A 72,089-nucleotide genomic window follows, 5' to 3' on the forward strand; every position below is an offset into this window, starting at 1 on the left:
GCTTATTTCAGCACTTACCATGGAAGCCTAAATGACTGAAATGACAGGGAAAACCAAGCTTGCTGCGCGTCTACGATCTCTGCTTGAGAAGTTGCTGCATCTTTCAGAAGTCTCCCAGAAGCCACTTGTGTTCTCTGGAGGAAACTGCACAGCGACTGATCCTGCTGTATTTCCTACCATACTGCTTTGTGTTAAAGGGTTGGCATTGGCATTGTACTCTTCTAGACCACAGGGATACACACTTTTTCATTTGACACAAGTGCCAAGAGTGGAAAATAACTTCAATGAGATATGACTCAAGTGAAAAATAATTAAGGGGGCTGAGGAGATGCCTCAGTGGGTAAAGTGCTTTCCTTGCCAGCCTAAGAACCTGTGTTTCAATTCCAAGAACCCATAACAGTCATTTGTGATGGCACATGCCTGTAATTCCAATGTTGTGGTGGCAGAGCCAGGATCCCAAGGGCTCCTGACCAGTCAAAAATAGTGAGCTACAGGCTTAGTGAGAGACCCTGCCTCAAAGGAAACACTATGAACAAACAATTAAAAAAAAGACATACCAACTTTAACATCTGACACCACCATGCACATACGTGTGCATGTGTATAAGATGCACAAGCACAGAGACATTTAAAAAACATAATTAATTTTAACTAAAAACTCTAAAAGTGGGATTGATACCATCATGGAAGATTAACTAAAACTACATTAACTCTAAAAGAAGAATTAATATTGTCCGGGAAGATAGGTTTTCATTAAACTACAGGCAGGATTCTGGTGTATTTTTTCTCCCCTTTTCTCTACAGTTACAGGTTTCTGTAGTGCACACAGGAAAGAGAACTTAGAACCCAGGGTCTTGATAATGAGGTAAGAGACACATTAGGATCAGAGAAAAGGCAATATATCTATCCACTTGCTTCTTGAGTTGCCTTCCAATTTGTTGAGAGCAGGAAGCATGATGTTAGGTATGTCCTGAAAATGCCTGGAAAGAGTGTTCTAAGTGACCTGATGCATGTGACTTCTCCAGCTCAAGTTTTAGTGTATTTTTTTTTTTTTTTATAATTATATGAGAAAGGTCTAAATGGGAAGATGCCACCCAGAATGACCTTTGATCTTCATTTCAAGTCACTTTCTAAAGGCTATGACTGCTGCTTTCATCTACCGTCCAGCAAACGGAAAGCTGGCTGAGTTCTCACTAGTAGTAGAGAGGACAGTGCTGGCTACCAGCCACTGGCTCACTGACTGGGATCCAAGTGGGCACCAGCATTAAAATAAGAATTTTATTATAATTTGTTGACAAGGACAGAGTGATAATGCCATTGTGTTTTTTTACATTTGCTGAGGCATCTTCCTAATCATTCTTAGGACTGGAATTAAGGCCTTCAGTTTGATAAAGGGAAGGACTGATAGGTTATCAAGAGAACCCAGAAGCAGAAGCCAGGCCTTTATGTGCACATTGAACATCCTAGGAACTCTACAGACCCACATGGCAAGATATGATATGTCCACATTTGCCATCTCAGATCTCCTGGTACCAGAACTGTTCAAGTTCCTAGTTAAAAGTTTTTCACTCTAGTGATAAAAACATTTATTTCCCATAGCAACGGGGAGAAGAAGTTCCTAAGTCTCTGAACTAAAGAAGAGTAAGAAATGAGACTGGCTAGAACTTCACTTTGAGCAAAGCCAACAGAGGGAATTTCCTGAACGCCCTTTGCCAACAGCAAGTGCTTGAAAAGGAGAACAAGATTTGAGCAAAACTGGGTTTGTCTTTTACCCAGTTTAGGACACCAAAGCAGAAAATGGAAAACTCTAAAGAATCATTAAAAAAAAAAATGTAAACTCTCAGAACAGGAAAGAATTTCTTAAAAGCTTCATATTTTTTGACACCACGTTCTTAGTTCCCTTCTAATCCATTTAGTTTATGGTGGCTAAATTCTCCCTGGTATATCATTTTTTTGTATGACACCTTTCCTGCTTAAAAATCTTTAAATGTCTTATTGACCCTAGGAGAAGGATGGGGTCCATTGTCTGGCTCTTAATGGCTGTGGTAGGGAGGACTCTGCTTTTCTCTTAGATTCTCTATAGCCACAGACTAAGGTTTCTGTTTTCCTCAACATCCCATGGACATCCTCATCAGAATTTGTTTGAAAATGCAGTTCTATTATGTATGTTTGAGACTAACTGAAGAAACCTGTTGAAAACACCAACAGAATGATTTTCCTCTTCTAGACTTGGTCTTTAGCTCTGCCTGCTGAAGTCCTGGTCTTCTTTGTAGCTAATTCAAGATTCATAAGCTAACCAAGCTTAAATGAATGGATGTAAAAGGAAAAAGACTAGACAGACTCAATCTTTGGAAACTACCTGTTAGAATTTGTGTGTACAGACAGTGTCTAAGTCACTTATTGCTTTGTGTGCCTGCACACAACTCTAAGGTTAGTCATTGGAAAGGTATCAGCTTTGAGGTTAAAAAGATTTGAATAGATTCTCCTTTACTGAGTGACACTAGCCCCACATGTGGTAAATAAAGTCCTTTATTCCTTCCACATCCAGCTCATTTGTTTGCAAAGTGGGTCATGCTTTTATATTAGAGTAGATGCAATGATACTTGTGAGGCATTTGACACACACTGAATAGTTAATACATGCTAATCCCCTTCTCCTCATTGTACTTGGGCAGCTTTGACAGGATAGTGAGGGACTACACAGTGATAGGTACTGCCAGCATCTAGTCATCCATGTTTCCAATGGCACAGAACTCTCCATTTCAGTGCTTGAGGATTTTCTGCTCAAGACAGGTATTCCCTGTGCTCATAGTGCATTAAAAATGCTAGGCAATTAAGACTCTTCTGGGGCAGCTTTCAGCCCGTGACTCTGGAACTGTATAAACAGAGCTTCCTCATCCCTTGGGTGTGATAACTCAGAGTCCAGGTTTGCACCGACTCTCAGTGTCATTCTGCTGGATTAATTCTAGATGCCCAAGGTGGGAGCTGGCATGACAACTGCATCCTTAATTACCAGATGTCTCCCCAGTGCTTCATTTACCCCCTTACCCATCCCCATCTCCCAAGCAACTTGCTTTTGGATCTCTGTCTCAGGACTGATTCTTTTGGGAACTTCAAACCAAAAAAAGGCACTTAGTCTATATTTTTCTTTACAGCTCATTCCAGTGGGGATGGTCTGGCTGTTCCCAATTGCTTTATGAATCTGGATGGCAGAGTAGGTATATCATCTCAGTCCTCATAAGCCACACTGTCATTGTGCAACTTAAGAAATGTGACAGCAGCAGTAACATGCTATATCTTAGTCACTCAAATGTGTAAACTAATACAACCATCAGGTGCCTTCCACATCTCTGATATTAAATGATGACTGAATTATTGATAACCAGTCCCACACTCCCTTGAATCAAATATTAAATATGGCAATATCTTGCTTGTGGTGGCTGGATCCTTTTTGAATGATTTCTTTGCTCAGCAACCCGACCACGTCTTTCACCTCGCACCAGATGAATCAGGTACATTTCTGAAAGACAAATTGAGGAGATGGACTGTTTAACCAGTGGCTGTGGTGTTCTATCAGGGCTGATACATGACAGGCTTCCTTGGGACAAGTATCAAGTCATAAGGGAGGACTTCAATCCTTCTGAGACTTTCATTAGAGTCTATTACAGAATTTCTTTTTGCTGATGTATTTTGTGATGACATTTATGTGGGAATACCAAGCACAGGCATGGCAGAATTGGAACAGGCATTCTGTCTGCATGCTATTTGCTCAGTTCAGTTTCTACATTTGCCTTTTCTCTGGATCCTGTCGCAATTAGTCTTTATTGTTTCCATGGTTCTTGTGTATGATCTGTGTCATGAATTTGTTAGCTCCCCTGTCTTCTTTTATCCTTTTTAAAGTTATAGAACTCAATGGAGTTGAGCTGTTCTTTCCCCAAGGATCCAATACCTTGCTTAGTTTTTGTACCCTTGGCACTCAAGGAAGAACCCGGAGCACTGACGTGCTTCAGAAATACTTGCTGAATAACAACATATGGCACCGAACGCATGCAACATTGAGAGTTGTGATAAAAACATCCATCTCTGAAAAGTTTGCTTGCTGAGGGGTACTTAGTTCACATTATCATTCTCTCTCTTCTGCATCAGAGATATTCTCTTTAAAGATTTAAGAAGGAAAGAAAATATGCTAAGTGAAGCCCGTTGGAAGACATTGAAGGAATGTGTGATCTTTTATTAATGTTATTAATAGATCCACACCTTGTCATTCATTTAGAATCTATGAAACCTTTACTGCAGTTCAAGAACTGTGTCTGGTTCTTGAGGTATCAGAAACCCCTCGCTACTCACTGCTTCATGCATTTATTTACTTAGAAGTCATTGCTGAACATAAACTGGAGTCATAGCCATTATCAAAGCTTCTCAATGCGTTACAGAAGCAAGTGGACTTGTTGGTTCTGGTCTAATGTTATGTTTGAAGTTTATGCAAGCTAATGCAAATAATAAAATTTAAAAATTTACAACGAACAACCTCTCAATATTAGCTATTGTGATGTCTAGGAATCAAAAGTACCACAAGGGACTTGACTGATGCGAATATTTGTAGCTGCCCTGGGGAGGAGGTGCTACTGTTTGAGTTTTTAGGTGAGTAAAGTTGAAAGACTAGTTTCCCAGTCAGTAGGAAGTCAAGAACTCTGGGATGTGAATTCATGGAGCCTAACCTTGGCTTCTCTCTCTCTCTCTCTCTCTCTCTCTCTCTCTCTCTCTCTCTCTCTCTCTCTCTCTCCTTTCCTTCCTTCCTTCCTTCCTTCCTTCCTTCCTTCCTTCCTTCCTTCCTTCTTTCTCTCTCTCTCTTTCTTTCTTTTTCTTTTTTCCTTCTTCCTTCCTTTTAGATTTTATTGCTTTTTTGTTCTATTACTTTTTATTAGCATTTAGTAATTTTGAAGCCAAACTTCAAGTTAGGGAACGTGAAATTAAAATGTTTCATATATGTGGAATAGGAAAATATGGAAGTTCCTCAAGAAAATAAAAATAAAACTACCATATGATCCTGACATACCACTCCTGGGTAAATAGCCAACCTTATGCATGCTTATTGCTGCTCTTCTCACAATGCCAAAGACATGGAATAGGCCTACATATCCATAAGCAGATAAATGAAGTATGAGAACATGTGATATAGATATACAATGGAATTTTATTCAGCTTTAAAGAAAAATGAGATCACTCTTCTTTGAATTTCAGACTCTTCTTGCTTTTTTATTGTTCTTCATACCAGTTATTAGTCTTAACTATTTAGGTGGAAAAGTAAAAAAAAAAAATCAGTAAAATATCACAAGTTGAAGACAAGACATACCCCTCTCCCCTAAACAAACAAATGAACTTGAGTGCTAATAAAATGCCTATTTGAGTTTATTTGGAAAACAAAATCAAGAAAATCTAATTTCTACTCCTTTCTGTTACCTTTCATTGGCTTTGTTATGTCTAACTGTTATTAAATGATGACTGAATTATTGATAACCAGTTTAGATTCCTTCTACAGAAGTGGTGGCAGAGCCGGGCAGTGGTGGCGCACGCCTTTAATCCTAGCACTTGGGAGGCAGAAGCAGGCAGATTTCTGAGTTGGAGGCCAGCCTGGTCTACAGAGTGAGTTCCAGGACAGCCAAGGCTACACAGAGAAACCCTGTCTCAAAAAAAAAAAAAAAAAGAAATAAAGAAAGAAAAAGAAAAGAAAAGAAAGATAGAAAGAAAAATAAAAAGAAAAAGAAAAAGAAAAAGAAAAAGAAAAAGAAAAAGAAGAGGAAAAAAGCAGTGTTGGTGGTTGACTGGTTAGCCTCCCAAGGTGAGGAAAGTTGTGTTTTCCATTTACTATTTCACCCTTAGCTTTGACTTCGGTGCTGAACTTATCCATCTATCCTTTATGAGTGCATAAAGCCATCATTGAGAGATTTTGATTATTTGTGTCTGAGAGATAGAGTGAGTGATCAAGTGTTCTCTTCTCTTGGATGAGACTGGATTCTCTTTTAAGAATGTGTCTTAGAAGGGTAGCTTAGCCTTCTGAGAGGGCACAGAATACAAATAGACTGTTGACTTTTTTTCAGTGCTTCTGTAGAGGGTAAGAGGTGTACACGAACTTCTCTTAGAGGGCAGTCACAATGTCTCTTCTTGAAGTATTATATGACAAGATCATTTTCTGTATTTTTCTGAACATCCTGTTTTCCAAGAATGGTCATGATTTAAAAGGTGTTTTCTCACAGGCATTTTACAGTAGTCGGCTACATTAACAGCTTCTGCTGGTTCATTCATTTTTGCACTCTTGTCTTTGGCCATCTCCTCCTCTTTTATGTAAGTTAACTTCGTGACTCTTTACACAACACAACACAACACAGTGAAGCAATGTCATATAGTTTCAAGACACAGATTTTATGCCCTTGCTTTTTCAGGAGCCATAATCTATCATGAGAGAAATCTGTTTACCTTTCTCAAGCTACTATTTGAACAGGTAACTGTGCCTCATTTCTTATCTCATACCAACAGGTGGTACCCTCTTCTAGACCCTGAATTAAGACAAATGTATGCCTTAGTGTTTCTGCATATGTGTCTTTGATAATCTATAAGCCTTTAAGCTTCCCAGGGATAGATGCCGTATGCTTCTCAGTTTTACATGCCACACAGCACCCAATATTGTACTTGTAATCCACATTAGGTAAAACTTCAAGGAAGATCCTCTGAGTGACTAGTAAACAGAAATTTACCATGTCTAGCTTGGGTAACACCATTGATGATTAATCTTTCTATTTTCCTTATATTTTATCTTGATGAAAGAGATAAGAAGAAAGAGGAAAACTTTGAAATATCTGCTTAGCAAGATATTACACACATGATGTATTGGATTTTTTAAAAATTCAGCCCTGTGAGATGTGCATATAGGGCCATACAGGTGGGTAATTGGCAGAGATGGTGTGTATGCTTCTAGAAGTCTTGTTGTCTTCATTACATGGTGTCTGTTGCTGAGCCAGGCCTCAGGACAATTTTCCCCAAATTTTCTTTAGCCCTCAGGCCAACTCATTTTCTGTTCAGTTTCTACTCTAATGAAACTGACATTTTTAGAACATGTAGTTTTTATGTACACTATGTTTTTTTTCCCTTTCAGATGCTAACAGAACTCTAGAGATGGAAACAGTCAAAGTGAACGCTCATGATAGATCAATTCAGAAGGAAGATACAGCAGTTCTGGAATGACCTTCAGTATCACCTGGAAGATGGGCTTGATTTTACTCCAACTCCTCCCCATCACCCTGTAAAACAGTTCTACATGGTGACCATAATCTGAGGAAGATTATTTCTTCTGGGTCCATGGCCACAGGGGGAAAAAAAAAGCCAAGCCTGGTGATACATAGGTCAGTGTCACTGCATTCCTGAGAAAAGGGGGAAAGGCTTTGTTATAGGAATCACCTCTGAAATCAAAATACCTCTTGACAGCTAATGGCCAGAGTTAGAATTTGCAGACAAAACAGGGATGAGAAAGGTGTATGGAGTTGAGAGTGTAGCGGGGATGAGAAGAGCAGCTGTCCCTCCTTGACCTCCATTGGCCAGTGCTGCTCTCTGCTTTCAGGACTTGCCCACCTGCTGGGTGTGTCTAACTGAGATGCTAGCGGGAAAGGAAGGCAATATTTTTCTTAAGTCAAGTCCAACCAGAATGTCCTAGACAAGGATTTGTGACCCCCAAAGATGAGGGTCTAATAATGCCTTCTCCAAATTTAACCCCCCAAATTTATAGAGTCTCTGTGTCCTTGCTTTGTTTCTAACCTGTAGTTCATATGATGGATAGGTTTAGAGAGTTGAAATTTGACCTCAATTCTTAAATCACTTGGCAAACTTTCCTGGAATTGAAATTTCTGAGTTGTACATGAAAAAAAAAAATCCCCATAATCCCATATTCTTTGTTCCTTATTAATTTATGGATACTTTTCTGTAAGGTTTAACTAAAATTTTAACTTGGTAGGCTAATTACTTATATAATTAATCCCTTCATCTGATTATTTGATATACACAGATATATCTGTATCTGTGCATGATAGATGCATATGTATATATCACACATATAATGTGTATGTATCTCTGTGATATATAGATGTCAGTATTGTTACATTGAATTTATAGAAATTACTTAATTATCTAACTTGATTATCGTAACAAGGTCTAATGTAGCACTTTTTATGTCAGAAAGTCTTCTAAGTCCGTGCCACACATCTAATCATTTTAGCTTCACCACAGTCTTATAAGGTTAGCATCATTGTTTTTACCCTCCCGTTCTCTAGATGAAGAAACAAAAACAGAAATTAAATAAATCATCCAAGTTCTCTCTCATCCAACTTCTGGGACATCTGTCTCCTGAGTCCTTGCTTTTGGCTTCTATGCCCTCCACATTACCAAAGTTGAAGCTGCCATATCTGAATACGTTCTTACACAAATTCATATATTGAAATCCCAACTCCAGTGGTGATTGTGTTGAGGCAGAACCTTGAGGAGATGATAAGGTCATAAGGAAGGTGGGAACATGAATGGTGGGATCACTGCCTTTTTCTAAGCGTTCCTAAACTGCATGGTCCCATTTTCTAATGTGTCGAAGACTCACCCAGGAGGTGTTCTTTGCACACCAGAGAACAAGCCTTTTCTGGACATCAAATCCACTGATGCCTTGATCTTGGACTGCCAGTTTGTAGAATTATGAGAAACACATTTCCGTTGTTTTATATGTGGTCTGTTTTATGGCATCTTGTTGTATCATCTTAAGTGGTGGAGGATGCCTGGAGTCCTAGCAGTCGGGAGGTGAAGAAAAGAAAATCAGGAACTTAAGGACTGCGGTGGCTCAACAGAAAGTTCAGTGTTTCCCTGGGCCTAATAAGAACTTGTCACAAATAAACACAATCACATAAGCAAGTAATGTTCTAATACAGAAAGTTAATTATGGAAAGGAAGAATACTTCTTTTAAAATTTAGTAATATGGTTATCTCTAGGAGCTCATGTCCATACACATGGGCTTTGAGAAAGGATCTCATGTGGTCCAGGCTGGCCTGCAACTTTCTCTGTAGCTGAGGATGACCTTGATCTCCTGATCCTCTTGCCTCCCTTTCCTAATTGCTGAGATTACAGTTATGTGCCACCCCTCCCGGCTTGAACATACGTTTCATTCCTTCAGGCACTTGGTTATTTAAAAATTGGTGCTTACTAATCTTAGGGTGTGTGTGTGTGTGTGTGTGTGTGTGTGTGTGTGTGTGTGTGTGTTGGGGCAAACAGTTATTTCCTGTGTATTCTCAAATAGAAATTTTTTGTTCGTTAAGGTGAACTTTTTTTATTCTTTTGGGGACTGTCTCAAATTCTTTCAGTTTCTTGTATTTTAGAAAAAGGTGAAGTAGAGTTGAGAAGAGAGGAAGAAACAGTAAATTAGCTTCATGAAATCCACTTTCGCAGCTGAATGCCTAAGTGAAGGTAATAACTGGTTTGCTACATGAACTCCCTCTTCATGCTCCATCCCTGAGGCTGTTACCTCTTTCTAGCCATTGCTGACTGAACTACCAAAGCATGTGTGACTCCATGTGAGTGAGTAGGTGAACTAAGAGATGTAGGTAGGTTAAGTTTGCCTCTCTGGAAATCATATTGAGAGGATTAAATTAGACAGAGCCAACTGACACCATGACAGGCTGCAAACAGACAGTTTAGGAGACTAAGCCTAAGTTTCTGTTTCCCAGAACTGGAAAAGTTCACAACAAGTCAATTCCAGGAAATACCACCCCTTTAGCTGCCCCAGCACCTAGACTGAGCCAAGTATAGTTAATCGGCAAAAGTCCCCTAAAGTCCCCAAAGCTTTAACCAATCACAAAGGCTCTCATAACCCTGGAGATAGAGCCAACCAATCAAGGGAAAGAAAGGGAAAAGCCACCCACTCCTACCATAACAGGCTTTAAATTGACCCTGCAAAGTCCACACATCTGTCTTCTATCACAATGCATGGTAGACCCCTGCATGCAGGTTCTCTACAGACTAAATACTCTTTGCTGTTGCATACTATTTGAATCTGGGGTATCATTCTTCATGAATCACGGGCCCTTACAATATTGAGTTGAGCCTTGAGTAACTGAATGGGGTCTTGATTAAAAGAGATAGCCAAAAGTGCCATAGCAAAAGAGGACTTAGAGACCAAATGATACAGGAGCTAGAAGGGATAGTAGAAATGCCTGTGAGGTTGGTGTTTTCTTCCTTCCTTTCTTTCTTTCTTTCTTTCTTTCTTTCTTTCTTTCTTTCTTTCTTTCTTGGATTGGTGGTTTGTTAGATCTTCCTAATCAAACCTCGCCTTGCATAACTGCTATGATTTCTTTTTGTGATGCAAAAGACCCTTGACTTTAACAGACATGGGTTATTCATCTTTCTTCCAGTGAGAAAACATTAGGAAAATTTCCTTCCCAATCCCATAAAGGTGAGGGTGCTTTTATGGTGTCATTGGCTCTACACATCCCCAGACTTTCACTTCGTCACCATGAAAATGTAGACCACCCCACAATCTTTGCTTCCCTTTTAGCAAAGAATGCCTATAGCAGAGATAGCCACCAGTGGTCTGAACAGTAGAAATATTGGTGACGATAAGCAAAAGTGACTCTGATGTCAGTGAGGGTCAGACCAGCAATTTTGCTCATTCCTTCATAGGTGCCATTGTGATGGAGAGGTTTATCAGCCTCCAATCGGTTAATGTATTGAGTGGTCTCTGAAGTCAATGAAAACAACTGAGTAATAACACAGGTTTCAATGGAAACATAGAAGTCCTAGAAAAATCAGAGTGACTCCTCCTTGGTGGGTAGACCTGGAGATTTCTCCATTCATTTAAGTACCTACTGGTGAACACAAAAGCAGAATGTTCATAGGAATTGTCTATCTGTTGGGTTTTCTGTGCCTAAAGTAGGGGGAACTGGATGCTAGGTTATATGGTCTTTAAAGCCCCCTCTCCAACTTTGTGGTTGACCCTGAGATTCCCAAAGCCAAATCAGCAGCTAAAGCAGTTACAAGACGCATATTCACATGAAGCCTGAGCCAAGTGGCCTCTAAGTAATGGTACATGCTGTTGAATATTCACCCTGCCATTCCTTACATGGAATTTCCAACAAAAGTAAAATTAACAGTATATTTTAAGTTCAAGGTGAGTCTTTTTAGGAGAAGAATAAGATGGATACTGTAAGGGTGATGTAGGAAATCAGTGGTTCTCAACCTGTGGGTTGCAACCTTTGGCAAACAGGGGTCTCCAAAATTGCTTACATAGAATCATAAGAATCATAAAGGTAGCAAAATTACAGTTATGAAATAGCTACAAAAATTTTTATGATGGGGCATATCCCCAACATGAGATGCTATATTAAAGGGTCTCACTCAGCATTAAGAAGGTTGAGAACCACTAACTAAATAAAGTTTTGAGCAAATGATGCAAGATGTCCAACTGGAGGCATTTCCTGGTGTTTGCTATTGAAAAGTGTACAGGCATGGTATTTTTTTCTCAAGATCTTCACAACCATGTGGGCATACTGATTCAACCTATATCCTTAGGAAACTAATTCAACCCATTCCTAGATGAACTAGTTCAACTTATTGTTTCTGTCAAGAAAAGAACAGTGGAAAAGATTGAAGAAAGTTTGTTGGGAGAATAATTTCATCACTCCTGAAAGCAGGACTGATTTGTGGATAAAACCTCCTGACCATCCACAGACAAGGACTGCACATACAAATGCTTTGAGAAATAATCAAAACACTGGGTCAGTGAAACAGAATTAAGGGGCAGCCAACCTGAGACAAAGCAGTCATATTTCTCATTTAACAAGGGGTAAAGTCGCAATAGTAGAATGTACTTCATAGGTCTAAAAGCCTAGCAGAGACTATAATAATATAAGATTTCAGGACAAGAGAATTAAAAAAAAATCATCTTGTGAGCACCATGTATTTGTCACTCAGAATATAAATAAGGGCGACTTTTGCATTGCAGAACATAATCTCTTCCTATAGGGGAGGAGGCTGTGGGAGGACGGGGTCCAGCTCTGGTGACAAGATGATAAAATGCAATGGGGATTCCCAGGAATGATAGCAGGAGCTCATTTTCTTGGTAGCACTTAACACTGTGCAGCCGTCTATATATTCCAACATCAGAAAGGGAACCATCTCCCAGGGCACTGGCTCCTCACTTTTTATGACCTCACAGATATAAGTTTGACTTCAGTGCTAGCTCTTTTCTGTAGTCCCATTGAGCAGTGGATGGGAACTCACAAGAACATAAGTCGGACAAGAGGCACATAGCTTTTTCACGATGGGGTATTTTCTTCTGCAGTTTCACTCTCTAAATTTTACTGAAGGTATACAACAATGTTAGAAGCCTGAAAGTTGTTTAATCATGTTATTCTTATTTATTTTCAAATTCCTTTACTTTTATTTTATGTGTATGGGGGTTTTGCCTGCATATATGTCTGTGCAGCATCTGTGTGTCAGGTGTTGACAGAAGCCAGAAGAAAGCTTCAGATTCCTTGGAACTGGAGTTACAGATGGTCATGAGACACCATGAGGGTGCTGGAAATAGAACCTGGGTCCATTGAAAGAATAGATGTTGTTCTTAGCTGCTGAGTCATCTCTCCAACCCTGCTTTATTATTTTAGATGAGGAAACCAAGGCCCTGTATTTAAATGGCTTTCTCAAGTGACCTCTCTACATGTTCTTCTTGGGGTTAGAACTCTGCCACCAAATAACAAAACTTTCATAACTCCATGTGATCAAAACTGTCATAGGCTCATTTGCTCTCAGGAGTCTCACCTAGTTTTCTCAGGCTGCAGTGACTTAGAAGTGGGCAATGTCTTTAGCAATTATGTGTCTTCTAATTTAAATGGGCTTGGGGTCTGGTGTATTAGGAAATGTCCAGAACGCACTTATAAGGTTTGGCTTCTAACTACTGTACTATGCAGTATTCATAGCTAATCTCGATAAGCTATTGGGTTCCTCTGCGTTTTCCTGAGGGTAATAATATTTTCCCGAGGGTAATGATATTTTCCTGAGGGTAAAGAGTTTACCTCATAAGACTGATGTGAAAATTTAAAAAAAGATGTTGATTTTGTAGACTGCAAACATTAAAGAAATGCCTGTTGACTTAACGGATGCAGACTTTTGACCAGATGTTTAGCAATGACTATTTTTTCTTTCCTCTGAAGGGTAGCACAGCTGAAGCAAACCGGAACGATTGAAGCTGGTCTCCCTGAATGCGTGGGTCATAATTCCCAAGCCCCACTCTGAATTCCCATCTATACAAGCCTAGCCTATGAGTGGATGGTTTTAGGAAAGATGGAGAGAGAAAGATGCTAGACATCCCAACAAAGCATCCACACTATAAGCCTGCCATGTGGATTATGCGTGATCCATGGTCAGAGCAATGAAAGCCTAGTTCTGATGAAGAGAATATGCCCTCGTAGGGATGCAAAGGGGGGGGGGGCATCTTGGTTTGTGATGTTAGACTGATTCTGTGATACTCAGGGCACTAAAACAAAAGCTGGTTGATAGACCTCCATAACTGACATGCCGGATTTCAAAACACAAACACAATTAGAAGGTGTACAAACAATGCAACTTACATTAAATACTGTAGAAGAAACAAAAGTATTTTTTAACTTGACAATTAAAAGAGCCTTAACACATGTGCTAACACCTGTTTGAAATCCTGCCCCAACTTTGTCTCTTTTTAACACAACATCATAAAGAACTGCAGCTAATTTCTATATATGTCTCTGAAAATGTCCAGAGCCAGACTTCTAAATGAAGGCTATTATTTCCAATATTGGATTGATTTCTAGACCAGTCCATGATTGAGTCTGAATAACTGGTCACATTTAAGAACAATACAAGAGGCATTATAACTTCTCTTTTTGATTCTGTGTTCCACAATGTCTAAGAACTTGAGGCAAGGCAGCTTGTCCCATCAGGGGTATAGGTAAGCAATGGCGGTTTGGGAACTTATGTCCAATACAGCTTTCCAGTCACCATTGTCAGGGCACTCACCAAGCTCCCAGATCAGCATCATAGACGGATGTAGGTAAAGACTACAGCAAGACTGAGAACGGCTGCACCTTAGGCGTCGGAAGCTTTGTGTCCATAGAAGTTCCTAGAGAGAAAAGTCCTATTGTGTTCTAAGGAGGGAATAAGCGAGGGAAGAAGCGGCAAGAGCAGAGACAGAGAAGATTTCCAGTACAGCCAGAGAGGTGAAGGGCTGAAGGGGAAGGACTGATAGCACTCCGGGGTCTCCATTGGGGATTAAGTGGGGGACCTGGGGAGGGAAGCAGAGGGCTGAACTGTTTGGCTTCTTCAGGCTCTGTTCTAGAACAGACAGGAGTTTCTTCTTATGCTCAGTTTTCTTTCAGACAGATCTTCTTTGTGCAGAGGACACCCTTTAGTGGATACCACTGTGAGCTTTTGAAGGTCACAGGCTTTTGACTGGTCAGCAACTCTGCTTCGTGTCGTTTGGGTCTAACTCAACAAATCCTCAAACACAACATTATCCAAACAACTTGATCCTAGTCTTTCATTTCTTGGGTCATTTTATGATTCATATATATTCACTTGCACAAGTCACTTCTGTCTCTTTATTTTGATAATTGTATTTAGTCCATTTTCAGCTCTGACAAATTCTAAATTGCTGTGATTTAGACCGGATTTCTTCATCCATGCTGCAAGGATGGCTACTTTATCATTCAGCTGAAACCCTGATTGGCATGCTAGTTGGCTTCTTTCCATCTTCTGTCTCAGTTCCTTATTTTATCTTCAGGGAGATGATCAGAGGATCATTTGAAAAGGCAACTTTAAATTCAGCCCTTGGTGATCTTGCATGGCCAGTTAGGGGAGGGCTGAACTCTTCAGTGTGTCTGCTGTGGGGGGGTATGTGGGTACCAAGTATCCTTCTAGTTTTCAGTGGTAGGGCCTCCAGGTCTCCAGGTCTCTGCTCACTGAAAAAGGTTCATTGCCTTCTCACCCCTGGATTTTTCCTCTGTGTCAGTGGCATAGATTCCTTTTACCTCTTCATCTAGTTAACCCTTTCATTTACAGGCCACCCCAGAGAACGGGTGGGGTGGGGTGGTGGGGTGGTATGAAGGATCAAACAGCGTCCTTCTATGTTCTGTTCTCCTAACTCACTGGGCATTCATTCCCCAGCATATTTATCCAGTTTTTTTTTCAGCACATATGAGATAAAACCTAGTAGATACTAAGTAAATAATCATTTAGCAACTAAATAACTATGAAACTGAGACCACTGCTTTACAAGGATGGCATGGAACTCATTTCTGTAGCATTCGTTCCATTGATTTGTCAAGCCTCCGGGTTAATGGGCCAGATGGATTCACAAGCCAGGCATCTAAGATTGTAACAAAACAACACGTTTCTTTTTTTCTTTCTTTCTCCTAAAACTAATTACTGGCTGCTAAATATTCAAACATACACAGAAAAAAAAAAAAAAACCCAGCTCATTACATTATGTTAAGAAATAAATTACTATTCCTAATTGCTCCTAGTAGTTAATTACTTCTAATTATTAGTCCGAGTAATAAATGACTACTCCTTGCAATGTTGTGGGCACGTTCGGAGCATTCAAAAATGCCGTTCTCACTGTTGTTTACATCAGAATGTGTTTACAGAATTATAGAGCCGTAATTACCCAGAATAGCTGGTACCACAAAATAATCAACATTTGATAAATTCAATTGAAATATGTTCCTTATTATTTTTTTTTGTCAGCTTATTTAGAAGATCAGACATTAAAATGAAAAACCATGCTTGACTTTTCCAGTCTCCCCAGGGAGAGCCAACATGTTAAAATTGAGGGTTTTGTTTTGTTTTGGTTGAACGAGAGCTAAATTAGAATTTCTTTTGTTATTTTAAACAAGAAGAATTTACAGGCCCCTAATAGTGCAGAGATGAGATTACACAACTAGAATACAATTCGAAGGATGGAATGGATTATGGCTACTTCCAAAGAGTTGTAAGAAAAAAATGAAGAGTTCAGAACTATTTTTTTTTTTTTTTAACAGATCTAAGGTGCAAAACCTGAGTCCATAATTTAGGAATTTCCAACTGACCCAAATCTGTTGTCTTACTTGGTGGTTTGAGAAGAGAGTGACAGAAGACAGTAGCCATGGCATTACCTTCCTTATCAAGTCGGGAATAATAAAACCAGATGTTTTGACGTTTGACCCACTTTTCCTCACTCTGTGCTCATCTCCTTTGGTAAATGCTAATTGCTACATGTTTGGGGGGGGGCGGGGGAACTGAGACTCAGAGGAGCACACAAGCAGTACAGAGTCACATAGCAGTGTCCACAGGATTCAAATGTGGGTAGGCTGATGCTCGTGCACACGCTTTTGATTTTAGTATCCTGTATTTCTTCTCTTATGGCAATGTGATTCGTGGGATTGAACATCCAGGTCACATAGTCAGGCACATCTGAATGTACTCTAGTGCCATTGCTCTGTGTCTTTGGGAGACTTTCTTTACCTCTTTTGCCATACACTTGATAGTCTAATACATGTATATGTGTGTGAGTGTATGTTATATTATCTATCTATCTATATATAATCAAACTACTTTATTAGTTATTTTGATAATCAATGTAGACTGTGATGCATGCTAAGGCCATACAGAAAGTATTATCTATTTTTACTAGTACCATGAGGCCAAAATGAGTTGAAATGAATCAAAAACATTTTTTAAAGCAAGTAGCTTGGCATATCTGTTAAGATTTATTGCAAATGTAATCTTTAAGTATTCAGAAAGTAGAGTGCTCCTTATAAAACTAATATGAATCACCATGATGACCAACTAATTAAGCAGTGTGTCCAAGGGAATTAGCCAAAGAAAGAAAAGGAGAAAAACAGTTGTTTGCCATCAGAGCATGCGAACAATCTGTAAGCAAAAAATAAAAATGGTTTTGATCTAAAGACGTTCCAGACCAGCACAAACACGCTGGGACATTCCTAACGAATACCGGAGCCCACTGTTCCTTTTCTACTTTTGCTTTGTAATTTAGTTGTTCAGGCAATGATCATCAGACAAATAATCTGGAAAAGCAAACACTCGGAGCAGAGGGGCGACATCATTCAACCTGAGTTTTAAAGTAACGCTGCCCACTGTGTTGAGAATAGAGTGCAGAATAACTGACAACATGGGAAACAGGAGGCAGAGGGGGTCACCATAGCCAGCTAAGGAAACAATGGGCTACTGTGGTTACTATGGAGAGGATAAGAATTGCTTGAGGTGGAATTGACTCAAGTTTTTAAAAATTCAGTTTATTCATTTTATTTTATCTGTGAATATTTTACCTGAACTATGTGTGTATTTGGTGCCCGAGGAGGTCAAAAGAGGGCCTGAAACTGGAGTTAGGATGCTATGAGCCACCTTTTGGGTGTTGGGAACCAAACCTGGGTCCTCTATAAAAGTAACAAGTGGTTTTAACCACTGAGCCATCAGTCCAGCCCTAGAATTCATTTTCAAGTTAGAGGTATAAGATGCACTAGTGATTTTTATATGGGAGAGAGAAGGAAGAAAAGGGGAAAGGGGGAAAGAAAGGGGGGAGGGGGAGGAAGAGCTAGAAACAGACAGAGAGATAAAGAGACACACACAAAGAGACACAGTGGCTCTGTAAGCCCAGCTCCAGACAATTTATTATGTTCAAGATGATTCTGGTTTTTTTTTTTTTTTTTTTTTTATGAGCCCCAGAAGAATGGCATTGCTGTGATTGGGATACTGAGATGGGGTAACCACAGGACAGCTCGATCAGAGAGAAGACTAAGAATCCAAATGTGTGCATATCAGGCTTTAGGTGGCAGTGTTTTCAGAAAGTTGACAACAAATCCAGGAAAAGGTGAGCCTGGACCTCAGGTATGTCTAGGTGGTCAGAGTGTGTTTGGAAGTTGTCATGTTTAGATATACCTTAGACCCAGGAGCCCTGAGATATTCAAGAGACTGGAGATACAAGAAGAGATGATGGTACCTTGGAATTAGGCGGTGAGGTGGAGGTGGAGGTGGAGAGGAAGACTAGAGTAGATGATGGGGAGACTGGAGGTAGAGCAGGAATGGAGTGTTAACCAGAGCTCTTTTATCTGGACTGTTGTGAGAGGGAAAAGCTGCATGGGGAGAAAGAGAGAAGTTGGTATAACAGGGGACTTTACAGCAGGACATAAAGACCTTGATTAGAAGGGTTAGAGGGAAGGCTGAGTGGCTAAGGATGCCTCCTGCTTGTCCAGATGAGTTCAGTTCCCAGGACTCAGGAGGAGTGGCTCTGTAATCTCCAGCTCCAGGGGATTCAGTACATTCTTCTGGCCTCTGCAGGCACATGTCCATACGATACACAGACACACACAGACATACACACACATAGACATAGACATAGACACACACACACACACACACACACACACAGTCTTTAAAAAAAATAGACCCTAGTTAGAAAGGTGCAATGCCTTTGATGCTTCAAGCATCAGCATTCCCTGGTGTCCAGGCTGCTGTTTCCCCTTGGCAGACAAACAGCCCGACTGGATTAATCAGGCAGAGGGGCATGTGATGATAATAACTGGAAAATGAACTCAGAGTGTCATGTTCTCCTTTTATTGTGGGTCCAAGCGAATTAACCAAAGAGAGAAAAGAAGTTCAAGGCCCCCTTTCTCAGAGTCTACAAGTGCCTCCATTTGGCAAATGGTGCGGCTGCCATTGCCCTCATACCTGTGGGGAACTACTAGCAACGTGTAGTCTCCAAGTCCATATTCAAGCAAGTAAAGCCAAGGAAGATAGAAAGGTGTCTTCTTGCTGCGTTCTGACCCACTTTCTCCTCCACTTTCCACTTTCTCCTCCTTAAATTAGGACTATGAGAGTCTCAATTCATATTTGACCTAATTCATGATGGACTATGTTCTTTCCTTAGGGTTTTAGGCTTTGTGGCCCAAACTAAGAGTCAGAAAATAAGGTTGTTGGACCAATAGGTGTGTGTGTATGTGTGGGTGTGGGTGAGAGAGAGAGAGAGAGAGAGAGAGAGAGAGAGAGAGAGAGAGAGAGAGAGAGAGACTAGGGAACTGACTAGCCTGAATTTGGTTCAGGCTAGCCTATTTGGGGAGTTTGAGACACTTAATGCATCCAAACTTTAGAAGATACTATTTGCCAGTTTGTTGGAACACAGATAAGAGTGAAGCTAATGAGGAATGTTTGTAATATGGAATTACTGTCCTTTGCACGGTCGATTGTGATGACCCTTTAAGGAGTATGGCCATCTGGGCTTCTTTAGTTGTGTCCCAGTGTAGACACAGCTTAGTACTTGACATCACTTGGAGCTACTTGGTGAACTGTGACTAGTGGTCACCTCAAACTGAGCATGCATGGAACAGAGTTGCCTTCTTGAAGCTGGTACATGTCCTGGATTATAGAATCTTAAGTAGCCAGTTGTTCATCAAAACCAGCTATGGATGACACTGTGTCATTACCCAGTATGAGGACAGTGCTGAAAACAATCACCTGATGCTAAAACAAAAAATCCTTAAAATCTGTTCAAACCCAGTGTCTTCTTTTAAATGCTACAAATCAATGTTTAGTGAGTTATTTCCTTTCCTGCCACACAGCAGAAATCGCCAAGGACCCTGGGAGCCTTAAAGAGCTCTTCTCCTTCCGTGGCCACCAGGGGTCAGTGTTGAGTGTCTTGGTGTCCTGGGTGGAAGGAACTTGGGTCCCTGGTACTTTTGTTGGAAGAGAGCAGTCCCACAGAAGTGTCCATTTGCACTGAACTGTGATGCGATCCAGAAACAAACTTCATTTTTATTTGATAGCAGTCTGATTCAGAGTAGTTGGTTTGGTCATCTGCCTTTCTTCATGCATCTACATTAGCTGGTAAAATTAGGTAAAACTACCTGATCTCAGGAAAGAGATATTTTAAGTTGAAAAATAGGTTTTCTATACAGTCGTGGACATGAACTATTACAATGCTCATTCATTTTCAGATATAATGTCAGTAAAAATGTGAGTCACACAGAACTACATGCCACGAGATGCCATTTATATAAAGCTCAAGACACAAGTGAAATGAAATGATATATTGCATAGGAATACAAACATGAGTGGTAAAATTGAAAAGCAAGTCAAATGCAAAATAATGACAACCTGGAAAAGAACAAACAAAGGCATGCAATTAGGAAGAAAAAACTTAGAAATTCAAAACTCTTAGCAACAGGTAACTTCTTAAAGCTAGCCAGAAGTCTAATGTTATTTATTTAATATTCTTTGAACTAAATTGTCACATTCTATGCCCATTTAACTCACTTGTTTAATCACGTATATATTGAACTTTCAATTATATGCAATCGTGTATATATTCAATTGTTATTTTTATAACAATAATTGTATTGTTATAATATATTCAATTGTTATTTTTACAAATGTGTTTTTACAGACTGTATATAGCATATTCCTGATCACACTAAAGATTTATAAACATGTTATTGTCAAATATACATACATACATACATATACATACATATATATGTATATGTATGCATATATATATTCTTAAATGACAAATTTAATGGATTTTGAAACCTATCTCTGACCAAATATGGCATTTTAGTAGATGATGACATTGTAGCCATCTTCTCTATCTATATGACATGATTAAGGAAGTATTTCCTAAACTGTGTACCCAGATCTCTAAGGGTTCAGAACTAATTATGTCTTTTGATTGTAGGGGCTGTGGTCCATGTGCCTCCAAGTGGAACACCTTGGCCAGTAGGTTAATGTATTTGTTTTAGGCTGGAATTAATGCTTATGTATTTCATGTTGAGTAGAAATGCTGGTTAGCAATTTATTTATCTGTGATCAATTGAACACAGGAAAAACAATTCGTCACCATTCTCTGCTTGGTAGACAAAATCGATCAAAGCATGAGGCCAATGGGAAGAAATAAATTAAGGGCAATTTCACCAGCAAGGGTAGTAAAATGATTTAAAAAACGATGTCCTGAATTAGTTCAAATTCAATTTCGTTCATTTGTTAACTGACTCGTTTATTCAGATGATACTTTTGTGCAATGTCAGCTCTGAGCCAATTGGAAGAACAGGTAGTGGGATGGTGACTAGTCTGGGTGTCCCTGCCCTTAATGGAGTGGCCAGTCCAGAGATGGTTGCTAGCATAAGGAGCTAGTGATGCTGAAAAATCAAAGAGAAAGCATGGGTCATAGAGTTCAACCTCTTGGTCATTTAAAAAGTGCAACTTTGACAAGGAGTTCATACATGGCTTGTGGTGTGTGTGCTTGCGTGTGTGTTTAGGTCAGAAGACAAATTTAGATGTCATGCTTCAAGTGCCTTCTGCCTTGGTCTTTTGTGACAGGGTCTCCTACTGACTTGGAGTAGCCTAGGCTAGCTGGTCTAAAAGCCCCAGGGACCCACTTGTTATCACTTCCGTAGAGATGGCATTGTAACCACTCACTACCATGCTCTGCTTTAAATGTGGGTTCTGGAGGACTAAACTCAGGCTCTCATGCATGGCAAAGCAGATTGCCAGTTGAGCAATATCTCCAGTCTAGTACTTAACTTACTAAAAACTCAGTTCCCCTGTGTAAGTGGCTAATGCTATGGTGAGGTGCACATGCACTCTTGAATGTTTGATGAAGCACCTGCACGTTCAACCCTGGGTATGCTACTCTGCATCCACTCCCAGATCTCATCTGACCCCCCTCCCGCAGGGCATCTGGAGGGGCAGCGTTCGCTATTTTCTCATGTTGGAAATGTGAACACCGGCATCATAAAGATGGGACAGCTTTCCTTAAAATGTGACACTGGTCCTCAGGACTGGAATGGTTGGGAACCCAGACCACAGTCAGCTAGTTATCAGAGACTAAGTTTTTTTTTCCTACTGCTTCATGGCAGTGCCACCATAACTGAGAAAACTCAAAACTTACAGCATGTGTCCTTTTCCTGGAGGATCTAGTAAGATCCCTTGCTTCCAGTCCAGTGGGTCTCAACCTTTCTAATGCTGTGACCCTTTAATACAGTTCTTTATGTCATGGTGACCCCACAATCATAAAATTATTTTGTTGTTACTTTATAACTGTAATTTTTGCTACTTTTATCAATTGTGAATATCTGATATGCAGGATATCTGATAAGTGGCTCTCAGGGGTCAAACCCCACAGGTTGAGAACCTCTATTCTAGTCAGTGCTTCTCATCTTTGCACAGGCAAAGGTGATGAAGTTAGTCTGGAGAGTACATCTGATCACCGTCTCTTGGAGGTGGGGACAGCAAAATAAAAATACTCATATATTGGCTTTATTTTTATAAACAAACGTAAACATCTTAGTCTTGTTTTCTTTAATCTACTTCATAATTAAATTTGAAATGTCAGTTTATGAAGGAAGGGAGAACTTTATACTTATACTTACACGAAGGGCATAATTTAGAAAGCAGAATGCAGCTATGGTCAGGAGTTCTTTCAAGGGCAGGTTTTCGCTGCGAGCTTGTTTGTAGCTGTTGGGCCTAGCCTGGAGGGCTCTTAGGAAGACACTGTGGAGCTGAAGTATGCCTTATTAAAACCAGTAGCTTTGGTAGAGCTGACAGAACCTGCATATCAATAAAGATGTCTGCTGGACATCCATGTGTGGGGCACGGAATAGGAGCCGCTGTCTTTAATATTGTAGTTAGGCTACTCCCCAGTGAGTGATAGAAAGTTACATTTCTGCTAATTATCATAACAAATTAGTTGAATTCAGAATGAAAACTCTTCAGGGCAGAAGTACTGGCTCCTACTGTTAAGAAGATATTGAATTATAATGCATGTGGTGGTCATTTCATAGCTCTCAGTGAAAAGATCAGCAAAAATTCTAGCAGTGGGGTGTGTCTCTTAGAGTGGAACTAGACTGGGAAGCAACTGAGTCCAGTAGGTATTGAGTGAGTGCACAGGGCATGATACTTCTGCTTTCAGTAAAGTAAGCTGAGCAAGACTGTCTTTGTGGAGGAGGCTTGGAGCCTATAATGTCACCATTCTGTGTTCATAAGACAGGTGTAGAATGGGTCAATGGCCTGGAGGCCAATGAAGTCAGTGTATGTCTTAATGATCCCTCTAAGTGTCACAGACCCAAGAGAAGAAATAAAACTCATAGCACCACATGACTAGATCATGTAAGTGTGACCATTTTCTAGATATAGAAACTGAGAGCTGTATTGGGGAATGAAATCACTCAGGAGCTAGTTAGACTTAGCTAGTCAAACCCAGACTCTGGATTCTTAATTCTTTGCCATCAGTTCTATGATTCTATGAATCTCTGTTGGAATCCCAGAAACCAACCTGTACCATAGCATCACCCTGCTTCGGTCTGTGTCCAGACAGGAAACCAAGACCCTGCAAGGCAGTTTGATGATAGACATTAGTCACAGAGGTATAAGAGGGTGGTGGGAAGAGGACTTAACTCTGGTTCATGATTGTAAGACAATTACACAGGACAACCCAATGTGGACAATCTTTCACTGAGACACTTTTCCAGGTGAGTCTAGTTGTGTCAAGATGACAATGAAAACTATCAAAGCTACCAATTTACACACCTAACAGTGTTTGATAATAACCAGTTCTACACACATTAGTTCTAGAGTATTACCTTAAAAAATACTTTTATGTTAGTGTTCACTGTCATTGACAGGCAAGTTGAGATGAACATAGAGTCAAAAGCAGAGTAGAATGTTAGCTGGGACCATTGGTAAAAATTAAATATAAATATCCATAGGTATCTAGATGGAAATATAGGAGGTTTTCTTATTCATCTATTGTCTTAATATGCTTGGAGTCTCCCATGTGTGAAGCCCTTGGCTCATTATCACCTCCTCAAGATTCACATTGACATTTGTCACCTCTCCATGGATTATTATTTGTCAGGCACTATGCTCAGTGTTTTAAACATTAACTCATCAATCTTCACAATGAGCCAGTGAAATAGTTCCCATTATCACTCTTGTTCTACAATGAAGAACTAATGGTTAGAGAGGTGAAATAACTTGGCTTGGGTCACAGAACTCTCTGATAACCCAGGAAGGACTCAAACTCAATAAATATGGCTCAAGAACATATGCCTTGGTCCTCTAGACTGCATGCATCCCTTGATGGTTAGGAACATCCAGATTTCTATTTTCTGTTCAGTTTCTACCTCTTTCCCCTGCTGCCACTGTTTCTGTTACTCTTTGTAGGGTTAAGATGTTGAGTTAACAGAGACAATTTGCAACCTGAGTAAATTCTGAAAATTACCCCCAAGATAATCTCACCTTACCAAGTTTGTGCAGGGACCCTGAAGTCAGTGAGGAGGAGTAGAAGGATGGGAGTGGGACATTATTCATTCCACACTGAGTTAAAGTCTCATTCCTGGGATCTTTGTCAAGCTGCCATCTGTGTGGGTCTTTGTTCAAAATATCAGCACCACCAACATCATTACTGAATGTCTGCTTAAGACCATTTCTCAAATTTTCTGACACAGAGAAGCTGTGTCAACTTCTTATTTACCTGTTTCTGTAATGAAGTTTTGTCATTGTCCATATGATGTGGCATGGTTTTACATTACATCCATTACAGATGAAACCTTCACTCTCTTTATCTGCAGGGCCTTAAAAAATATCCCCATAGTATAAAGGCTTTGTGAATGTCATCATAGCAATGCAGTTGGAAGCATTAGATATAGGAGGAATAACTGTCCTGCCTCCTTTAGCATGTTCTAAGTTCCCGGGCCTCCGTTAACTGCAGAAAATATATGGCTAAAGACAACAGAGAACCAGCAGACAAACAGAGAGAAGAATTAATGCTTGCTCACAAAATAGCATAGAAAATAAACACCCAATGCCGTTTCACAAATGCTCAAACATTATTTTTCTCCAAAAAGTCAGAAGACATTAAATAGAGTCCAGGCTCAGCAATAATCAAACTGTACAGCTTTTTCCAGTCTGGATCTTCATCAATAATCTTAAGCTGCACATGCATAGTGGGCCCTGCAGACGCCAAAGGCCTTTCTTTACCTTTTTCTTTTACTCTTCATTTCTTTGTGAGTTAGAGTTTTACTATGCAGCCTTAGCTGGTCTGGAACCTGCCATATAGACCCCACTAACCCCGAACTCACAGAAATATGCCTGCCCCTGCTCTTTGAGAGCCGGAGTTGCAAACTTGAGTCACTACACTTGGCCAAGTACACCTTCTTGTGTTTCTTTGAATGGGAAAAGATGTTAGTGTTCCCTTTCTCTCTCTGGCAGACCTGGCATATACAAGAACATCTAAGCTAGCCTTCAGTTGTTGTGTGCTTAAAGCCTGCTACTGTTTAGACTATGGGGAGTATGACAGGAGTACAGAGATGTTTCATCAGCATTTTCAAATTCCCCCCAGATTAAGGTTTTCATCATTATAAATCTTAGGAAATTTATATATGCAATTCCAGTCACTTCATGATCAATGACAGCTTTTCAGTACAGCTTTTCAAATATTTTATACTATGACACTTAGTTTCTACAGCTAACTTTCTGAATATTTACACTCTCCAGCAGTGCTCACTGTTTCTTTAAGCAGCCTCACTGATTTTATGTTCTCTTTTACACTTTATTTCTGACAGTAAATAAAGCAGTACCATAAGCTTATTTTTAATGGTTTCCAATCTATTAAACCTCAAACCAACATATTATAATTCTCCCTAGTGCAAAGTTTCACTCTTTTCTTCTTAGGTTTGGGTTGTCATTGTTACTATAAGACATCAAAAATTGTCTTTTAGCCTCATCAGATTGCATGTAGTAGAGGTTCTGCCTTTAATACTATGGAAAGGCACTTCATAGACACACTATTAGTTCTGCAACAGCTCTCTTTGTGACTGATAACATTCATATTTCTTTCTTTCTCTAGCACTAACCAGGTCCAACCTTGATTAGCTTCAAGATCAGAGGAACTCAGGCATGTTCAGGATGGTAGAGGTATAGACTATGTAATTCTCTGTAATTCATAGGGCAAGGATGACTTTATTACTATTACTTGACATTTTCGAAGACTCTCCAAAACCTCACAATACAAGAGTATCAGCTGATAGTAGAGGTAGATACGATCAGCAAGGATACTGAAATAAAACTGATATCAAGTATCAGCCCAATTCATGCTTTATCATCAAATTAGTTTTGGTACTAAAATCATCCAGAAGATCGTTGGGATTGCAGAGATTGGATCTGTAGAGAAGGGGTTGCAAACTACATCTTTATCTGTCAGATGTTGATGTTAAGAGTTGGCCAGGGTTATCTGCAAGACCGATAGATCACAGAGAGGAAGGCAGAAAGGTCATATGATCTGGAGGATGGGAGGAGCCATGTGAAATGCTGTCATCTAGGTATGACATGTTTGAGGCAATCTGACATAATCATGAACACATATAGTTAAGATAAGTTGTTGGGGGCCGACTTTTAGCAAAAAGCGGCTATCAGCTTTGCAGCCATCTTGAGCCATATACCCTGACATGAGACTTGGATTACAATAGCCTACAACAGCTGAGCACACTCCGATAATCTTGGTTTAGATACCTTGAGATTAAAGGTGTGTGAGATTAAAGGTGTGTGAGATTAAAGGTGTGTGACTTAAGAGTATGACTTAGAAGTATAGAGATCAGAGTTAGAGACAAGACCTAAGGGCATGATTAAAGGTGTAACTTAGAGGCGTGGCTTAGAAGTGAGACATATAAAAGGCAGAGACAGAACAGATCAGAATCAGACTGAGATCAGAGAATCAGACACATCAGACATTAGGTTGAAGACACTTGGCTCCAGACAGAATCAGACACAGCAGACAGAGGAGACAGAGAAGGAGACACTTAGAGGAAGAGATACTGAAGAATAAACAGGATTGAATCACACCCTGTCTGGTCTCCATTCTTCGAGTCTGCCCTCACCCTCGCTCTTGCTGAACCCCGACCCGCAGACCGGAGCGGCAGCTTGGGAGAGGCAGCTTGGGCCGGGATACAGTGGCCGCCCAAACGTGGGTCAGCCTAGGCCTCAACATTTTGCCTGGGCTGCGACATTTTTTGGCTGCCCCAACGTGGGGCTAGTGTGGACCCCAACAATAAGTGAGGAAAAAAAATTAAGTATGTCTACTAGAGGTACAGAGACGGGGAAGTTGTTCAGTGGCCTTTAAGAAGCTCATACTAGGTAAACAGTTTTAAGACGTTTATATTTATCTATTTCAGGAACCAGTATTTTAAAAGAATAATGATTTTATTCTAGGTTAGAAAGCTAGTATGACTATTAAAAAAAAAAAAAAAGACCAAAGAGCTCGTGAAGCATAGATGTCACTCAACAGACAATAGCATATAATGACTGTAGGATGGAGTAAGACATTTTTTTTTTTTTTTAACAAAGCCATGGTAACTATCTCCAAAGAATACTCCTGCAGAAGTCAAATTGGATACTGATAGACATTTCTATAGGGGCCTTTGAACCTCAGCCCTTACTGGCTGAATCTGTGTGTAGTGTAGAAGAAGGTACTGAAACTTAGGTAAGTTTTCTGGGCTTAGAATATTGATAATTCTTGCATATAAACACCCACAACATGCACAGGAGCCAAAGGTCTTGAGAATTTTATATCAACAGAAACACTGACAGCTTGTTCTGAAATGGAACAGATATGAAGGAAGGCAATGACCTTGTAAATTCTATTAACAGTAAGCAAGCTGATAAACCACACAGTGTCAAGTAAGCACTCTGTTTATGAGATCAGTGTGTTGAGTATGAAGAATAGAGCTGTGATCTTGAAACTGTTTGGTTTTCCAGCCTGGCTTCAAAACTGCTGGCCTTCTTTTCCCTTGTGTTTCCCTAGTTCTTATTCAGTAACATCTAGATTTTCAATTTTGTCTTTCTGTGGTGGTTTGAGTGAGAATGGCCTTCCTAGGCTCATATGTTTGAAGACTTGGTTCCCTATTGGTAACTGTTTGGGAAGTATTAGGAGGGGTGGCCTCACTGGAGTAGGTGTGTCACCTGGGATGGGCTTTGAGGTTTTGGTGTCCCATTCCCCGTGCGTTTTCTCTGCCTCCCCATTGTAGTTTGAGGTGTGAACTCTCTAGTTGTTCCTGTTACTATGCCTTTACCTCCACTATAGACTAACCATCTGCAGCCATAAGCTCAATTACACTCTTCCTTTTGTAAGTTTCCTTGATCATGGTGTTTCATCACAGCAACAGAAAAGTAAGTAACACACTTCTCATCATTACATATTGAGAACTCGTTTCTTGAGTTTTCCAGGCTTTAGAGAAGAAATTGTGTCTCAAGATGGATAACACCCAGATCCATGTTGCTACATAATTGAGATAATTTAGAGAGTAAAATTTGAGCTGATTTAATGAGATTTTAACCTTTGAGTTGTTGGACTGAAACTTGGGTACCTTGAGATGGGACATATGTACTTGGCATGCAGGTGGCCATTAATCTTTGTAGGCTGAAGAAAGGGGCTGAATAATGGCCCCTTAGAGAAATTAACAACTAGTGGATAATTTATCTTACATGGTAGAGATATGTTAAGGGTGAGATTAAATAAAGAAACTGAGAGTAGGTGGTTTTCCTGAATGAGTAGAATCTAATCACATGGCATTTTATAAATTGAGATTATCTTCTGACCTTGATTCAGAGAGAGAGAGAGAGAGAGAGAGAGAGAGAGAGAGAGAGAGAGAGAGGTGGTATAAACAATGCTAGAAATATGCTCCATGGTCAGTTCGAAGATGGAAGAATTGGCAACAAGCCAAGGAATGAAGGTGGCTTAGTCATACTAGAAAAGGCAAGGAAATGGAATTTCTCTCAGAGCATCCAGAAAGAAATTCCGGTGGCTTGACATCTTGTTTTAGCTTAGTGAGTCTCATTTTGTGGTCCTAATCAGCAATCCTATAAGACAATGGTTTTGTTTGTTTTAAGCCACTGCACTTTTTCTTATGGTAACAGTGAAAAATCTAAGGCATGCCAACCTATTTCTTATTGATATCTTACCTTGTAAGAAGCAGGTTAAAAATAGTTAACCAAATGTATTTGGAGTAGGGAGAGATTGCAGTCAAAGAATTTGTAGGTGAAACATCGAGAGAGAGAGAGAGAGAGAGAGAGAGAGAGAGAGAGAGAGAGAGAGAGAGAGAGATATTTGCCAGTGTGACCCATGGACATGTGGCCTGAATGAATATGTAGAGGGTAAAGGGGAAGAGTGGCTTCCCAGAGCATCGTAGAGCAGACATCTTCATTCTGATGCTTTGAGAATCTTACGATACCTCCGGGACAAGAATCTTCAGAATCTATTGCTGTCGGAGTTCTTAAATCACACGGATCACTCTCCATGCTCTGGGAAGGTTCAGTGTTCTGTATGTACTCTGCCGAGTCCTGTTTCAATGATCCTACTCCATTCTTGGAGTTAGGAGTTAGCATTCTTGGTCTTAGTTCCGTAGCATTCTTGGTCTTAGTTCCGTTGTGAATTTCTTAAGTGTGTTTGGGCTATTTATCAATAAGAAGATACTCCAGAAGACAGAAGTTTATTAGTCTCCCTCTCTGTTTCCCCACTTTTATCACTCTCTTCCCCTGTGTTCCCATGTTCCACTTCCTAGCTCCTGGGAAGGTGGAGGGCTGAACTACGGATTGTCTATGAAGGGCTTTGGACTCTTTTGTGGAAGGACTGTTAATCTCTTCAGGAGACAGGGCATCAAAGGCATGGTGCCCTTTTGAGGAGCTCCATGGCATACTGATATATTTAACTCTGGCTTATGTAACAGGGACAATTTTATTTCCCGACAATATGGTGATCTCTTGAACACGTGTCCACGAAAAGAACAAGGTATTGCTTTAAACATGGCAGGCTGTTTCTGAGTCTTCTGCTAATATTTCCTGCTTGTTCACTTACTTTTTTCATCTGTCAGTACTTTAGGTAGCAGATGTCCAACATTTAGGAAAGATTTATCTGGGAAGAGAACTGAGAATTAAAAAAATTGTCATGTTAAACCTTTTTTTTTCTGATTAGAAATTAGAAACAAAAATATCACTATTTTTTAAAATTTTTTTGGCTAATAGAACAGCAAGCCTCAGCAGAGGCTTCAGAGACCAGGCACTTAGTAGGGGCATGGTGGAGAGGTCTCATATGGTGACCATCCAGTGAGATTCCTGGGGGGAAAGGCAATGGTCTTAGTTTTCTTTCTTTTCTTGAACATATTTAAATTTCTGACTGCTCTATTCCCTAATACTAGCTAATATTTATCGAACACATAATTATTCTGATACTGTTCTAACTGCTGAATACATATTGAGATAGGAATATTAGTATTCAAATTTTATGTGTGAGATGATGAATCTCACAAAGATTGTCTGCCCACAAAGCTACTGTGCAGTAGGGCTAGGAGTCATGGCCGGGATTCAGTCCCACAGCTCGATCTCAGAATCTTGAGCTCTTGTCCTACTCCTGTGACCTAAGTTCATCTCTCATCACCTCCTCATCTGTGAAGCTTTGGAACTTCAAGCTCCTATTGTAGTTACACCAGCTTTTCCTACACTTATCTATGCTGACTTCTGGACCAGTCTGACATCTGCCACGTTGGACTATTGCTAGACTCTGTATTGATGACTATGCTGGGTCCTCATTAGTTAATCTAGGAACTAGAAGACAATGTAGAATTGCAGACAGTGGTGAAATGTATGGGGGTGGTGTACTGATGGGATGAAGATACTCGTGGACTGCAGACTGCTATGTGGCTACAGTTTAGAAAGGGTGCTGACATAGTGGTGATTGCATCACTGTAGGGACCCTTTTAAGGCTTTTTTGGGCTAATGTGGTCACACTCATTTTCAGTGAGATAACCCTGATCCTACCAGGTGAAATGTCTCTGATTTCCTAGCCTTTGTGCTTTATTTCTTCTCTAGCATGTGCTCTTGCCAGAAAGCACTTATTTATTTGTCTTGTCTTATTATTCTCCCTAAAAATGGAAAGTCTAGGAAGGCAGGGGCCCAGAGCAATGACTGGCAGACAAAGTAACCAGTGGGGGAAAGTGCTCATGTGAATGCTTTGAAAATGTTTTAAATATCAAAGTGGAATTGAATGACCATTGAATATGTACCTTGTGCTGAACAATATCATAAGTTTCAGCAATATAGGAATAAACACTGTGAACAAATTAAAAATAATGACCTTATGTGCTATATGTATTAGGTGATACTGGGACTCATGTATGCTAGACAAGTACTCTACCACTGAGCTATGTCTCTAGTGTTCCTTTCACAATCTAGTTCCTGGTTTGGATGACAAATTGTGTGGCCATTCTAACTCAATCCAATATATTAACACAGTAGCAAATGGCCGACAAAATAAAGCCCAAATAGGATCCTGGTCATCATTTTAGGATGTTGTATGTGTTGATGAAACAATTCATATGGGCTGAAGCAAAGCATAGAGGAAAAAAACAATGAGTTTACATAGTTAAAAAGTCTGGTTCAGGCATGATGGGCTCTACGTCCCCTGCTCTTTATCCCCTTTATCACCAAGCACACCTGGCTCATCTTTCTCTGTATAAATGATGGTAAAAGAATGTCAGGACCTTTCCCTGGGACACTTTTACCAGTTGTGACATATATTCTGACAACTCCATCTTGGGTAATATACTCATCCTCTTCCTTCCGAGGAATATGATACTATAATTGGGTCAGGTATGGTATATGCTTTCCTTTATTGTAGCTGACAGTGGAGTTTTGTTAATATCTTGTTAATATCAAGAGATTAAAGGGCTGTGGATGTGTTTCTCCATGTGCATATATATGGTTTTGGATCAATAAACCATCTTATTGAACTTGAGTAATAGTTTTAATCAAACAATTTATACACCATGGCAACTTAGTTCTTAGGGTTCTGAAGTTCCATTTCTGTACTATAGCATGCTGTGTTTAGCTATCTCACTCAATCAATACAGCTATCAATACAATAAATAGCACACACACTGCAGTATGTTTATACTTCGGCTCTTTTAATCACAGCACTCCCATGTAGAACAGTTCCATTTTCCACACTCCCCATGAAAGTTGGGGGGAGTGTATGGTTTGGTGTCCCAATGCAATCCATATGCAAATGCTCTGCAAAGTTCATTGAGTTCCTTAAGATGGTCTTCCAAATTCAAGCTTTCCTTTTGGAAAGAAAGAGGGAGGGAAAGGGAAAGTGAGAGGAAGAGGGTGAGGGTGAGGGTGAGGGGAAGGGAGAGGGAGTGGGAGTGAGAGAATACAAGTAGTCATGACTCTTGTCTGTTTGCTTGTAAGATAGGCAATTGCTTTTTAAATCATTAATGCCTCTCCTATACCATTAACTTAGCACTTCTACTCAAGCTTTGGAATTGACAGGAAGTTGCACTCATCTTAGATTTAGGCAGGTTAAACAGAAACAATTTAAAAAAATCAGTGCTTTTTGTAGTGTTTGTACCCTTAAGTGCACATGAGGTTCCTAGCCATGATTGAGCCCATGATGAAGGGTGCAATGAACAGCAATTCTGGATTTTGCTTGGATCTCTTTGTTTCTAGTCTAAGCCATTTCATAGCTCCAAAGTCACACACAGAAAGAAATCAGAGAGTGTTGGGTTATGGCTCTTGAATTTCAGTGCTATTAATAATCACTATTGGTACTTATTAAAAATACAGTTTCCCAGCCTTCACTCTAAGGCTGTCAGATTTAATCAGCATCTAGAATCTGCATTTTTAACAAGCCCCCACCCCTAGTGACTATGACATGAGACTTTCACAAATATTATTTAAGAAATGCACATTTTGAATATATTTCCCCAATGCAAATGAAGCAAGGCAAGGCACTCTCCATTTCTGCCTGTTTAATATTCATTGAATATGAAAAACTAATAATGACCACAGGAATGCATAGTCGTGAGATTTCCAGCTCAGCCTGTCAGTTTCTTTGCAGGGCTTGCCTTGGTCTGGAGGAAGTTACCCCTTTTAACTGCAGAGAGACACACAAGGGTTAGGGGTGAGGAAGGTTCCCAAGTCCCAGGGTAGCTTTGGGCACAGTTGGGTCTTTCCTTCTGAGTTCCATTAGGATGAAAGGCAAGCTGGTGCTCCAGCTGCTGAGAAGGTCTTTCATCTTTACAGAGAAGCTAATGTGGAGAGCTACTTAGGTTGATGCCTGCTAGGAAGAGGTAGGAAGCATACCAGTGTAAGGATAAGGTGTCTGTCTTTTCTTATATGCCTGTCAGAGCAAAAGGTGCTAATTTCCCTTCTAACAACAGCAAAATCTCTGCCACAGCTTTGGGTAAAAGATAGGAGAGGAACTAATATTTATTTTGGGTCTTCTATGTGAGAGCTGGGAAAACTGGGTCTTAGACTTTTAAAAAGTGACTTAACTGGGATCATGTAAATATCTCTTCCCTCCGTCCTCTTCTCCTGCTTTGAGAAGGCTGATCTGAAACTCAGTATGTCACCAGGTGAACTTTTATTTCTCCTCCTGTTTCTACCTTCCAAGTGGCGAGTTAAAATAATTCACCATATTATCTGGTTTACATAGTTCTGGGGATCAAACCAAGTCTCCATGTATGCTACGTAAGCACTCTGTCAGCCTAAACGATCTAAATATTGTTTCTAGTCATCTAAGCAATTTGCTATCATGTGCCAGAGTTCTGTTTGTTGCCTGGGTCGAGCTGAGTTTTTCTTATTGGAATCTCTTACACGGCTACAGTTAGATAGAAGCTAGTGTGGCAAACATTCCAGACATTTTGCTGAGCAGATGTCCAAGATGTCTTTATGTACACATGTGTTACCTCGATGTCCCTTGGCTTTTTTCTTTTCCTTAGTTGGCGCTCATCCTCTAAAGTCTGAGACTTGCACAGTCTAGTTATGCTTCTAACACAACACCTTAGTTCTAAACCAGAAGAGAGTAGACACTCCTAGGACCTTGAGGGTTGTGACTGGGATTGGTACAAATATATTAGTGTTGTATTCTATTGGTCAAAGGTGTTATGACATTTTCTCAAATCCAAGAGGAAATGAAGTGTATTTTCCTGCTTGATGAAGAACTATCAAGGATAAATTGCAGACTATGTGGATGGAAAATATTTTTGCAGTCATCTTGAGGTAAGTTTTCTTTGCATGTGAGGAAGATGTATGTACTGAGAACAAACAATAACAACAACTATAGACAGTGCTAAGTATATTATAAATAACATCTATAAATTCCTATCATATAAATGTAGATGGTACATTCTATACAGTTGGTCCATGACATATCTCAATTTACATTTATCTATACTCCAGAGACTCATAGCCATTCTTAATTCTTCTTGGGCTGTCCTATTGTAAAGATTTCTTACTGCTTACATAATTGCTTCTTGGGCTCTCTTCAACCTATTATCCTTCCAACTGTGAAGAGATATCTTCATGTGCTGGCCTCGGTCATGGCACTCAGCCTGGATGGATTCATTGAGTCTTCACAGCATAGTCACAAGGAAGGCACTATTATTTTTATTGTTCTTATAAGAACTGCCGTGGGGGTAGTGAAGTGACTCAATGGGTAAGAGAGTATTATGTGCACACATGAGACTCTCTGACATTTTCATAGTCACGCAAACATGAATTCAGAACCCCCAACGCCCATGTAAAAAGCCAGGCATAGATAGTTGTATGCACCTGTTAACCCAGTATTGGAAGTAGGGTGCAGACAGGAGGATCCTAAGTTCTCTTCATTATTGTGATCTCATTTAAAGGGGCCCTTCTCTGGAGAAGTCTTTCTTGACCCCTTCAGGCAGAGCTGATATATGACATTTAAAAAGAGTACAGAGCTAAACAGAATTCTCAACACAGGAACAACTAATGGCTAAGAAACACTTAAGGGAAATGTTTAATGTCGCTAGTCATCAGGGAAATGCAAATCAAAACAACTCTGAGCTGCCGCCTTACACTCATCAGAATGGCCAAGATCACAAACTCAAATGACAGCACATACTTGGGAGGATGTGGGGCAAGGGGAATGCTCCTCCATTGCTGGTGGGAGTGCAAACTTGTATAAAATTTGGCAGTCCATTTCTGTCTTAATCTGAAAACTCTGTTGCCTGCCTGATAGTATTAACAAATAACTTTTAAGAGGGTTGGGATAAATTTCGTGTTTATAGGGTGGCCATAGTAGGTAAAAAGTATTCATACAGATGTAACAATCTGCCCACATAATATCAGTGGCTTTACTTGGCAGTCAAAGCTCAAGTTCTGTGAGCCAGAAGAACAACAGCAGAAAATGAAGGTCAATCATAGCAGGGCTATCATCCCACTAACCTGGTATGGGTTAGGCAAAACTTCAATTTGCAGTGGAGGAAGCAAAGGTCTTAGAACTAGGAAGAGAGTGAGCAGAAGCTGACTAATACAGTCTGTGTACAGTTAGTATAGTCAAATTACATGTGCGTGCGCTTGTGTGTGTGTGTACTTAATTTTGATATGCAGATATATGCAATAATTTGCCTTCTCCACCTTATAAAAAGTAAGGGAGTTATAAAATCCCACATGTTAAAAGTTATTTTGGGAGAGTTGGAGAAGGGCTAAAAGAAAAATAAGTCATTTGAATACATAACACATCTGAGAAGGACATGGGACCTTGTGCATTAGCATGCTAAAGGGGCCTATAAAATTATTTCACTTACTTTATAAGTGGAGTTATGCCTTAAACAAATAATATCTTAAATAGAAGCTAATATATATTAGGAAATATATATTGATATATTATATATTAATAATATATTATATATATTAATAATATATATTAATAATATATCTAACATATATATTAGAGGAAAGAGGAGCATAAGATATTTTGCATCTCATATCCAGCTATCCAAACTGCATGGGAATGGAACTTATGCTGGAATGGCCTCATTGTCCCTATGTAAATAAAGTATGTTCAGAGAGGACATTGCAGAATGTGAGAGGGGGGACTACAGTTGGTACAGGGACAGTTTCCTCACTCCTGGGGTTTCCTATGGTAGAAATTATAATTAGGACTGGAGAGATAGCTCAGCCATTTAAGGCTAGACTCACAATCAAAATCACCAAAACTTATAATCAGACATTTCCCTTACAGAGCAGGAGGGCTAGAGGAGATGACAATGTTAAAGAATCCAAAAAAAAAAAAAAAAAAAAAATCAATAAGTAATAGAGTTTCTGTTTTTCTTACCAAGATTGTGTTGTGTTGACACAAAGTATGAAAAACGGCTGTGCAGTCACTCCGTGAATCTGTGCTTCACGGGTCAGTGGTTTATACAGTTTGTTTTTTAAAACACAGAGTAGCCAGACATTTTGTAGATAATAACTCCTTCATTGAGATGTCACAGAAATTTCACACACAGAAAACAGATACAAGAGGGGTTGTGGGGCAGATTTTGAGGCTGATCCACACTCCCTCCTCCACTCCTTGAGTGCTAGTTGATTTTGCTAATTATTAATTTATCTGATAATTCCTAGGCCTCTGTGAAACCCAGCTTGAAGCCCACTTCTTGGGATCTACAGAATACACTCTGGGTGTACAGCATGCAGAGGTCTGGTATAGCATCTAGATGATTCTTTTTCTTCCTTTTCCTACAGGGAATGGACCCCTGATTCAAGAGATAGATCAGCAACAAGCATGTGTGCATGCACGCATGTGCAAGTACACACACACACACACACACACACACACACACACACACACACACACATAACTTTCTCCATAGTATTTCTTGCATTCCCTTCCCCTTTCTTTCTACCTCCTCCCTTCCCTTCTCCTCTAACCCATTTCCAGTTGTCCACTGTAGTAATTATTATGCATCTTGATGATGGTATAGTCATCCATTTTATCATGCACTCAGATCCACTTATCCATTTTGCTGTGAATAGTCATTTGGGCCATATCCTCCTCTCTATGCCTTTATTTAGTGAATTTTACAGTACTTTTTACCCATATCATGTCTAATGATGTGATGTCCAGAGCTGTTATAATAGTATGTAAAACTGTGATATAATAACTTTTTTTGGAGGAAGAAGAATATACAGTACCATGTGTCTATGCCTTATTTGGCAAATGTTCCCAAAAAGTTCGTAAAAGTGATTGCTCTAATTTATACCCTCCCCCACTAGTGTGTGAGAAGTTTGGATGCTCTACACCTAGCATTGTCATTCTTGTTCATGTTAGTCCTCCCAGTGGGAGTGCAGAAGTTTCTAATTATAGTTATTTGGCTTTTAATTAGCACATAGAGTCATAGGTTGTATTATGGCATTTTCATAAACAATTTGTCTTTGTTAACATGGGGGCATCAGCAGAAGGGGCAGAGATGATGACCCTTTTGGCTTACCCTTCAAGTGGGCCCCGGCCTTCTCCATGGTGGTGAAGACGCCAGTAGACTCCACAACATACTCAGCACCAGCATCACCCCATTTGATGTTAGCGGGATCTCTCACCTGGAAGATGGTGATGAGCTTCCCTTTCTCAGTCTTGACTGTACCGTTGAATTTGCCATGGGTAGAGTCATACTGGAACATATAGACCACATATGTAATTGAGGTCAATGAAGGGGGTCATTGATGGAAACAATCTTTATTTTGCCAGATGCAGAGCAGAAGGCAGCCCTGGTAACCAAGTGCTCAATACTGCCAAATATGTTCACACCAACCTTCACCATCTTGTCTAAGAGATGAGGCTGGCACTGCACAAGAAGGTGTAGCTGTCTCTGGAACAGGGAGGATCAGAAAGCTGTCTTTGTTTTACATAGCTGAATAGTATTTCATTGTGTAGATGTACCACATTTTCTTTATTCATTCTTTAGCTTTGGGACATCTATGTTGTTTCCAGTTTCTGGCTGTTATAAATAAATCTGCTATTAACATAGTTGAGCAAGGGTCTTTGTGGCATGGTGGAGCATCTTTTGGATATATGCCTGGAGTGGTATAGCTGGGTCCTGAGGTAGAACTCTTCTCAGTTTTATGAGAAACTGCCAAATTGATTTGCAGAGTGGTTGTACATGTTTGCACTCTCACCAACAATAGAGGAGTGCTCCCCTTGCTCCATGCCCACCAGCATGTGCTATTACATGAGTTTCTGATCACTGTAAGACGAATTTCAGAGTTGTTTTGATTTTCATTTCTCTGATGACTAAGGGCTTTGAATACTTCTTTAAGTGCTTCTCGGCCATTTGAGGTTTCTCTGTTGAGAATTCTCAGTTTATCTCTGTGCCCCATTTTTTAATTGGGTTATTTGGGTTGTAGTATTTAACTTCTTGAGTTCTTTATAAATTATAGATATTAACCCTCTGTCAGATGTAGAGTTGATGAAGATCCTTTCCCAATCTGTAGGCTGCCACTTTGTCATACTGACAGGGTCCTTTCCCTTACAGAAGCTTTTCAGTTTCATGAGGTTCCATTTATCAATTGTAGATCTCAGAGCCAGAGCCATTGGAGTTCTACTCAAGAAATTGTCGCCTGTACCAATGGGTTCAAAGGTATTTCCAAATTTCTTTTCTATGAGATTTAGTGTATTTGATTTTATGTTGAGGTACTTGATCTACTTGGACTTGAGTTGGTGTAGGGTGATAAATATAGATCTATTTTCATTCTTCTACAAATAGATATCCAGTTAGACTAGCACCATTTGTTGAATATGCTTTCTTTTTTCCATTGTATGTTTTTGGCTTCCTCATCAAAAATGCAAGTGTCCATAGGTGTATGGGTTTATTTCTGGGTCTTTGATTCAATTCTATTGATCAATGTGTCTGTTTTTGTATCAATACCATGCTGTTTTAATCACTATTGCTCTGTAGTACAGCTTGAGGTCAGGGATGCTGATTCCTCCCAAAGTTTTTTATTGTTCAGTATTGTTTTGGCTATCCTGGTTTTTAAATTTTTTTTTCATATGAAGTTGAGAATTGCTCTTTCAAGGTTTATAAAAAATTGTGTTGGAATTTTGATGGGGATTGCATTGAATCTGTATATTGCTTTTGGCAGAATGGGCATTTTCACTAGGTTAATCCTACACATCCATGAACATGGGAGATCTTTCCATCCTCTGATACCTTCTTCAATTTCTTTCTTCAGAGACTTGAAGTTCTTGCCATATAGATCTTTCACTTGCTTGGTTAGAGTTACACCAAGGTATTTTCTGTTATTCATGACTCTTGTATATTTTATTGTTTTCCTAACTTCATTCTCAGCTCATTTATCATTTATATGAAAGAGAACTGATTTCTTTGAGTTACTTCTGTATCCAGTCATTTGTCAGCTGTAGGAGTTCTCTGGAATAATTCTGGGTGTTGCTTATGTATATTATCATATCATTTGCCAATAGTGATACTTTGACTTTTTCCTTTCCAATTTGTATTCCCTTGATCTTTTATTAGCTGTTTTATTACTCTGGTTAGAACTTCATGTACTATATTGAAGAAATAGGGAGAGAGTGGGCATCCTTGTCTTGTCCTCTCTTTTATCTAGTCTTCCTTTTTAGTCTTTCACATTTATTCTCCCCCCTCTCTCTCCCTTTCCTTCTCTCTCTCCTTCTTCCCTCTCTCCTTCTCTCCCTCCATCCCCCTTCTCTCTTCTGTTTCTCTGCCATGTAGGAAATAGAAATCTGAAATTGAGACATATGATTTAAAGACATAAAACAAGTAATGTGTGACATATCATATGTATATGAAAACAAGTAAAATGTAGGGAGTGACTCATTGTAAAAGTTCATCCTGTTAAGGCTCAAAGGTAGGAAAGGAAGACGGAGCATATTCTTTGAACAATACCAAGGACAAATCCTTCCAAGTACCTTTGGAAAAGAGACAGTGTTAGTCAAGTCTCTAATACAGATGTTTGATGGAAGGCATTTGGCTATGCTCTCAGCAAATCCTTTGAAATGTTAGTGAGTTGTTCATTCTGCAGAAACAGATGGTTGCCATTGAGGGAGTGAGAACAAATGGCACACGACTACACTTCAGTCTCTGCTTCTGTACTTTTGTTACACATGAGTAAAACCAGACCAATCGATGACATGTCATCCTAATTGATTAGTTTTCCACAAAATAAACCACATGAAAGATCACTGGGAAAGAATGCACCTCAGGTGGAATTTGTAAGTGCTGTTGAATTTGGGGTTCCTATGGTTTCTACAGCAAATAAAGATGGATTGCAACAGCTTTGATGAAAAGATTAATATTTTCCTTTATTATACTTATGAAATTCTCTTTAAATCACCTGGAAGGTAGCAAGCTGCTGCCTGTGAATGAGCAGTAGATAAGTAACTTTTTGGAGCATTAGAGATTGAATCCAGAGCCTTGCACTCTGCAGTCAGAGTCCTCTACCATTGAGCTATATCCCCAATCCTATTTTGGTTTTTAAATCATAGTTTAGCAACAACATTTCAAAAGTAAGTTTCTCTTCTATGTATGTCTTTTTATTTGGAAAAATATTAAATGTGTGTATGTGTGTGTTTGTTTTCATGTGTGTGCAAGTTCACTTGTGAAGATGCACCTGCTTATCTATGAAAACATATGGATGAGACATCAGTCAAGCTCAGCTATGGTTCCTCAGGTGTCATCCATGTTACTTTTTGAGAAAGGGTCTCTCTCTTGCTTAGTGCTGCTCAGTGAGACCCAAGGATTTATCTATTTCTATGTTCCCAGCTCTGGTTTTGAAGTATGTATTACCATGTTGGCTTTTTTGAAAAAAATATTTTATGTTCATTGATGTTTTGCCGAATGTATTTCTGTGTGAGGGCATTAGATCTTGGAGTTAGAGACAGTTTTGAGCTGACAAGTGGGTGCTGGGATTTGAACCTGAGTCCTCTGGAAGACCAGTCAGTTTTTCAATCATTGAGCTATCTCTCTTGTCCTGCATGTTTGTATTTTGAATGCAGGTTCTAGGTAACAAAGTCAGATCTTCATTCTTGCAAGGGAAGCACTTTACTTGACCAAACCATCTCTTTAGTCTCTCAAATAATGATTTCTTAAGATTCACAAGAACTTTAACTTCTTCCTTAAAGGTTTTGCTCATTATTTAAAAATTAAGTACACTAGTCTCTGCTCCTAGATCATTTAACAAACATTAGAGTCATTTCTGCCATGTCATATTGTGAGTGACATGTACACAATGGTAAAAGTTATGGTCTCTACTTGAGAACATGCATTTCAAAGTTATAGTCATTAAAAAACTGTTTAAAGATTATTTATTTATAGGTTCCTATTTACAGGAATATGTTTTAGAATCCTTAAAAGATGAAGACCTCAATTATGCCTATCTATCTATCTATCTATCTATCTATCTATCTATCTATCTATCTAGTTATCTCACCTGGGTATGGGCCTCAGTATATAATTATTGAACTATATTGAATGGATGCCAGGATTTTATTTTGTACAACCACTAACAACAGTTGTTATTCATTAGAACACTCATCTTGATTATCATTCACAACTCTATGCTTCAAGAAACTTCATTTTGGTTTTGATTCCAGCTATGTTTGTGTACAAAATAAAATAAAATCTTTATACTTTGGAGGCAGATGCCATCTTAAACAGTAAAAGCTGTCTGGGGTTGTATGATAAAAGACTAAAATTTTCTTAAGTGTAGTGAAAAAGTACAGGGATTTATTAATAATGTCTGTGAAGCATAGAAACCAAGTCATAGGTAGCATGCATACTATATATCTGTGATCTTTCTGTATACTCTAAGACCCAAACTTTACTCAAGAGAAAATGATTACAGGAATTCTTAGATTTACAGTTAGCATAAGTGAGAACAAACAAGAATAAACTCTCTTCACTGTGATGCTCTTGGGTGAGATAACTGAGAAAAATCTGTGTCATTATTTGTATGACTTACTATTATTCCAGATACTCAGTAACTATCACAGATATTGAGTATGCAAAGGAACTCAGGTTGTATACCTTCTCTTTTTGGATCATCTAATAACAAGTTCCTACAATCTTCTGAGCCCTCTTCAGAAATGAGGTGAAATCCAAACCACGTTGCCTTCCTAATCCCACACAGGAAGATTAGTTATAGGAATAGAACTTGATGTTACTGTCTCCTATGTTGTACAGAATAGATTTTGGAATGACTTCATCTTAAGTTTCCTGATGAGTATTTCCTGTGTAATTCTGGGTATCAGCATGTGATTCTATGCCTTAATTTTATCATCTATAAACACATATATTTAAACACATATATTTTTAGGAAGAATATTCTGGGTTTAGTTCAAGAGAGCTATTAGGTTGTGACTCCCCCTCCCCCAGAGGATTGGATAACTTTTTGACAATAGGATCCTTGTCTTTTGTATCTTCATAATTCCAGGTGCAGCAGGAACTTCTTGATTCCATGACAGAAAAAAACATTTACTGAAAGGACTCTGGTTGTACATTATGTTTAGTAAGTGTCAGTTGAGCATTGATACCAGGCCCGGAGTTGATAGAAGCTGTCGAATTATCTGTTTAAAACATTACCTAAAATCTGATAGTATGGAAATGATCGGTGTGATTGTAAGTGTTGTCAAGTTATGAAAAGTCAGAATCACCCAGAAAATGGACCTCCAGGCATGTTTGTAGGGAACCATCTTAATTACATTTATTGACATGGGAGAAGATGGTCACTGTAGGTGAAGAAATGTAGATTGGAAAAAACTGAGGTGAGCACTAGCAAGTATTCATGAGCTGCTGACGTTTTATGTATAGGATATGATCTGACCAACTTCCTCACTCTCCTTGTACCTTGACTTCTCTGAGTTGAATTTTGAGTTTAAATAACCTTCTGATCTTGCCTTTGTCAAAGCATTTTATCACAGCAACAGGAAAAACACTAAGACAATTAATCATGAATTATTATTAGTATTGTTATTATTTTTAAATAGAAGAAGAAAGTTTTTTTGCTTTGAATAAAAAATCTTAGTGAATGTGCTTGGTTGTTCTTTTTTTTTTTTTTATTGGTTATTTTATTTATTTACAATACAGATGTCATCCCCTTTCTCCATTTCCTCTCCCTAGAACCCCCTATCCCATCCCCCTCCTTATTTATGCTTTTATACCATTTTAATTACATATATGTATTAAGGTCAGTTCTAGGTTGAGGGTCTAGCGATACAATAGATGCAAATAGTCAAGGAACATGTGCTTGGTTGTTCTTACATTGCTGAGTACTTTCTGCTCAGTCAGTCACAGCAGTGGTTAGCAAGTGGCTTGGGGGAGGATCAGGAAAAAGGTGCATTTATTTTCCTATTCCTGCCTCACTTTAAGCAAATTTCAGGCAAGAATGAGTTCAGAGCTGTTAAAAAAAATAAGTGTTTGGCCTGCCATGTACACACGGTGAACTACATATACGTCTTGATAACCTCCCAATAGGATTATATGAGCCATTCCTTTCTTCTTGTACACACACAATGCTTTACTGAGATACTGTAGCTGAAGTCCTGACAGTTCTTTGTCTGTGGCAGTGGAATATTCGGTTTAAATTCCAGTTCTACAAATCTACTAACCAGAGTCAGCTTTGATTGGTATGAGAGGGTATCTGAGAACTTGTATTGTTATGAGACTCCCAATTCTGATAGCTAGTAAGACTTAGATCCACTGATTCGAAAGGGGACCTTGTTTGCCTTAGCACGGCAGCTAGGCTTTCTGTAACACTGTCTCCACCTCAGTTCCCTTTTCCACCTTGTGTCTAGTTCATTCTCTGGTGACCTTCCTACTTGGCACCCTCACTGAGGCAAAGCCCTCCGCAAACCTGATGGGCTCTGTGTAGCACCATGGTTTTTTATACTAATGTTTTAGCATGTGTCTCTTACTTCCCGTACCAGATGTCTGTTGAGCGAACAAACATCCCTCAAGGGCCAGTTTAATCTGCATCTCTCTGTTTCTGGGTTTTGTGGTAACCACCCATGTGCCTTCAGAATTGACTGATCCCTCTTTGCATTCTTATAACACAGGGAACATTTTGTTACTATTATAGCTACAGCGACATATTTTCTACTCTCAGTTTTGGCACAAACAACCAAATAGTGGGATACAGTATTTTAAATAGAACAGAGAATTTGAAATTATTTTTATGTGTAATCTCTGAAGTTTTCAACAAAGATAAAAATAATACTTATTATATCAAGAAATACAGAAGTGAGTTTATAATATTAAAAAATCCTCCTAAAACCTTCTAAGGACTACAAAAAAACTTCCCATTCCATCTCCCTAGACTAATTCTAATTTTTGGAGACAGTAATTAAGATTACAAAACAACAATTCTGTAGAATAAAAGAGGCCATTTCTATTTTTCTTGTCAGACACCTCTGACAAGATCTCGGTTTTACCCTACTAGAGATACATGCTTGATTGCTTCTGTTGTGTTCCTCCAGAGGTAATCACAATTTTCAGATGCACGTTTAAACATGCACAAACTCAGAGAATTTCTTTATATACATTATACTTTGCTTTTATAACTAAGTAGTTTACCTTAGAGATTTACTCCATAGTCATAAACCAGGAGATTTCTCATTACTTTGGGTGGTAGTCTGCTTCATCACTATTAACTGGACTAACATTTACTTAACTGATGGAGATTTAGTGGGCTGCTTATTTTTGCTACCGTAAGTAGCTCCTCAGTGTATATTCATATTTTTTAGGGGACAAGAATAGCTAAAGCTGTCTTATTAAAGTTGGAATTGTTGGTGTGTACATTTATATATTTAATGGACATTGCCAAGATGTTCTTTCTAAAGGATATCTCAATAGTGTTCCCAATACAAACATACTTGGTGACCCCCACGTGCTGCTAAAGTTTTAATGTTTGCCACACTGCTATTTAAGAAGCAGTATCTGGAACTTGAAGAGGCTACCTCCCTCCTGTAGCCAGGCAGGAACCCCAGTGGAGTGATAGGGACACCAACCCATTCTCAAAACTTTCAACACCAAATTTATCCTGTCTACAAGAAATGTAGGGATGGAGGATGAAATTGAGACTGAGGGAATGGCCAACCAATAACACACCCAACTTGAGACACATTGCATGGGCAAGCACCAGTCACTAACACTATTAATGATATGCTGTTATGCTTGCAGACAGGAGTCTAGCATGGCTGTCTTCTGAAAGGCTCTATCCAGTAGCTGACTCAGACAGATACAGAGACCCACAGCTAAACACTGAATGGAGCTCAGGAGATCCTATGGAAGGGTTGTGGAAGGATTGAGGGCCCTGAAGGGAATAGAAACTCCACAGAATGACCAACAGAGGCAACTAACCTGTACCCTTGAGACTCTCAGAGACTGAACCACCAACCAAAGAGCATACACAGGCTGGAGCTAGGCTCCCCACAGATGTAGCAGATGTGCAACTTAGTCTTTATGTAGGTCCCAAACAACTGGAACAGGGGCTATCTCAAAAGCTGTTGCTTGTCTGTGGGATATGTTCTTGTAGCTGAGTTTTCTTGTCTGGCCTCAGTGAGAGAGGATGTACAAAGCCCAGCAGAGACTTTATGTACCAGGGTAGAGGGATACCTAGGGGGAGCCTCCACTCTCACAGAGGAGAGTGAGATGGGAGAGTGAGGGAAGAATTGTGGAAAGAAGTAATCAGGAGCAGGCCAGTGATTGGAATGTAAAGTGAATAAACAAAAAAAAATTATTAAAAAAGAAGCAGTATCTCTTGATAGTTTTTATTTGCATATCTCATTATAACAAGACTGAACCTCTGTTCATGCCATTATGGCTAATTATGCTTCCCGTTAACTTCCTTTTCATGATGTATTGAAAAAACTAATCAAATTTGTATATTTTTCCATTTATAGTCTCTGGGATTTGTTACATTTAGAAAGATGTTTAGTATGTAAAATACATTTTAGAAAATATTTCTCAAACTTTAAAAATTGTATTATCTGGTCAAAATTGCTGATTTTATTTTAGTCATTGCCTCTGGATATTGGAAGTCTAGGGGGATGAAATGGGAGGTTTCTCATTGACCTGGGAAGGTTTTTTTAATTGTTATGTCAATATTTTCCTTCATATAGTAGAATTTTATTTTGGCTTGAATATAATATTCTGTTTACTCTTGATATTTTCCTCAAGGGTAGTAGCTTTAAATACTTTCCAAATCTATTATATTCTTCTTGATATGTCTCTCAGCAGTGATTTTTTTCCCCCTGCTAACAATAGAACCTAGGGCATTATGCATCCTAAACAAGTGATCTACCACTGAGCAACATCTCTGGACTCCTTATGGGTGTGTGGGTCTCTCTCTCTCTCTCTCTCTCTCTCTCTCTCTGTGTGTGTGTGTGTGTGTGTGTGCGTGTGTGTGTGTGTTTGGTCTACTGTAAGAATTTTACTATGACCTTTCATTTACGATCATTTTCTTTCAAATTCTTTTCTGAGGGCTAAGAGTTGACAATTCTTATCTCTGTTCTATGAACACAGGGCCTACTAACAAATGTCTTCTTTGCTCTGAGCATGCACTATGGTTTGACAATGTTTATGCTGATGTTCGATTACAATTCTCATCTATCATTACATGTTTCACAAGTATGTTCTCCTTGTGTTTCCTCCATTTAGGTGACTCCATTTAGGTGACTGTTTTCTGTTCTTCTTTAAGAAGTGCATGTGGTGTTTTGGCAACTTTTCTTGGTAATTTTTTTTTTTTTTTTTTTTTTTGAGACAGGGTTTCACTATATAGCTCTGGCTGTCTTGGAACTCACTATGTAGGCTATGTTGGCCTTGAATTCATAGAGTTCTTCCTGCTTCTGCCTCCCAAGTGCTGGAATCAAAGGCTCATGCTACTATGCCTGGCTTCCTTGATAATTTTTAAAGTTTTTCAGAGAGCAATGTTGTATGAAAGAGAGAGAGAGAGAAAGAGAGAGAGAGAGAGAGAGAGAGAGAGAGAGAGAGAGAGAGAGAGAGAGAAAGCATTTTCTTACAAGAGTAGAGATAGAGTTCACTGTAAGTTTTCATGACTCTTTGTTCTGTACATACACAGGGTTTCTGGCCAGATTCTCTCAACCAGTGGGGCTGCTTCTCCTCTCCCAGCTACCTGTTTGCTTCTTCCCTGTAATGTCACAGAAGGTCCAGGGATGCTGTCTTCACTAATTCTTGGACCATTCCCCAACAGTTAAAGGTAGGAGGGGAGCTATTTCTACCTTCAGGGTGTAAAAACTATCGTCAACGTTGTGCTTGCTCTACTGTCTTTAGATTTAAAACCATAGATGGTTTTGTCTATTTTCCTGAAATTTGACTTTAAACTTTAGGTAATTCTTCCTCACATGCAAAGATTCACTGTTGTTATTATCCCCACCTTATGGACGAAGAATGAAAGTCCAAGGGAATAAAACTGAGTCTTCCAAGGACGCTTCATTAGAAAGCACTGAAACAGATGAGTTAAAAGTGTAGCACAGGACTCTGTCTGCGATGCCACATAGCTTACAGTTATGTTTACACTGTGAATTATTTCGTTCTCTGATATTGGTGTGAATCTCTCCTCTCCACGAGCAAATAAAACACCCTTTCTCTTTCTAGATTCTAAAGAGTACTGTTTGCTTGATCAATTCAGCCCAAGTAGCTGAGATGAACTGGGGGAAAGGTGTGAAAGGGATAGAGACACTTCATCTGAGACACAAGCAAAAAGACTGTGGGAAAAGTGACTCCCACCAAGACTTTTCTCTGTTTTGCTTCTGTTTGCAAACAACTGTATGGTCTGCTTTTGGTTTGGGGCTGTGGCTTTGCATCTGTTTTCTGCTTGTCATGTCTGGAGAGTTGATCACATAGAGAGCTTTTTCCATTTAGGTTTTGTTGGGATAGATATTCAACAGACCCAACTGACTTCTTTCTGAAGTTCTGACTATGCCACTGTAGTGCTAGCCAGGCACCAAGAATTTATCTGGTGAGCCTTAGAATGCGTTAATGCTACTACATGGACAGGTTGCTCCTTGATATTTGAACAAAGGCTTGTGGGAGAATACAGACCTTTTACCAGAGAAACACACATAAGAAAAAAGAAAGGTGTCAGCTGACTAAATTCTTTGCTTAAAATATTAAAATGACACACAGGTGCCGATATTCATATTTTCCCATCAGTAGTGCTCGTCCTGTAAAAAGCAAGTCCCTCTAAGCCATTTAAAATCAGAGATTGTAGTTTATGTTTATCTGGAGAACCACTATGATTTCCTTGATGTGGGATCATCCTCAAGGAAAGAAACAAACAACAGGCAACCAAACAGTACTTGAAGCCAAAAGAAAAATGAATAGCCTAAAAAAAACTTAGAGAAGCTTGAAAAATATACCCTTGACCTCTTTAACACATAGTATTTCCTCGTGTTCCATCCCAGGTCTTGTGGGCACATAGACCAGTTTTAAGAAGGTAGAAGCAAGCCAATATTCTTTAGAGTTATCTTTATTTACTTTATATAACAAACTTCTATTTTCCTTCCTGAGAAGTATTTGAATTCGAAACTACGGTTAACTCGGAAAGGGGCAGGGGCAAAGAAAGCAGCGGCAAAGAGGAGAGGAGAATCTGGAGGAGGAATCAGAACAACGGCCAACTGCTTGTTTTGTAGACATGTTGGGTTTAACTTGAATGGGTCTGGAACTTCTCATTGACAGCCTGCAGGGCTGACAGTTGTTTCCTAAGGTCCTCTATTTCCTTCTGTAACTCTGGACAACGGGGACAACCTTGTGTTCCAGGTAGTTGCAGTATCTCTGAATCTAGGGCTGAGGGACCCACAGGTTCTTCCTGGTCACCAGAGGGTGCAGATTTCTTGGATATGATGCCTCTCTGGCTCAGGACTGAGGACTGAGAGTTTCCTGGATCCTGGAGGCCTCGGGTGTTTATATCCCCGCTGCTGAATTCTTGATGCACACTCTGGCAAGCTGGCTCTGCCCTGTGTGTTGGAAACTGAACCTGTGAGCCAGAGTCTCTGGTTGAGTCAGTGTCTTCTTTTGTTACCAACTGTAACTCCTTTGTCCTCTTTGCCCCAGATCTCTTCCCAGTGTAGAAGTTCTTGCACTGTTTGGGTCTTAAAGGCAGCAGTGAGCATTTATTGGACCTCCCAGGCAGGCCAACACCAGAGATTGGGGGGAAGGTGGCTGGTTCTGCAGGAGCTGACTTCAGTCTCTGGCCCCACTGATGGAAGGCTCTCCCCAGGGTAACTGCTGAAGCATCCCACAGGGGTTTTTTCTTCTGGGCCAACTTCTTTCTAGGACTTGCCTTGGGCAGGGCACTTACCCCAGCAGCAGCCTCTGGGTAGCCAGGCTTGCTTCCTCCCTTACCCCATGAGATGCCTTGCTTTTTCTTAGAGGAAAAGGGTTCCAGCTCTTTCGAGGCCTGTCTTTCCATGCCAGAGGTAAGTCCCCGGGTAGTAGAGGTCAGCAGGGAGGAGGGCATCCGGATGAAACTGTCCCTGGTCTGGACACTTGAGTGTCTAGCTAGGTCTCCAGTCTCTGCTGGGCCACTGTTCTTAGCCTGGTTTCCATCTTTAAGGCAAATGGTCACTCTCATCATCTGCACTTCATTTAATTCATCTAATAATTCAGGTTCGGAAGTGGGGTGGTGGACATTCTCGCCGATCACCATTCTACTAGTGGTACTTTTTCTTGGGGTCCCCCAAGCTCTGCTTTGCTCCAGTCCCTTGGGGAAGAAAGTGGCAGCAGAGGTTGCCTTTGCCTCCTCAGAGCCCGAAGCCTGCGGAGCTTTCCTGCTGGAGCCTGTCTCTGTCTCAGCGCAAAAGCTCTCTGGGGATGGGTGTTCTCTGACTCCTGGTGTCTCTGGGTTGGTCACCTGCTGCCCAGTGGCCGCAGTCTCTACACTGGGCTGGGAGAGGAAGTCCAAACCAACCTTTTCATCCACTGGGGAACCTAGCCTCTCTTCCTCCGGCACCGGAGAATCTGGCCAGCACCCTCCGGTCCAAAGTACCACAGATGGGTTCTCTGACACCTCCAGCTGGGACACCAGTGAGAGCTTGCTGCCTTTGGGACTTGTGAGGCTGCTTTCATCTTCGTTACTCTCGGCAAGCCTTGAGACAAGGCTCAAGTTCTTGTTGAAGTCTCCACTCTCCTCATAAAAATCATCTCCTGGAATAGACTGCTCCTCAGGAGAGCCCATGTTGCCAGTCCCGGAAGCGGAAGTAAAATTCCAGGAAGACCGTTGCTCTGCTCACGTAAGGTAAAGTCTCAAGGTGCAGGAAAACCTTCATGGAGGTCACACTTGCTGGCCTATTAGCAGGATTTTCTATGATGACGCTTGTTTTCTCCTAAAGTCTTGAGTGCATCACACACACACACACACACACACAGTTGTAGCCTAATTTTATCACATTCACACATTTGTATGAATAGGCTTTATGGCTTTTCCCCCCTCTTACAATTAATGTGATGATAAATTCACGTGTGTGTGTGTGTGTATGTTTGTGTGTTTGCTAGAATATTTCAGAGGGATTATGTAGAGTAGGATTCTCATGTACAGAGGAAAAACATTTTCAAAAATTTAATGAAAAACAATTTTTTGACATAAGATTGCCCTCAAGCTTGCTTTATATTGTGAATATGATCTTGCATTCCAGATTGTTCTACCTCCATCTCTCAGCTGGTACTAGGATTACAGGTCTGTGCTACTGAGTTTGAGTGAATGTGATCTGGAAGACAGGTTATTGTTTTCTATTGGAAATTAGTTTGAATAATTCTAAGACAATCTCCAAGATCAATATGTTTTTTGTATGTACTAAGTTATAAACTTTTGAAAGTGAAATCTAGAATGCAGAAAAACATTGTGGACATCAGACTTCAATCAATAGTTGCCGCTTGGGTTGTAGTGTTTTCCTTACTTAAGTTTGTTTCTTCCTTGAGTAATGCTTTTCTGTTTATTTGGTTTGGTTTTTGCTTTTTTAATTTTTATTTATTTTTTATTTTTTTTGCATTCTTTTGTGAGCATTGCCATGAATTGAACACTGAGGCAAAAATGAAAGAAGTGTTTGAAATAGATCTCACCTTTTAATAACATATAGTTCAGTTTTGAAAACTAATAAATGTACCAATGTGCAGGTATTCGTCCACCAATATACAAAAATACTTGAGTCAGATTACTGAGGTAAAATGCAAACAAGAGTAGTAGCAAAAATGAAGTCATTTAGATGTTAAGAATGAGCTTATTTGTGTCCCCCACCCTGAACACACAGGGATACTCTACTGTTTTCTTTATATAACTTCTTAGTTTTTACTTTTTATTACTTTATAAATTAAAATGAAAAAGAGTAATACACTGTACTAAATTATTTCTCATAACCACCAGATGTGTTTGCAAGCATTCTTCTCATCTTTAAGAACAGGAAACTCAGACTCACACAGCAAGTTACCCAAGACTACAGCCATCAACTGGAAAAAAAACACTACACCAAAGCCTGTGTTTGAAATCATCACACTTGTTAGGTAATGTTTTGGATATCTGATAATGCTTTGAACATATTTAATCAATTTTCAGACTGTTTCAACGCTTAATCAGACTAGAAAAAGAATATGAGCTAGGAACACAATGTGAATAAATTCTATCCATTGCAGAAGTTAAATGAAATTCATAGGTTGAGCCTGTGAAATAGAAACATCTAGAATCTTCTCAGTTAACATCTAGTTATAGTTAAAGTAACTGAATTTCTGTGTCTATTGAATTAGGCTTGCTCATGTCAGGGAAGAACATCAACAGTTTTAATATGTATCCTTTTTCTGAGATAAATATCTATGAATAGTTCCACAGCTTCTTAATCAGGGTGTGTCCTTTTAACTCCTCCTTCTTCTACACTTCATCAAATTTCCCTTTCTGTAATTCTCCATATTCGAGAGTCTAAGATATGCCACAAATATCTCCAGATCCTCATTTATTTTATAGATATTTGGGAAATATTGGAGAATTGTACAATCTTGATTAAATGCACACACTTGTTTGGAGCTGAGGCATATAATTTTGAGAAACAAACAAAATATTGTTATCATTAGTCTGGTGTTTTTCAGCATTATGTTATCCTGGCATTTCCAAGAACCACAGCTTTTTCAAATGGAGTCTGACTCCAGTAAATATTATGATGATATTATGTTAGACAAAGCCTAAGATGATCTAGGTGATGCTCTTTATTTTGGTTAGGGTTTGTCAAGACAAATTTAGAGATTCTTGGGAAGGCAGAACCTTAATTGAGGAATTGGCTCCATCAGATCAGTCCATGTTCATGTCTATGGGATAATTTTCTTGATAATTTTCCTCCACCTGATGGAGGAGGGACCAGTCTACTGTGGGTAGGGCCACTCATGGGCAGGTAAGCCTGAACTGTATAAGAAAGATGGCTAAGCAAACCAGTAGATGCGAGCCAGTCAACAGCATTCTGCTATGGTCTTTGGTTGATTTCTTGCCTCTAGTGTTCTGTTTTGAGCTCCTGCCCTGGCTTCTCTCAATGGTGGATTATAGCCTATAAGTTGAAATAAACCATTTCCTCTGCAGGTTTTTTTTTTTTTTTTTTTTTTTTTTTTTTTTTTTTTTTTTGCTAATGGCATTTATTATGGCAACAACAACAAAAAAAAGCAAACTAGTGTATACTCTTATCTTCTGGAGAAAGTTTACTCATTTGAGAGAAATTGGTTGATGCTAATGCCACAGGGAAGTTATTACCCATCAGATGGATTTGGTATTGTTATTCACGTTTCATACACAAGGAAATTTCAGTTCAAAGAAGTCAGGTATATGGATAAAATCACTAATAAGTTATTTTGTAGAACAGAACAGAAATTAAGTAGTAAAGGGGTTATACTATGAGAAGATTTGAATATAGTTTTGAATATAGAAATAGTATTATTTGGTAGATAGACACAACAGTCAGATAAATACAACAATACAATTGTCAGAATAATCATAAAGTGAAGTATTTCTCTAAGAAATGAAAGCCCCAAATGGACTGGTGTTATGTATTTTAAAAATTCAGGAGATAAAAGATTGCATAGTCTATATTGAATATTTTCCCATAATAGTCATATAGGTGATACATTTACTATGATGGTTCTGAATAACTTAGCAAGCGGATGCTGGTCCTGGAATAAGGAACTTCACATTGATGACTGTTAGGTTTAGGTGTTAAAATATGCTAACAATATATCTGTTTTTATGAAGGAGTCCAAAGTGGCAGGATTGGGAATTCAAACCTACCATTGCTTCCTTGTAGAAGTCAGGGCCTCTTCATGGACAGGAATAATACTCTTGTCATCACATTTCTTGTTTGGAAACTGGAACAAATGTGGCACCTATACTTATCCCACACCTCAGTCCTGGTGTGTTCTCACATTTCTCTTTAAATGATGTTCTCTGTGAAGATTCTTACAGCAGGACATATCTTGTATGTGACTTGTATGCCAGAATACTTGTAGTCATGCAACATTAAACTGAAAAGGAATAAGTGCTTCTGTTGAACTCCTTTTGAGAGCATAGACTCCATTATAAACTAGTATTATATGTAGTTTATATGCAGCTGCATACAATATGATGCTTACCCAGAAGCTAGGTCAGTGACTGGCTCACAAGTCACATCACGATGCCCATAATCAGACGGCATAATAATATTTGTATCCATTAGTCAGAATGCAGCATATATACCAGAACTTGCTCTAGGTAATTTAAGAAAATAAAAAAAAATTCTTGAAAGGTATCATGCTTCTTGAATTACCTCTCTGTATAGGGAAAACATCACACACACACACACACACACACACACACACAAAGAGGCATGCACACACATACACAGACAGACAGACAGGCAGAGACTCAGAGACACAGACAAAGACAGAAACAGAGCTTATAAAATATTAGGTTTCCTTATGGCATTTCAAACATTCTTAAGGTTCTTAGGGTTAACTATCTCTCTCATTTCTTCCTTCTATCCTCCCTTATAATTTTCCGTAGCTTAACCTGAACCCACTTGTTTTTCCCTTTATCTTTTGTAGCCTATAGACATGAAATTGGGAGCAGATGCTGTGATGAGGCACACCAGAATGGAGTTGGAGGGAGGGTTGTGTGGAGGGAGTGTAAGATCAAAATACATTGCTTATTTGCATGAAACTCTATATAAAAATGTATTTTTAAAAATGATCTTATGTAGTTTATAAAATCTCTGGTACCATCAGAAAATCTGGATTAGAACCTATGTAGTCAGAAAAAAGAATTCTGCTGAGTCTGTTGCTGCCATTAGTGAATACAGACACTGTTGCTTTCAGAGTTGATACTGTTCATCAGCAAAGACACCAGCCCTTTACCTCCCCAACCTTGGAATTCTGCATGATCTTCCACAGCTTTGCTGATTGTGCAATCAGTATGGCATCTTCTGTCATCATTTTCTTAGAAATACACTGCCATCCGGATATGATTATGCCACTGACATTGCTTTGAGCTTCATTTGCAAAGAACACAGAAATGTGTTTATAGGTTCTCTTTGGTATGGAGAGGCTCAGTTATTGAAATTTTCCATATGCACTGAGCCAGTTAGAGCTTTTCATCATGGAGTGTAGACTGGTATGATAGCAGCTTATAAACTTGAAGAAGGAGGGATATGGGAAAGATAATCAACCAAGAGAAAAATGCTTAGCTGGTATGAACTGCACCTCGTCAGACTTGAGGGACCATCTTGTTTAATCTCAGTGGTCAGGGATGCCTGCTTTACTATTTGATATAAGAGCTCATGACTACTAAGTGAGTACAAGATTGAAATGGTCATATCACATGCTTAAGAGGGTTTGAAAAATTTCTGTAGAAGTTGCAAAGGCACGATAGTGAACATGTCTGAAGACAGTTTGCAAGGGAGAAACAAACAACAGCTAAGAACATTTCCATGTATCTCGGGGACAAACGGCAGACATTTCATTCAGCATTTGGGATTATCAATTGGACTGAGGTTGGTTTAAATTAATCAAACAATTCTGATGATATTTTTTGATGTTTAATTTGATTCTTGTGTCTTTTGAACTAACCGATGGCTTTTGGAGTGAAATTGCATCTCAAAAGAATGTGTGAATAGGCATGGAACTGCATGAGGCTGATGGAAATAGATTTAAAAATCACTTCAGAAGCACATCGGCTGCTCTCCTGGAGTTTGCTTTGATCGCCACATCAAAACCACACACTGACCAACAAATAGCGAAATAAGAGCATGCCCGAGTTCTTTGTTAAGAGCCATCAAGTTGTTGACTCAAAGTGGAGTTTTCCTCAGGGTTGGGGCCCGTACTTTCTTGAGGGTAATAGAAATGAGATGACCTTGGGTAAATTTGTAAGATGGAGGCATGGGCTCCATGCAGAATACCCATTGGTCTTTTTATATTACCTGTGATTCTGCAGCATGAAATTTAGAGTGATAGAGGTTACTTATAGTTTGGATCTAAAATGTCCCCCAAAGGCTCATTTGTCAAAGGCTTGTTCCCTACTATAGTGCTATTGGGAAGTGGTTAAACTTTGAGAGGTAGAATCTAGTGGCATGTCTTGGATCATTGTGCATGCACTTAAGTGAGAGAGTATGGGAAACTGGTCCCGTTCTCTTCCCATCTAGTGGTGAACAGTTTTGCTTAACCACATACTACTATCATGATATGCCACCACACACCTGAATCAATAGATTTAGAACTTTCAAAACTATGGACCAGAATAAGCTTTGTCTTTTTGTATATTCTCTCACATTTTTTTTTTTGTTACAGTGTCAGAAAGTTGAGTCCTAATACCCATTAATTACATCCTATTACTGAAATGGTTTCTAGAGATGGGCATTCACATATCACAAACAGGGCGTCTTTAGCCTTTCTCAAAATGACAAATCCAATAGCAACCAAGTAGGTACTTATGTGAGTTGAAAACCAGAATGGACATGTTAAGATAAGGTAGTTTATGGCAATGCTATTTAACCTTGTCAGTGAACATATCTGTGAAGAGCGGATGGTGCAGCTGAGGTCTAGGAAGTGATCAGGAGGTAACCAGATGGAAAAAGCAGGAAGAATTTCTAGCAAAGGGAACTGCATGTGCAAAGGAGGAATGGCTAGACAGTGTGGAGAGGATAAAAAACAATGATGTTCATGTGGCCAGAATTAACATGTGTGTGCATAAGATGAAGTGAGAGAAACGTGACTGCAGATGTATAGGGTAGGATGGCTGGAGATGTATGCAGATGCATGGTCACCAAATATCTTGTATTTAAGAATGATGGGCAGGCATTTAAATGTGCTACATAGTTGGATGTCTTAATATTTTTTTTCTTATTTTTTACACTTTTGGTATGTTGTGCAGTCACATGAATGTATCTATGGTTGAGCTTCTTCTAGGGCTTATATGACCTCTCATTATGTATGGTTCAAAATGATGCAGACTACAGAGAGATCTTTGATGTCTGTTCTATGTTATACATTTCAGCTTATAGAGGTAGAAGGCAGAAGCAGAAAGCAGAGGCAGGGGTAGAGATAGAGGCAGGGGCAGGGGCAGGGGCAGGGGCAGGGGCAGGGGCAGGGGCAGGGGCAGGAGGAGGCAGGAGGCAGGAGGCAGGAGGCAGGAGGCAGGAGGCAGGAGGCAGGAGGCAGGAGGCAGGAGGCAGGAGGCAGGAGGCAGGAGGCAGGAGGCAGGAGGCAGGAGGCAGGAGGCAGGAGGCAGGAGGCAGGAGGCAGGAGGCAGGAGGCAGGAGGCAGGAGGCAGGAGGCAGGAGGCAGGAGGCAGGAGGCAGGAGGCAGGAGGCAGGAGGCAGGAGGCAGGAGGCAGGAGGCAGGAGGCAGGAGGCAGGAGGCAGGAGGCAGGAGGCAGGAGGCAGGAGGCAGGAGGCAGGAGGCAGGAGGCAGGGAGAGGCAGGAGGCAGTGCTTAAAGATTTCAGAGAAGCCATACTTCACTGCCATAATCTTCTGAGTACTGTTCTAGTCTTTGATCATAGTTCATTATGTTGTGATACATTCATGGAATTCATTGACTTCAGTTTGTTTCCTGCTTGTGATTAGGACTAGACACTCAACAGGGCTTCATACATTCTCTTACATATCTGATTTTATCATTCTGGACTTGGTTCTATTCTTTATACAGCTGAGAGTGTTAACATCTAGTAAGACAGTACTTATACTTCTTCTCTGGGATCTGAGAAAGTTCCACTCCAGAGTGTCAGTGCTGGAGTGAACTGTGACTCTATGTTGTGTAACTGCAACTCTACAGGTTCATGTGACTGGAGAGTGGCTCTGTCACTGGGCATGTGTCAGTACTAGACAGACACCAGTAGTATATGTAAAAGTCATGGTGTAAAAGACCTGGCCGCAGGAGGGTGAGCTTTAGAAAGCCTTTCTTACTCCAATCAATTAATAAAATGTAAACATTTACATTTATTGTTTAATAAAAAGCTAAACATCATCATTATCATCATCATTATTATTTGTGGTGTGTGTGTGTGTGTGTGTGTGTGTGTGTGTGTGTGATGGATGTGTGAATACAGGCGTCTACATGTCATGGTGGATCTCTGGAGTTTAGAAGACAACTTTTGGGGGTGGTTTTCCCCAATCATGGTTTCACAGGATTAAACTCAGGTCATCTAGCGTTCATGGCAAACTTGCTGGCTTTAAGCAATTAATTTCATTCCAATGTAAGTCAACAAGATTTGCAACAATACAATGTTGCTTTTATTTTTATAAACGAAAACACACATGCCTTTTGTGTTTTTTTTTCCTTTTCTTTTCTTTTTTTTTTTTTTTTTTTTTTGGTTTTTCGAGACAGGGTAGCCCTGACTGTCCTGGAACTCACTCTGTAGACCAGGCTGGCCTTGAACTCAGAAATCCACCTGCTTCTGCCTCCCAAGAGCTGGGATTAAAGGCGTGATCACTACCGCTCGGCAAACTATTTTTTTTTCCCATGAGACTCAGGCAGAGTCACACGGGGCCGCGGGATTTGAACCAGGAGAGAGAAAAGGACGCGGGGGGGGGGGGGCGCATTGCCTAAGCCGCTGCACCACCGCTCGTTTGCTGCCTTTTGTCTTTGGTGAAACAGTTATTTCGTTTAAAGCTGCTTAGACTAAAATCCACAGAACTCCATATAAGATTGCTTAAGCAAAGAAGACCGTTTATATGAAGACTAAGAAACAATGTGACAAATTGATTAATTCACTACCAACCTCACAGAATGTTATCTTTATCTATCATGTTTGTATGTCCACACTCACCAAGTGAGCCTGGGAACTAGTTCCAAGAACAGGGGCTTCACTTAACTCCATATGAACCTTAGAACCCAACAGCTGCTAATTTCCTTCCATTCTCCAAGGCTTTTTTACTCTCTCTGTAGTCAATGCTAACTCAGACCGGGACAGAGAAGAACATGCAGAGAAGTGCTGTTCACCTCAAGTGGGTTGGCATGGTACAGAACAACTACAGAGGTTCTCGCCTTACTGAGGAACTGAGATAATGGTGGTTTGGATTACTAAGTCCTGGGGAGTGAATTAATGATTTCAAAGAGCTCCTTCCAGTTATTTTGTAGGCCTTCAGTTTGGTACAAGTGTTGCTTTTTCATCGTTAGCTTCAGGTGATGCTTATGTATTTATCTAGACTGGCAAAGAACTGGATCTTGTCCCACATGGTCATTTGTTTGAATGCTCCTGATGGTATTGTTTTCCCTTTTGTGAGTGATGTCAATTTTGACTGCTGGGATGTGGTGGTGTATTACAATTTTTTATACTGGAGAGAAACTATATTTCCTTTGTATAAATAATAAACATTAATAAATCTAATTGATAAGTAGCTTAATAAGTAACTAATGGGGGAATAATTTGCAACTATGTATATATCAAGCTCATACCTACCTGTGTATTTTTCACTGATTATTTATTTTTAGCTTCATCTTGAAAGGGCTTTAGAATAGTAGAATGCTGTAAATACAGAGCTGAGAATTCCTCATGTGCAATTCAAATTTCCACTAATACCATCTTACAGAGCCACGGTACATTCACTAACACCAAAGAATACCAGATAGGATAGTATATATGTACTACTTGAACTCACACAAATCTCATCAATGACACTAATTATTTTTTCCAGTTCAATTTACAGTCATATAATACACTTAGTTTCACATCTTCTTAGTCTTTCCAATCTATTTAATTTCTCAATAGTTTTCTCCCACAAACCTGACACACTTGTTGAGTTCCATTCTTATCTTTTCTAGATTGTCCCTCTGTCAGATTTGTCTGTGATTTTCTTTTAATCAAATTTAAGTTATGCATTTTTTGCACTGAGTAAGTAGACAATGATTTTTATTCCTCCCCAAATATTAATTTTGATCAATTTGTTAAAGTGGTAACTGCCATGTTTCTCCCCTGTGTGATAACTATTTTTAATAGTTAATGAGTATCTTGCTGAGAGATATTTTGAGACTGCATTACTACCCTGTTACTCATAACATTTACATTCACTTATTTTGTTCATGGATAATTGTAGCCTAAAATAATTAATATGGCAATATGTAACACAGTTTCTATTTCCTTCATTCCTTCTGCATCTGTATTTTGGGATACTACATCAGAGATGAGCTTTTCTTCCTCTTTTTAAAAAATAAATTTAAATTATATTTTTTGTGAATTTCATACTTATCCACAATGCATTTTGCTTATAGTGATCCCTCACCACTCCTTCCATTTCCTCTCTTCTCCCACATCATGTTTTTCTCCTAATTTCCAATCCTGTTTTTGAACTCACTAAGTTCTAGTAACAGTGTTCATATGCACACAAGTGCAGTGCTATCTACTGGAGCACATACAATCTACCGGGGTCACATCTCTGGAAAAAAATGTACAGTTCTTCCTTTAAGAGCCATCACCTGGTCTTTCTTCTTCATGAGCTTCATGTGGTCTGTGAGTTAAATCTTGGATATTTCAAGTTTCTGGGCTAATATCCAATTATCAGTAAGTGAATACCATGTTGTTCTTTTGTGATTGGCTTACCTCACTCAGGATGATATTTTCTAGTTCCATCCATTTACCTAAGAATTTCTCAGATTTATTGTTTTTAATAGCTGAGTAAGACCAAGTGTGGGAGCTTCAGTCCTTCTTAGAAAAAGTAACAAAATACTCAAGGGAGCAAATATAGAGACAAAGTGTGGGACAGAAACTGAAGGAGGGGCTGTCTGGAGACCATTCCACCTGGGTATCCATCCCATGTGTAGTCACCAAAGGTAAAAGCTGATGTGCATGCTGACAGGAGCCTGATATAGCTGTCTCCTTAGAGGTCTGCCAGAGCCTGACATATTCAGAGGCAGATGCTCACAGCTAACCATTGAATTGACCAAGGGATTCTCAATGGAGTTAGAGAGAAGACTGAAGGAGCTGAAAGGGTTTATGGCCCCATGAGGAGAGCAATACCAACCAACCAAAGCTCCCAGAGTCTAAACTACCAGCCTGGGAGCACATAGGGAGGGACCCATGGCTCCAACTGTATATGTAGGGGAGGATGGCCTTGTTGGGCATAGGTGGGAAAGGAGATCCTTGGTCCCATGAAGGCTGGATGCTGAGTGTGGGGGAATTCGAGGGTGGGGAGGTGGGAGTGGGGGGATAGGTGGGAGCACATCCTTATAGAAGTAGGAGGAAGAGGATGGGACAGGGGGTTCCTTGGTGGAGGAGGAATGGAGTAAGTGGATAGTATCTGAAATGTAAATAAAATATTCAATAAATAAAAAAAAGAAAGAAAAAAAGAAAAGAAAAAAAAGAAAAAGAAAGCCATCACCTGCTGATATCTCCTCCATCTTTGGGTGAGGTTTTCTGAGCCTTGCTCCATCCACACTGCAGTTTTGACTAGCCTGATTTTACTCAGGTCTTCTGCATGTAAGTACACTGGTAGAAGGGTGTCATCTGAAAGACTCCTGACACTTATGTTAGTCTCAGTCTTGTGACTGTTCTTCCTTCTGTTGTGCTCACTTGAAACCTAGGACTTCTATAGAGGGATAATCATGTGGTTGATTGTTCCACAAGTGGGTATTTATGGAGAGGTCCTCCTTTGAGGCCAAATTCATAGCCCTACTTGATTGTAACATTGGTAGTTGTCCTGTCTAGATCTTCCTTAGTAGGGACACTACTCCTAGGGTTCGGGGCACACCTCACCAGGTGTTCCCATTACAGAACTGTAGGATCTGAAAGTCTGTGCCTTTGGCATGCCCACATCTTCCTTTCAGTGTCAGAATTCTCATCTTGTAATGAAGGTTCCCTTTCCTTGTCCTTTGATAAGCCAGTTCCTTTTTCTCTTGGTTATTATTTTGTCTGATTTTTTTTTTTATCACAATGTTATTGTTGGCTGTCAAGCCAGTGGGTTCCATCTACCACGTTGAGTCACAATCACTGGACATAAATCATATAAAAACTCAGACATTTTTGAGGCATTTCACTTGAAATTGAGTTTTGAGTCATTTATAATACATATTATAAATAATATATATTACAGTTGGATATTTCTAAACCAAAATATTACTATCCATTTCAATTTCTTATCATATTCATTAAAGAAGTATTGTTTTTGATTATTTATTTATTAAATTTTATTATATTTTTATTTAAAATTTTAAAAGTTAAAATAAAACCATATTACTTTTCCCTTTTATCCTTGTAATCTCTCTTATGTCCCTTACTCCCAACCTCTCCCATGTTACCCTTGTCACTCCCTCTCAAATTAATGGCCTCTTTTACTTTGATTATTATTGTTAATACACACACACACACACACACACACACACACACACGTGTGCCCCCCCCCCCATATCCTGATGAATCCATCTATTATTGTTGTTTGTGTATACATGGCTTTAGGGCTGACCATGTTGTATTGGATAATGAATTAGAATAATTGTTTAGATGTGGCTTCTCTGAGAGGTTTGCCCCTTTCATTTTAGCATGCTTCTTGCTGTTGCTGTTATTTAGGTCTTGTTTAGGTAGTTGGGTTGTTGAGTATATTGTGTGAAACTTCTCTGTGGTTCTCTGAGACACAGTCATACAGCAGACTTCCTCATCTTCTGGCTCTTACAGTCTTTTCACTCTTCTTCAGAGATGGTCCCTGAGCCTTAGGCATAGTTGTATTGAGGATACATCTATTAAGGTAGGGCTCCCTATAATTCATTGGTTTCAATACCATGACCCCTTGTGGTTTTCTGTGATGGTCTGCTTTAAAGAAAATACTTTATTTATTTATTGATACGTGGGGGGGGGGGGCGAGAGCAATACTTTTCTATGGTTGTAAGGATAAGTTTTAGAACATAGGAATTATGTTGATCTAGTAAAGTGCCAGTAGTAAGTTCTTTTTGAAGAGCCACAACCTCACTACCTAAGGTAGTTGCCCAGGTTTTTAGTACCAAGCATGGTTTTCCTTTTACTGAGTGGGTTTATAGAGAGCTGTTGGTTAACACTAAGATATGAACGCTATTATTACACTTTTAGCGATATTTGTCCATGCTGGTTATTGTTATGGATTGTTAGGCATCACAACTGCACAGGACTATTGGTTGCTTCCTTTCCTTGACAGCTTACATAGTACTATCCAGTACTACAAAAGCAAGACCACAAGAAGGAGGATTTCAGATTATATCCAGATAGAATCTTCCAAGTCCTGGTTTATTTCAATACCTTGATTTTTCCATTAGATAGGTTTTCTGGACAAAAAATAAACATAGGCATTTTATATCAAGTGGGCCTACAGAGAATCAGCAAAACATCAAGGAATAGACAGTCTACTCAGGAGTTCACGGAAGTGTCTCTAAAATAAATTGTATTCTAGGACACAAAACAAATCTTAACAAATTCAGAAAATCAAAATAATCCCATGCATTCTATCTGACCAAGGGTAGTATAGAACTAACAGAATAATAGAGACATGAAGGAAACAAAGCAAGCCAAAATCTTAAGGCAAAGAACAATACATTCTCAAGTACATATGTTGTTTTATTATTAAAGCCTGAGTCTCATCTCCTGTCATTTTATTGCAGAGAAAAATAATACCCTTTACAAAGATCTCATATATATATGTATATATACATATATATACATATATACATGTATATATATATGTATATACATGTATATACACACACAAAGGGACTTATAAACAAAGTACTAAGAGAGAAAATATACTTTATGAGATAACACAGAAGTGATGTTAATTAAATTAACAGTGATGGGATAAAGATCACAGGATAATGAAGAGATGTCTAAGTTGAATACATATCCAGGAAAAATGAATTAATTACTTAATTTACAGATATGATTGTCAGGAAGAATCAAGGACTCAGGTCATATATCCTTGGCAGACTATTTGAAAACAAGTGCTATATTGTCTCAGCTGCCAGCAAAGAATTAATTATGGTTGAATCCCATCTCCTCCACGCCTTTCTGATCCCTGCTTTCTGGCCAGTCTGATGCAATTGAAGTGCGATGTTGGGTTGGAAGTAATTATGTGGCAATTTTAGACAGATACAGGACAAAGCCAAAGAAAACATAACACCTTACCTAAATTAACCTCAAACCAGTATGGAGACATTCCTTTATCTTAATAATTGACTCCTAGAAGAATTGGGATCCATTGACTAACTTGTATAACTCTGACTTCTTGTCTCTGAGTTAGTTTCTATTGCTTACGATGATGTGACCACCTGATGTGCCTACGGGCTATGAAACTCCAAGTTTCGAGTAAAGAAACAGCTGTGGACTTTGTTGGAAACATTGGAACTGAAAATTTTCAAATCGCAGAAATAATACATTATGTGAAGAACTGATTACAAGGCCAGGCTTCCTAGTCAGGCTGGTGTGTAGACGTTAGGCTGGTGTGTAGACATCAGGCTGGTGTGTAGACATCAGGCTGGTGTGTAGACATCAGGCTGGTGTGTAGACATCAGGCTGGTGTGTAGACGTCAGGATGGTGTGGAGACATCAGGATGGTGTATAGACGATGCCCATCTGTAATCTCATCCCCCATTTCGTTAGAGGGATTTAAAAGGATGAGGAAGAATATAAAATATACAGGCAATAATGGAGAACCAGAATGAAGAGAGGGAATCAAAATATTCATGACGAAGGAGTGAGAGAAAGCAGATTGTTGCTGTTTAAGGTACCTGGCCTATGCTGTGCTTTTATGCAAGCCCTGCTTGACTCGTTCAGGAGGGAGCAATTACAATGGAAAAGATTTCAAATGCGATTTGTAGAGAGGGTCTAGAAGATATTGCTTTCATAAAATAAGACTGTGCTTCTGGGAAATCGGAACATTCAGAGACAAAAAAAAAAAAAAAACATTCTTAGAAAGTTAAAATCTAATTTCCAAACTAAAATATTCAATAGGAGGGCTGGAGTATTGAGAAAATCTCTCAGGACCAAGAGTAAAATGAAAGAGTGAGGAGAACTATTTAACAGAAAAGCTAGAGATTCACAGGACCTGGCAAATGCCTGATACCCAATTATCAGGATTTCAAAATAAATCAAGAAAAAAGAAGAGAAGAGAAATTATCTGAAAAGCAGATTAATGAATCCTAAAAGTAAAGAGATACACAAATGCCATATTTGAAGAATACAAAGAAATTTGTACCCAGATAAGTCCTTGCAAACTTTCATAGACCCAAGGATAATGGTAGCCTTAGAGCTTTCAGGGATAATAAAAATTCTTCCTACAAAGGATCAAAACCCACAGTGATATTTAGGTTCTAGAAGACAGAACATAGAACCCTTGAAGTCGTGAGAGGAAATGGTAGTACATATTATTAATACTAAAACATTACATATTTAATGTCAGGGGTAGGCAGTGCTCTAAAGGATTTATGTACATCACTCAATCTTTCTAATAACCAATCTCTCCCCTTCACTTTTCAGAGACATTGTCTCACTACATAGCCTATCTAGCCTCCATCTTGAGATCCTCCTACCTTACTTAGCCTCTCAAGTTCTGTGGTTGCTTTTATGTGCCATCATCACTGGATTCTCCATTTTCTTGAAATACATAATATTGAGATACATACTTTTAAGATGGCAAAATTGATGTGGAATGGCTAAATCATGCTTCCTAAAGAAGTTTACTTAGTTGTTCTTTGTCCAGCTAAATTATTGAAATGTGAGAGCAATGAGAAGATAATTCAGATATTCATGATCTTGAAAATACAAAATGTCTTTGAATAAACCATTAAAACGTATTCTCCAATGAACAAAGGCATGCATGTGCATACAACAACAATCAAAGAAAGAAACAAGACAAAAGATGCAAGGAATGTCTGAATTTGACAGGCGAATGAGAAGAAATCCTGGGATTTTAGCATGATGAAAGGTTTAGAAAGTTGCTCAGGTTAGTTCAAATGGCATTATCTTAGTGACAAGGAGAGATCATTTTGTCAATAAGAAAAAAAAAGTAGAAACTTTAATCAAAACATAGCCCTGTGCAAGCAATGCAAGCCCCCCACCTCCCATGACATGATCTAGTGTGCAGTAAGACGTGGTTCACCAAAGTGATATGCATTTCCTGTGTGTTGTTCAAGTCCTGAGGATCCATTGGATTGCAACCGCTTGAGTTTTGTTCTTTAACTCAGGTAGTTGATGGCAACCTAAGAGCAGATTGGTTGTTTAAAGATAAACTATAGCGTTATGCTAAAAATACATACCATTATGTAATCGTAGGTTTGCAAATGCTGCTTATTATTATTCAGTTTTTATACTATGTGCATCAGATATATTTATAGAATGAAGGGAATGATTTTAAATATACTTTTTTTGGAGACGAACACAGATAAGTACTGCCAATATGGAAATAATTATTTAGATGGAATTCAAAGTGATGAGAGAGACTCAGGAGGAAGTGAGGTAGAAGGCGATGTAAGGAGATAATTTTTGTCATCTTATATAATATGGGATCAAGAGATACTGTGAAATCCATTGAGTCCTTGGGGATGTAGATGCTAAAATGGAATTAGGGACACAAACAGCTTATGGCACAGCCGGAAGGAAGTAATGTCTCTGGGAGATGAAAGGATTTGGAACCAGGAGTGGGTAGTCAAGCCTTCAGGTTGTCATAAAATCCAACAGATTTTATGTAGATAAAACTTCTGAGAAAGGGAAGGGAGATGACAGCAAGACCAGGCAGGTGGAGGCTCAGGCTGATTGATGTATGGCTGACATAAGTGTCAAGAACAAAGGCTGCTCATCAGAGGAGTCCCACTCCACACAACTGAGCAGAACCTAATACTTCTATCACATAGTCATTGATCAAGGGCAGATGGGAATTGGCTCCAAAACCTACGACAACTGTGAACCCGAAACAGCTCAAGACTATTAGCAAACTCCGTAGTTTGCATCAGATGGCTAAATTTTCTTGAACATAGAGTGGACAATACCTAAAGGGCTAGCTTGAGGGTTATGAGATATGTGCAGGTCTCATAGGACAGTACAGTTAAAAGAGTCCTGTGATTGATAAAAAGACCTGTCATCTTTAAATGCGGAGTTCTCATTCCAGAGGCATGCATTATTATTTTGCATTGAGGCCTGACGATCACATCTGAGTCTCGTGAATAGCATCACGGGTACAAACAGATACTGTCTAAAATTGTATGGAAATAGAGATTGAGGTTTAAGTATGTTTTAGAACAGTAAAATGAAGCTTTTAAAACAAAGTAATGTTAAGAGACGTGGTTGCCTTACTAAGATGTGATACATATTGTGTATATTCAATTAGGTAGGTCTGAGACAACCAGAAATGGCAGGAGGATAGGTGGCAGACAAGCTCATAGACCTTATAACTTGTTACCATTTAAGGCAGGCATATGTTCTCTCCCGTAGTATCGTTGTGCTTGTGTGTGTGTGTGTGTGTGTGTGTGTGTATGTGTGTATGTGTGTGTCTGTTGTCCTGTGGTACACACATGTACACACATGAAGGCCAGAAGTCAACCCCAATCCTATTCTTTATGAATGTCATCCACCATGTTTTTCGAGACAGTCTCTTTTGCCTGCAGCTCACTGATTAGGATAGGCTGGTTGACAGCCAGAGCCAGAGACCCACTTGTTTCTTTCCTCACGTTATTGGGATTTTAGGTGTGCCATGACATCCAACTTTTATGTAAGGCTAGGCTGGAACTTGTGTTCTTAATTGAGAGTTCTACAGACATAGCCATCTTGCCATCTCTATGTTTGTGTTGGCTAAACCCATCTAAAGTCCTTCAAGCAAGATGGTGACTGCCCACACAAATTAGGAAAAACCAGATTAAAGCTTCATCTGTATTCTTGCATACTTGATTTGGTCCTGTTTCTGTCATCTCTGTGTCAATGACCCTGTCTTCTCAAGCAGGATGACTTCCCTTATGGCAAATGTGGAGTACCAATAAACACTATGTCAGACTCTAGAGACTCTCAAACTTACTAATGCTGTGGCCTTTTAGTACAGTTTCTAGGGTTATGTCCAAGAAGGATGCTGATCTGATAAAGAATGGAGGAGAGAGGGGACAGTCTTGTGGATGTGTGTAAGTGCTTCAGTTGCCCTAACTACACTCCCCTTCCTGAAGAGGGAAGGTCACAGTTATGCATTCACCACTCAGGAAAAAAGAAACAAGCCAAAAAGCAAGCGAACAAACATGAACCTCTAGAGACGCAGTAATCATTGGCATCTTGATGTTCTGACACTTTAGATCCAGTAGTGTAATCAGTGCCAGTATCCTGAAGGGAAATGACTGTTCATCTGTAAGCCTCACCTAGGCACATGAAGGTGCCAGCTAGTTGTAATATTTTTCCAACCTTAACTGTGAACTGAGAGATACAAAGTACTCTGTATATTTGATAGAACCTTAGAAGAGGAAAGAGAAAACAAACAAAACAGAACAAAACGAAGCAAAACAAAGCATTATTCCAAAAGAAACAAATAACAGTCTAGGGAAAGAAAGGCTACTGTATAAAGACACTTAAGCTTAGGATTCCCATTTGTATCAAGAGACTGAACTAGTTATTAAATCTGAAAAGTAAATCAGACTCACACAAAAGAGGGAAGCCAGAGAAATATAGAAAACCTGGAGTTAGATTATTAAAATAAAGAATTGTGGGGGTAGGGTGGGGTGGGGGAGGCTGGGAAAGACAAGAGAGTCAGTGAGACAGAGACAAAGATAACATGAGAGATAAAGACAGACAGACACACAGAGACAGCGAAAGACAGAATGCAAGAACAATTGTGAGAGAGTATGAAGGACAAAAGTGAGCATAGAAAGTCAATGTAGGACATATTCCTTGAGATAGTATGCATTCCATAAAGGGAAACAAAATTCAGTGTTTTGATGTTAAAATTACTAAACAGTGAAAGTTGAATTACTTTGAGCACGCTAGGAAAAGGATTAATGGTACGGTGGCCTGTGCTGTTTTATCAAAGAATGGTATATGCACGTTTCTACTATACATAGTTTGTGAAACACAAAGGCAAGTTACTGCTGTTTTATGTTGACAGCGAGAAGCAAGAATTCAACAAAAGTGAGTGACAGCGTGTAATACAGAAAGCATGGAGACCTTTAGTTTGGATGCAGCAGATGCTTGAATAGCAGACTAGCTATACCAAAGACTTGATTATTAATCATAAAACCAGTGAGGCTGCTCTATGAAGGAGTGAGCATTGAAGGTAGGAGTGGGTACAGAAAGCTGTTTGTGGAAAAATGTACCATGGTATAAAATATTGGAAAAATGGTCCCGAAAAAACCAACCAAACAAAGTTGATTTGACTGGAAAAGTTGAGAAGTACATGTATAAATTTGCCATTTGCTTAGCTGATGAAAGACCTAATCCTGAGCTGGGCAGTGGTGGTGCACACTTTTAATCACAATACTGGGAAACCAGAGGCAGGTGGATCTCTGAGTTTGCAGCCAGCCTTGTCTACAAAGTGGGTTCCAGGACAGCCAAGGCTACACAGAAATCCTGCCTCAAAAACTGGGGGGGGGGGGGAATAAAGGGGAGAAGGGGAGAGGGTGGGGAGGAGAGAGAGAGCTAATTTTGTTCAACTTTGCAAATGCTGATGAAACACCTCTATACTCTGGCTATGTTTCTCAAATTCCACCACAGTGGATGAAGAGAACCTCAATGGGTTTTAAGCACATGAAGTTTAATGGATGTTATCTGATATACCAGAAAGTAAGTGGACAAGGCAGCACCAAGATAATTAATGGTGTGCCAACTTATCTGTTATTGTTTTGCACATAAGAAAATATATATGAGCATTTAAATACCTTTGGACAGGTTCAACATACACTATTCTGCAGATAACCCAGGCTGTAATATTTGGGGATTTCTGCTCATGATTATATAAAACTCTCCTAAATGTCTCAATGATAATGCTTTTGGCATTAATTCCCTACCCAATGTCAAGTGTGTAATACATATTCCTTGACTAAGACATTTGCTCTCTAAGGCTGGGATGCTTACATACTTTTCCTCTAACTTCATGGTTACTGAATCTTTTTTTCCCTTTAAAAAAATTCTCTATATCCTTATTGCTATCCCCGATCACCTCCTGCCCAGAGTCCCACCCTTCATCCCCCATCTCCTTCTCCTTTGAGAGATATCCCACCTAGATATCTGCCTTCCCTGGCATATCAAGTCTTTAACATTAAAGACAGACGAGACCTCCAGTTAGAGGAATGAATTCCCCACACAAGCAACAGTTTTAGGCATAGCCCCTGTTCCCTTTGCTCGAGACCACATGAATCCCGAGTTGCACATCTGCTACATATGTGTGTGGGGCCTAGGTCCAGCCCATGCATTCTCTTTTGTTGGTGGTTTAGTCTCTGAGAGCCCTCAAGGGTTCAGGTTAGTTGTTTCTGTTGTTCTTCCTATGGAGTTTCTATCTCCTTCTGGGCCCCCAATCCTTCCTCCAACTCTGCTATGAGTCCCCAAGCTCCATTCAATCTTTAGCTGTGGGTCTCTGCATCTGTCTGAGTCAGCAGCTGAGTAGAGCCTCTCAGAAGACAGCCATACTAGGCTCCTGTCTGCAAGCATAACAGAGTATCATTAATAGTGTCAGGGATTGGTGCTTGCCCATGTGATAGGTCCCTGGTTAGGCCAGTTATTTGCTTGGTCATTTCCTCAGTCCCTGCTCCATATCCCTCTCCCATCCCAGTATTTTTTGTAAGCAGGGTAAGTTTTGAGTTGACAGTTTTGTAGGTGTGCTGGTGTCCCTATTTTTCCACTTGGGTTCCTGCCTGGCTATAGGACATATCCTCTTCCGGTTTCATTTACGTACTGCTGTGGGTATTAGCTAAGGTCACCCCCATTGATTCTTGGGAGTCTCTTCTAATCCAAATCTCTGATACATACTCAAGATGCCCTCTGCCCCTCGCCCCTAGCAGCTACAGATTCCATTCATTATCATGGCCATCTGCCCATCTCTTTTGTCTCTCCCCACATGTGATCCTGAACCCCTCCAACCCCATTCCCTGTCTCATTCTTTCTCCCAACCAGTTCCCTTTCTTCATCTGCCTTCTACAACTATTTTATTCCCACTTCTAAGTGTGATTCAAGAATCTTTGCTTAGACTTTTCCTCATGTTTAGCTTCTTTGGGTCTGTGGAGTGTAGCATGGGAGTCTTGTATTTTATGGCTAATATCCACTTATAAGTGAATCCAGTCATGTTCTTTTGGGTCTGGGTTACCTTACTCAGGATGATACTCTCAAGATTCATCTTTTGCCTGCAAATTTCATGACATCTTTGTTTTATTATAGCTGAATAGCATTCCATTGTGTAGATGTACCACATTTTCTTTATCCATTCTTCAGTTGAGGGACATCTAGGTTGTTTCCAGTTTCTGGCTATTACAAATAAAGCTGTTATGAACATAACTGAGCAAGTGTCCCTGTGGCATAGTAGGGCATCTTTTGGGTATATGACTGATTTTAATGGAAGTGCTTTAAGTTTTTCTCCACTTAATTTGATGTTGGCTATTGGCCTACTGTATATTACTTTCATTATGTTTAGGCCTGTGCCTTGTACTCCTGATCTCTCTAAGACTTTTAACATGAAAAGGTGTTGGATTTTGTCAAAGGCTTTTCAACCTCAAATGAGATGATCATATGATTTTTTTTTTCAGCCTGCTTTTCACATTCTTCTATTCCTATTAGTCTTGGGTTAGATCTTTTCATGGTACCACAGATTTCCTGGATGTTTTGTGTCAGGAATGTTTTAGGTTTAATATTTTTTTTTGACTGATGTATCAATTTCTTCTGTTTTATCTTTATGCCTGAGATTCTCTCTACTTTCTCTTGTATTCTGTGGTTTTTCATCTCCAGGATTTCCTCAGTTTGTGTTTTCTTCATTTCTTCTATTTCCACTCTCATGTCTTGAACAGTTTAATTTATTTCCTTTACCTGTTTAATTATATTTTCCTGCATTTCCTCAAGGGATTTATTTGTTTAACGACCTCTACCTGTTTGCTTATACTTTCTTGTATTTCTTTAAAGGATTTACTCATTTCCTCTTTAAAGGCCTCTATCATCTTTATAAAATTGGATTTAAGGTCATGTTCTTATGCTCTGGATGTGTTAGGGCAGCCAGGCCTTGCTGCAGTTGGGGAGTATGCTGAAGGTGCTTCATTGCCTTGGCTTTTGTTGATTGTGTTCTTTTGAGGGCCTTTAGCTTTAGTCACTGGATGTCCCTGTTGTAGTAGGTATTGGGACGGGGCTTAACCTCAATGGTCCTGGTGTGGCAGGCCTCTGATGGGTATCTTTGGGCTGTATGGTTCCAGATCAGCAGGTCTGATAAAGGTGGACTGAGAGGTGGTAGGAGAATGGAGGCCTTCTGGTGATAGCAGGGTACATGGGGGTGTCTCAGAGGACTTAGAAGGCAGGGGGAAATTGCTGAATTTTTATAAGAGGAATAATACATAGATCAGAATAGTGTGATCGCTTTCAGTCTTTCCAAAAAAAAGGAATAATATATAGCTCAAAATAGTGTGACTATTTTTTAGTCTTCCCAAAGTCTAGAGAAAGAGGGAAATAGGGGTGATGTGAATTGATGCTTTTCTACTTGTGAATAGTTTACTTGTTTGGAAGAAGATATGAAATACACACACACACACACACACACACACACACACACACA

At 39.5% G+C, this 72,089-nt stretch overlaps 1 protein-coding gene across 1 annotated transcript; it reads right to left on the minus strand.

Annotated features, from left to right (window-relative positions):
* Positions 1-48,496: 48,496 nt before the first annotated feature.
* LOC117719402 (uncharacterized protein CXorf49 homolog) lies at positions 48,497-50,117 on the minus strand. The gene has a single exon (XM_034517591.2). The coding sequence runs from the start codon at positions 50,115-50,117 to the stop codon at positions 48,585-48,587; it is 1,533 nt and encodes a 510-aa protein (XP_034373482.1). The 3' UTR covers positions 48,497-48,584.
* Between the last annotated feature and the right edge of the window lie 21,972 nt (positions 50,118-72,089).

The sequence above is a fragment of the Arvicanthis niloticus genome, chromosome 13, assembly GCF_011762505.2.
Source record: "Arvicanthis niloticus isolate mArvNil1 chromosome 13, mArvNil1.pat.X, whole genome shotgun sequence".
In the NCBI taxonomy this organism is placed as follows: domain Eukaryota; kingdom Metazoa; phylum Chordata; class Mammalia; order Rodentia; family Muridae; genus Arvicanthis; species Arvicanthis niloticus.

Coding starts and splice junctions, on each gene's coding strand:
- LOC117719402 (XM_034517591.2), bottom strand. CDS start 50,117: ATGGGCTCTCCTGAGGAGCAGTCTATTCCAGGAGATGATTTTTATGAG.